This window comes from Mauremys reevesii, linkage group 1, assembly GCF_016161935.1.
Source record: "Mauremys reevesii isolate NIE-2019 linkage group 1, ASM1616193v1, whole genome shotgun sequence".
Taxonomy (NCBI): domain Eukaryota; kingdom Metazoa; phylum Chordata; order Testudines; family Geoemydidae; genus Mauremys; species Mauremys reevesii.
In genome coordinates this window covers 315,752,043-315,824,131 of record NC_052623.1, presented here as the reverse complement: position 1 = coordinate 315,824,131, position 72,089 = coordinate 315,752,043, and positions in this window count along the sequence as shown.

Sequence of the window (72,089 nt, the reverse complement as noted above, 5' to 3'; positions counted from 1 at the left end):
ATCATTCTGTAGAGTCTTAATGATCCAGCAGGCGCTGTGTATCAGTGCTTGCAATGTTATTACCAAGATTCGCATATACACTGTCATCACAAAAAAATATTTCTCAAAGAATAATACTTTCAAAATAATAATAATTAAGGTAAGACTATCATATTGTTCAGAAAAAAGGATTAACATGAATTAAATAGTCCTTAAAGGGAATCATTAATGCTTTTTTAAAAATGCTGTAAATACTAAACAAGGAGTTCTAGTTACACCTCCTGGGGCCTTATTTAAGAGACATAGAACACAGTATTATTTCAAGGCTATAAATGAACACAGCAGAAAAAACAGCATCATCCAAGATAGTCATGTTTACCATTTAGACTAGTAAGGTGACACACAAATTCAGCGCAGATGGACTCAGTGGAAGATGAATTATCTTGTTTAAGGATATCAGCTATCCACTCTGCAAGCCATGAATGGACAGGTGAACAGGAAATACTACTGAGTGCTTTCTTGGCTGTCTGCCATACTCTGAATAATGGCTAATAATAACATTACACAGACACTGAGCAGATTGTGGTAAAAGTGAAAAAAGAAAGTAATAGCATGAGAATGTGGACATTTTGTGGTCATCTTCATATCTGGACTTAAGCAACCGTATTCAACTGGCAATTACTACTTTATTATCCTACCGACATTCTGAGCTTTCACTTAACTCCCCTAACAGTTCTCCGTTCTACTCCACTGGAATTACAAACTTTTTAGAGACCATTGGTAATTGTTATATTTAAGAATATTTTGAAAACATGTGTCTGCACTTAACATATAATGGTGCCATGTAATGCCTACATTATAAATTAGGTTTTTCACTTCAATTGCTTCTAATTGGAAAAGAAGAAACTAGAAAAATGTTGATAGCCTAATAAATATTAGATCTTCATGGCACAGAGCAGCTCTTGACTCCTGCCATTATAAATCTGTCCTGCTGATAAACTTTAGAAATAATGAATGGGGCCATTCAACAGTTTCTGGCAGCAAACAATTTTATCCATCAGTAACAGTATTAGGGCATGTCTGAAATATGTTCTTGGTACTTTTACACTTTAGACATACAATAGCTGCTTTTAGTTACTACAGATAAAAAATGCCATTTTTCAGTTCGTCTGTATAAAGAATTATCTCAATAAAATTCTCAAATTAATCTGTTCCCTAAAAATCTCTGTTAGAGAAGCACTGCAACATCGTCAATAACTACACTAAAGTCAGTCAGGGCTATCTAGTCATTGTTTGTATCAGACCTGCCATCCAGGCAAACCACCCCAGCTGCAGGAGATGACTTAAGTATGTCTACAAAGCAATTTGACACCTGTGTTTGGCCCAGGCCAGCTGACTTGGGCTCACAGGGCTCAGACTAAGGAGCTGTTTAATTGCAGTGTAGATGTTCAGGCTCAGGCAGCCTGAGTTCTGGGACTCTTCCACCTCACAGGTTCCTAGAGCCTGAGCTGCAGCCCGAGCCTGAATGTCTACATGACAATTAAACAGCCCCTGAGCTTAAGTCAGCTGGCATGGGCTAGCTGTGGGTTTTTCATTGCACTGTGGACATACCCTCAATGGCCTAAAGCTCAGGCTGTAAATCCTGCTATCCCTAGAACCAGAGGCTCCTAATCCAGCAGGGTATTAATTATTTTCATATAATCAAATTGAGGTTTGTAGAGTTTACTGTACCTGAGACTTTAAAGTGTGAGAATCAAGCTGGGTTCTTTCCTTCTTGAGCATCAGCACCAGTAATTAACGCTCTAAATGCTAAAACATTCCCTTCCATGGGGTTGCAATGTACATGTATAACTGATTACCCCTTTAATCTGAAATTACTAAACAATTTTATTGATGATACACAAGGAATAGAATCCATTTCAATCACTTAACTTTATTGTCTATGCAGGGATACAAGGAGTGAAATGAATTAAAACCTTATTTGTCATTGAAGTAAACAGACAATGGCGTACACACACACAGGGAGCAGATCTGAGGAGTATGAAGATGCCATTTTCACATTTCAGAATGGAATTACACTTTAAAACTTGGTTCTGTGCAGACATTAAAGATTTCATGGCACTTTCTTATAACACTAGTTTTTTAGTTTGGTGACAGGCAAAACTGCCTCTCTTCCATGTCCCACTGTTGTCCTGTTTGCTCGTACAGTACTATATATAGTTGTAAAGTACTTTTGAATCCTTTTGAATGAAAGGTCCTATTCAGATAAAATATTTCTTCTATACATGCATATTCTACATACATTTAAAATCTCACTTTCCCATGCATTACTTTAGTTTGGGTATCTTTAATGTGCTTATCCCCATTGTATCTAGAGACCATAGACACAATTAAAAATATAATTTCTGTGCTCAAATTTGCATAGCTTTATCTTCAGTGGGGTTATTTCCAAAGCCTTATGTCATTAAAACTATGTTACTTCATTGTTAAAAATATATGTTTCCATGAAAGAATGAATAGGGATTAACATTTTGTAAAGATGCCTTTTACCAGTTTGTTTGGTTTTCTTCTGATTTGAGGAGTATCTGGAGAAATTAATCTGACTTTTTTTGAACCAGTGAAATAAGAAATGGTTATTTCCACAAGCCATAGCCACACCATATAACATGAATGCTTCTTAGAAATATTCCAGTTTGGCTAATGCAGCAATGGCTACATCTTCTGCAGACCGAGGGATATTTTCATCCTCCTCTGTAGATTGTCTTAATGGTGAAGAGCTACTGATAGAATATTCTGTGCTTTTGTTTGAGTCAATGTATGGAATTGTCATCTTTCCCTTTATGCTTTGCATTCCCAAAGGACAGGCAAAATGATTCCTAAAAACATAGGAGCAGGCACAAATTTCATCTTAAATCTTAAAACAATTCAAACATGAATAATTTTTTTAATTTGAAAAATGAAGTATCCCTTTTTAAAAGTAACCCTAGAAGTCCTTGAATGTCCTGCATCTCTATTACATCTTCAGCTTCTGACAAGGCCTCTTGCTTTAGCAGAAATTCAGTTCAGTGGGTTTGTCAGTTGCTTCTGGCTCACATGCTGTCTTTGAACCATGCAAGTTCTGGGCAGGAGTTGAGAAGGGAATAACAGACACAGCCCAGAAAGAAGCATGGGGTTCTCAGCCTACCTGGATGTAAGACAGCACTAGGGAGAGGAATGAACCAAAGCAGGCTGTAACTGAAGCAAGTGAGTCATTACTTACACTTATCAGCAAGGCTCTCCATTGTGAGTTGTGCACATCAGGCTTCATATAGTACACCCCAAGTGGGAATGGAGACAGGCAGAAACTCAGAGTCCAGTAGCTGTATATGCACAGGTAGCTAAGCAGACTGGACCAGCCCTTTGGCCCAAGAAAGAAATCAGTCCATCCGGCCCAGTCATCAGGCCACCAGGCCCAGTCAGGTCGGCCTTGTAACTTCAAACCAGCTTTGGTTCTATCAGTTCATCTTCAAATGTTTAATCTTCTTAAAATATAGTCACCTGGCACCAGCTGACAAATATGGGTTTTTGAGATATCCTCATGAGTAGCAGATTCCTAGCGGTAAATATGAGGCTGACTCACTCTTCCATGCTAAGGCTGAAGGGCTGGAGATTTCATGCAAATGATGTAATGTCCTAATTTGCACATTTGCTGAATAGGTATTATCACTTAAATAAATGATACAAAGCTGCATATCTGCAGTACAAAATGACTGCAATGTATGTCCCCAAAGTCATCGTAAACCCACCATGCTCTGATCATTAATACTCAGCCCATCCCCCCAGACTCACAACACTTAGATAAGCTATTTCATCCCCTAAACCTTTTCCACACACACAATTTGGAGAGGCAAATAGGACAGTGGGGTGGGGAGGGGAAGAGGTTGCTGCTGCTGCAGACTGATTTCAGATGGGGTGTGGGGGGCGAGGATGGGGAGGTGGGACTGGAATTTTGGATGGAGCTGTAAGGGTAGAACGGAGCGAGTTGGGCCGGGAGTAGGGCTGTGGTATGGCTGGAGGGGTAGAATGTGGGTGAGTGGCTTAGTGGAGACAGGCCTGGGAGGAGAGGTTGTGCTGGGAAGGGAGTAGTAGGGTTAATACCGTTGAAATGCAAAAAAGCTGGCAACCCTCCTCCCCACCCCTACAAGGCAAGCCCATTGCAACCCCAACCCCCAACCACAAGGCAACCCTTCAACAGCCACTTATAGGATCTAGAGAGAGAACACACACAAGATTGATAATATCGCACATCTCCTCACTCTCGCATGACTCAAACCCTCTCTCACACATACACGCAGTGTGTTTGCATGTTGATGGGCAGACAGCTGCTGTATTTGCAACAGTTTTGATCTGTTATTGCTTAAACTGCGGAAGTAGGAACACTGCAGCATCTTTAGCTGGACACAGAAACTTTTAACATTAGATATCCCAGTGTGTTGTGAAAATAATGCAAGTCTTTAGACCCATGTAGAAAAAAACCCAGCAGATTAAATTATTTTTCTCACAGCTGGCAAACCTTTAAAAAAACAGGCCAGGCCAAGTCAAATACCAGCCAAGTAGTAACCCTTGGGAGCACCACTGGCTTCATGTGTGAAGGTGCCATCTGTATTTCCTTCTCCCCTGCTGCCTGGCTCCAGCCTGCTGTGCTGGCTTCTGAGCTTGGCCTGCTCCCTCCATCGCATGAGGTCTGCTGCTGCTTGTCAAGGGCACAGCTTGAGGGGGACAGGGTAGGGGTTACAGCTACAGAGGCCACACTTGCATTGGGAGTTTCTCCATCTGCCAGGGCTGAGAACAGCTGTAAGAGGCAGCCTTGGTGGAATCCCCCTGATCATAGAGGTCATGCCAGCTCCCTAAAGTGTCACAGAAAATACCAGAGAGAGAAACAGTGCCCTGCTGTAGGTACTCTATGTTGCTTCCTGCCTGGGCAGTGACAGGACTCTAGGCCCCTGCCTGAAGCTTTGTTGTGTCTTGTTTTGATTTAGCTGTCACTCTAGCCAGCTGGGCCAGGGACTCTGGGTGGCCGGGGTCTCCTACATCATGGAGTACGGCTCATGGAAATGGGAGAGTTTTGGGTGACTCTGCTCCACACTATGTAGCCTGCTGCAGCAGTGATCACTCCCTCAAAAGGGAGCAGGTTTGGTAGCTAGAGCAGGGGAAGGGTCATGGGAGGCCTTGGGTATTGTCCTGACTCAATGTGTGACCTTGGGAAACCCCATTAATGGATTTTAAGATCAGAAGGGACCACTAGGATCATCTAGCCTGATATCTGCACTACACAGGCCAGAGAAACTCAGCTAATATCATTCATGTGCATCAAGCCCATAATTTCTGTTTGAGCTAGAGCATCTCTTTTAGAAAAACATTCAGTCTTTACCAAAGTCTTCAAGTGGTGGTGAATCCGCCCTGTCCACAATTAGGTTGCACCAATAATTAATGATCTTCACTGTTAAAAATGTTGCACCTTGTTTCTACACTGAATTTGTCTAGTTTCAGCTTCCGGCCGCTAGATCTGATACATTTTTCTGCTAGGTTAAAGAGCCATCTACTTTCAGAAATTTCTTTTCCATATAGATATTTATAGAAAACAGGATGTTAGGAATCAGTAAAAAAGGGATCGAGAATAAGATGGAGAATATCTTATTGCCTTATATAAATCCATAGTACACCCACATCTTGAATACTGCATACAGACATGGTCGCCTCATCTCAAAAAGATATACTGGCATTAGAAAAGGTTCAGAGAAGGGCAACTAAAATGATTAGGGGTTTGGAACGGGTCCCATATGAGGAGAGATTAAAGAGGGTAGGACTTTTCAGCTTGGAAAAGAGGAGACTAAGGGGGGATATGATAGAAGTATATAAATTCATGAGTGATGTGGAGAAAGTGAATAAGGAAAAGTTATTTACTTGTTCCCATAATATAAGAACTAGGGGCCACCAAATGAAATTAATGGGCAGCAGATTTAAAACAAATAAAAGGAAGTTCTTCTTCACACAATGCACAGTCAACCTGTGGAACTCCTTGCCTGAGGAGATTGTGAAGGGCATAACAGGGTTTAAAAGAGAACTAGATAAATTCATGGAGGTTAAGTCCATTAATGGCTATTAGCCAGGATGGGTAAGAATGGTGTCCCTAGCCTCTGTTTATCAGAGGGTGGAGATGGATGGCAGGAGAGAGATCACTTGTTAGGTTCTCTCCTTTTGGGGCACCTGGCATTAGTCACTGTTGGTAGACAGGATCCTGGGCTGGATGGACCTTTGGTCTGACCCAGTTTGGCCGTTCTTATACTTGTAGACCATGATCAAGTAACCACTCAATTTCTCTTGGATAAATAGGCTGAGTTCAGTTCACTGATCCTTCCTGACTGCAAAAGGGAGCAATGATACTAATTCACAATTGTAAAGTGCTTTGAGAACGTCTCACGGAAGAAACAATAAGTGCCCAGAATATTTTTTTTCAAATAATATCACATTTTGCTGGTGGGCTTCAAGTAGAACTACTTCCATTTACTTTTCTTAATGCACAAGTGACACAGTCACAGCTTGTGATGTTTTCAGAGGAAATAGTAAATTCAGTTGTTTGGCAAGTTTTATTGTTAATATTTTTATAATTAAATAATCATTCCATGCTAGAACTGTAAAACTCAAGCAGCCTGATAAACAATGTGTGAGTGCTCATTCTTTTGGTGCTATATGTGACTACATTCTTCATTTAAATAGCACAGTGTTAGCGTTATCCTTCTACAATGTTATTATGAATAAGTGCATAAGTTCTGGTTCTTTTGTTGTAGAATAAGGAAAGCTATAACCAGTCTGACACCTTTAAGAGAGTGAGATGGAGGATCTCATTTTATACTAGAATGTGTGGGAAAACAATTTTTTTCTCAAATGAAATGAAGACATTGCACAAGTCTGAGAAAAGTGTACTCTTTCCCCCAGTACTACTCCCTATCAGAAAAAGGAGAATGCCTCTTCTCAGATTTATTTTTCACAAAATGTGCACAGCTATAATGAGGTACCGTAAGAACTAATTTACATATTCTACATCTCCTATTCATTCTGGGTGAAATCCAGACCTCAGTGAAGCCAATGGCAAAACTTGCATTGATTACAGTAGGTCCTTGTTTTCACTCTGGAATAGTACCTTACCCCATGAATAGTTCAGCATGAGAGTGATAAAATCTGACCCTTAGTTATTCTTTCTCTATCCCCCCAAAGTTGAATTTGATGAAAGTTCTTCAATAATTTTTAGTAGTATTCCAAACTGAAGAGCAAAATAGTTTCACTAGTAATAAATAAGGGACCAAGTGTATAAAGAAAGGGAAAAATGTTTGTTTGGTTTTTTAATAGTGTGACAAATGTGAGACTTTGGAAGTATATTGAGATGTGCCAGATGCTGTAGGACCAGGGATTAATCATACTCTTTTGTATCTATAAATGTTATACATAGGGTGACCAGATAGCAAGTGTAAAAAATCAGAAGAGGGGGTAGGGGCAATAGGCGACTATATAAGACAAAGCCTTGAATATTGGGACATATGGTCACCCTAGTTATATGTATTTTTGTGAGGTAGGGATTGGATTGTATTCTAGCTCTGGGGGAGGAGGGAGGTTCCCAAGGTTCCCATAAGAATGAAAATCAGTTGGGGTAATTAATGCAGACCCTGGGACAGGTAAACAATTCCAGAGAAATCCCACCCCCTGAGGGGAATTATTCATACTGGTTTCAAGAGACACAGGAGAGAAAGAAAAAGCTCATGATCTAAAGGACTGGGTAGAACTGACTGAGAGATCCTTATCTGGAACTGACGTGAGATTGAAACCAAGAGAACAGACCCCTTCTGGAAGGGTTTGCAGGACTAGATCCTGTCAGAGTCACCATGTGGAAGATAGCTGACACCTTTTAATCCTACCATACATTCAGTCTGTTTATTGTATTATATTTATTCTTTGTAATGCTTTTGTGCTAAAATATATGTACTATGCACTTTGAGAAAGATAGCTGGTCAGTGGTAACCATTATCCTCGTCTCTTGAGAGAGAGAGAGAGAGCAAACCACAGGTGCTGGACAGACCTGCTGGGATAGTCACAATGAACTGCAGGGGGACTGCAAACCTAAATCGCTAATCTGGAGGGAGAGGGGCATGAGTCCCACCCACAGAGGTGACTCCTGGAGGCATGAGACCTACAGGGGTGCCCTTTAGGAGACCATGGAGGGGACAGGGGTGTAACTGTGATAAGGAGCACTTCTAATTTCCTTCCGTATAGACCTATGTCTGTCAACCTGATCTGCCAAGGGCTGAGTGCCCTCACCTCCCAGTGAATACAAGAGGAGTTGAGGGTGTTCAACACCTTCAAGGGAGCACTATTAAAACTCCCTATTTTAATAGAGCTGTGTGTATCTTTCACAACAAAACCCCAAACCATACAAAACTCTCCTATTTTTCATTTAAACATGGAAATAAATCTAACAGTTTTTTTTCTGAAATGTTTTGAGCCCTGTGAACCTTCTGCCAACAATGGAAGCAACTTTTTTTTATTGTTAGATATGAGTGATCTTTCTAGATGGCTTCCTAGTGAAACCTTGGACAATCAATCATCTGTACATATATACCTGTTATAATACCTACTAGTCAGGTAAAATGACCCCAGTTCACACAAGTATGGCTGTACTTCACTGATATTCATGGAATATAAATAAATAAATAAAAGTCTCATTGTAGTTCTCTATAACCCATTTGATCTCTATCTACTATTTGTAATAAGATTCCATTATCTAATGTATAAAACATCTTCTTTCCTCTGTTTACTGCATTATTGAAATATTGCCCTTCATACATTTTTTAAACTAATTTTCCATTAGGAACAAAATTGTGGGTAAGAAATATTAATATATGTGCAGTATTTGCTGTGGTACCCCAGGTAAATGAGTGTAGGTTCTTTCAGACTAGGTACTGACCCTAGTCTAGAGATGGTTTCAATAGATCCTGAATACACATAAAATTTTATTTATATAAATTTATTAGGTGGCATCATCTCCCACCTCCATTCTAGATGTCCATGAACATGGTACACAAACTCTGGGATAGCAATGCTGATAAATGGCTTCCACCAAATTCATTTCTAATGTTGCTTTAAGAATCAGCTGGCAGGAGTGCTCATATATAATGACCAGTAGTTTTCTGACTCACACGGATTGCAATTACCTAGGGCATGAGTGGTCATTCTGCTAACCTCAGATATGTGTTTCTGCCCCAAATTCAGCTGCTGCCAATCCAACAGCTGGCCAGTAACTCACTCTGTGTGTTTTTTAATAGAAATTCTTAATGAAAAAAATGTTTCCTAAGAGTATTATTGAGTCATTTGTCTAAATGTCACTGATGTTTCACAGATTGTGTAGTCAGCTCCTTCAGGGAAGAGAAAGAAGATTGCCTTCTTGGATTATAACCTTGTTCTTTCCTCCAAGATGTTCACATTAAGATGAATGAAATGACAGAAATTATTGCCCAAGGAAGCCTTATGAACCCCAATAGAAAGAAAGCATTTTAAGTGGTTCTCTAACTCATATTCTCTCTTCTCCTATAATATAATCTGAATTAGCATACATATTTGTTTGAACTAGTTCAGTTCTAGTATGCAACAGTAATGGATGCATGAAGGTAGCAGGATCATTATGTCTTGTAAATAATTATACATGTTTTCAGCTAAGCCAATCATTGGTGTAGGTTTTTTAAAAGGTGAATGAAACAACAACTGGCAGATTAATTTTTATGAGTGACTTCTTGGTCTACAATCTTCAACTCGCAGCACATGTCTAGACTGCTTCTGTAATAATAATTGCCCCAAAAGTCTCCATCACAGCTGAGCTGATCCTTTTCTCCCACCTTATTGCATACTTTATTTTTTAAATACTCCATAATGTACAGTGCCTATGGAAGTAAATCTGCTAAACTATCAGCAGGTAAATGACTTTGGAAATTAGTTGGAGGTTAATTCTCTGCCTCATTGGCCCCCGAAAGTAGCCCAACTGTAATTGATTTTGACGGCATTCACAAAGTACCTTGCCTTGTTGAATAATGAAGGAGCACTTACGGAGACAGCCACTGAATATAGCAACAATTATGCAGGGTATCAATGAGACATCATTAAAAGTTTAATGCTTCCGCACTTAATCAACTTCTCCCTACCTTTAACAGCTTTGTTGCTTTAGGAAACCTGCACATTTTAAAATGTCAGTATGTTTTATATGTTTTACACAATATCCACTGATTCAGAGAAATGTTCAGGGATAGCATTCCTAATACTGACTGTGACCAAACAGCATCCAAGTCCGAGAGGGCCAGGGGCTCACTAGTATCTGGTAGTGAATCGCACCCCAATTCGTTAATGTTAAAAATGGTATCTGTTATGTGTCATGTAAGGTATCATTAGAAAACTAATAACACCCTGATCGTTAGTATCCTGGTGTGGTGTATTTACAGTAAATGCCCAAGGGACCATACAAATATGAAGGAAATGTGAAAGTAAACTGTGTTTCTGGGGAATTAGTAAACAGGTTTCTCCCAGACAAAGGACAAGCCAATGCCTCCAGCCTGGTGTCATCAATCAGCAATCACATGTCAAACGCCCATTCTCTTGCATAGGAGAGAGTTGTTTGACAGGGCAATATCCCACTCTTGTTTTCTGCACTATCTAAAAACTGAAAGACCTTCCATTGTTAACACCATAGTGCAGTTTATTTATATTTGCCCTTCCCACTACCTTACTGATCCATACACCATATTGTTTAAAGTTTCAGTTTCTCCTAAATTCTCTGCTGAGGAGAGGAGAGGGATCGCTCTACCCAGCAGAGATCCTTCCTGATTCTCACTCTGCTAGCCTGCCTCTCTCTCTCCTATACTTCATTCTTGTGCCTTCTTATACCTCCTGTGTTAATAGGCCAGTTTGCTTGTTAGTCCTCCCCCAGCCCACTGATGGGCCTAATCCACTAATTAGGCCCATCAGATCCACTCTGGATTGGTGTTTAAGTAAGTAGAGTGCTGACACAGCTGTCAGATCCTGGCACTCTGTCACAGGCAGAAACAGATCAATCTGCATTTCAGCAAATACAGAGAAGAGAAGAAACCAGCATGGAATGCCCTTCACTGCCAGACTCCATGTCTCCTTCCTCACAGCTTGAATGAACTTTATTGGGGGCGGGGAGTAACCTTCAAAAGGATCCATTTCAAAGCCTCACTGGGCTATAAAAGAGAGGGGCAAAGAACCCCAAGTTATCTTGTCACCTAGAAAGGCAAAGAATCCAAGCCCTTTGTCTTTGAGGAGAGATCCTGACCAGAGAGGTGGTCAGACATCTTTCTGCTAGAAGTGTGTGGTAAGAATCTTACCCGATACCTAGACAATAGCTTGTTAAGATTTTAGTGTTATTTAAATTCCTATCTCCTTTTGTTAACAAACTTGTTTTACCTTTAATCATACCAACCCAGTGCTGTATTTGAATTGACATGATTGTTAACTCCAGTTAATGTGGCAAGCTGCTGGGTATTGACTCTCTTTAAAGGAGCAAACAAACCTTATTGTTCCTTTGAATGGCCCAGGAAAGAGTTGGACATTGCAAAGCACACAGTTTGGGAAAATTCAGGACTGGGAGTATGTTGGAGTCCCTTGGTCAGTAGTAATTAAGGCTGGTGGATACCAGAATGTGGTTGGGTGTGACAAGCAAGCTGCTGTGATCAGAGTGTTGAGCCAGAGCTGCTTAGTACACAGACTCTCAGTGAATGCTTGTCTGCCGCCTGTCAGTGTCTGGTCTGTGAGCCACAGCAGCAAAGCATTTCAGGCACCAGGGCAGACAGTGACACAACATCTCACCCCAGAATGTGACACTGGCCTATTTCAATAGTTGTTACAGCAGAAAAGATAACAAAATGAGTAGAAAAATGATAGCCAGTTACTGATGTTCGAAAATATCATATCCTGCAAGTGTATGTGTAGCACATAGCATTTGTCAGTCACATGCTCATAGTGCCCTAATCATAACATAGAATCATAGAATATTAGGGTTGGAAGAGACCTCAGGAGATCATCTATTCCAATCCTCTGCTCAAAGCAGGACCAACACCGACTAAATAATCCCAGCCAAGGCTTTGTCAAGACGGGCCTTAAAAGCCTGTAAGGACGGAGATTCCACCACCTCCCCAAGTAACCCATTCCAGTGCTTCACCACCGTCCTAGTAAAATAGTGTTTCTTAATATCCAACCTAGACCTCCCCCACTGCAATTTGAGACTATTCCTTCTTGTTCTGTCATCTGCCACCACTGAGAACAGCCTAGCTTCATCCTCTTCGGAACCTCCCTTCAAGTGGTTGAAGGCTGCTATCAAATCCAAGTGCTTCAAAATGGATTCCTTGAGGACCTGTTTCATGATTTTGCCAGGGACTGAAGTGAGGCTGACCAGTCTGTAGCTCCTTGGGTTCTCTTTCTTCCCTTTTTTTAAATATGGGCACTATATTTTCCTTTTTCCAATCATCCTGGAGCTCCACTGATCGCCATGAATTTTCAAAGATAATGGCCAATGGCTGTGCAATCACATCAGCCAACTCCCTCAGCACCCTTGGATGCATTAGATCTGGACCCATGGACTTGTGCATATCCAGCTTTTCTAAATAGTCCTTAACCTGTTATTTCACCACTGAGGGCTGCTCGCCTCCTCCTCATACTGTGTTGCCCAGTGCAGCAGTCAGGGAGCTGACCTTGTCTGTGAAGACCGAGGCAAAAAAAGCACTGAGTACTTCAGCTTTTTCCACATCTGTCACTATGTTGCCTCCCCCATTCAGTAAGGGTCCCACACTTTCCCTGACCACCTTCTTGTTGCTAACATACCTGTAGAAACTCTTCTTGTTAGGCTTCACATCTCTTGCTAGCTGCAACTCCAATTGTGCCTCCTGATTACACCCCTGCATGCTCTAGCAATATTTCCACATATTGTAAGCTTCCTTTTAAAGTTTAAGCTCACCGAAGATTTCACTGTTAAGCCAAGTTGGTCGCCTGCCATATTTCTGCACTTCGGAGTGGTTTGTTCCTCCGTCCTCAATAAGGCTTCTTTAAAATACAGTCATCTCTCCTCAGCTTCCTGCATGCTCATATTAGCTTCCCAGGGGATCCTGCCCATCAGTTGCCTCAGGAAGTCAAAGTCTGCTTTTCTGAAGTCCAGGGTCCATATTTTGCTTCTCTCCTTTCTTCCTTTTCTGAGGATCCTGAACTCAACCATTTCATGGTCACTGCTACCTAGGTTGCCACCCATGTCTACTTCCTCTACCAATTCTTCCCTGTTTGTAAGCAGCAGGTCAAGAGGAGCACAGCCCCTAGTCGGTTCCTCCAACACTTGAACCAGGAAGTTGTCCCCAACACTCTCCAAAACTTCCTGGATTGTCTGTGCACTTCTGTATTGCTCTCCCAGCAGATGTCAGGGTGATTGACATTAGTACCAGGGCCTGTGATCTGGAAACTTCAGTTAGTTGTCCGAAGAAAGTCTCATCTACCTCATCCTTCTGATCCGGTGGTCTATAACACATGCCCACCACGACATCACCCTTGTTACTCTCACCTCTAAACTTAACCCAAAGGGGGGGAGGATAGCTCAGTGGTTTGAGCATTGACCTGCTAAACCCAGGGTTGTGAGCTCAATTGTTGAGGAGGTCATTTAGGGAACTGGGGTAAAAATCTGTCTGGGGATTGGGCCTGCTTTGAGCAGGGGGTTGAACTAGAGACCTCCTGAGGTTCCTTCCAACCCTAATATTGTATGACTCAACAGGCTTTTCTCCAGTTTCAAACTGGAGCTCTGAGCAAGCATACCACTCTCTTACATACAATGCAACTCCTCCACCTTTCCTCCTCCTCATCTCTTTCTATTGTTTGATCACTCACAGGCACCATTAAAAGGTCAGACTGTTTTTTACTTCTAATGGATTCATCTGATCCAGAATAAGACAATGATTTCTTGAGCAACTGAGCAAACTGTTTTATATCATTTGTTTTTGCATTGACAGTGGTGATTAAATTTGTGGCTGAACTGTAATTTATTGGTGACCCTTTAGAGTGAACAGCTGCAGATGCCTGTGTTTAATAACTAGCCAGACAGAGGCCATAAGGAGTTTATGAAGGTAATGCGCCTAGACTATTTTGCCAAGATTTGTACACAGTTGCTAGTCACCATACTTTGGTGTCTGAAGAAAAGAAGGCCTTATTTATTAAACTTGCCCACATCACAGTCTGCTGAGCAGTGATGAATGGCTACTGGAGGTAAAGGTCACTGTGATATCTGAAGATAACACACACATCTCAGGATTAGAAGGCTTTTTAAAGGCAGACACATCACTGTACTCCTGCAGAATTTTGCTACAGCCCATTAAAAATTTGGGGGAGAATCTCATAGTTATCACTGTCTGAACCCTGAAGCATTAGTTTCACAATGTAATTTAGTGACCTAGCAACATTTTTCCAATCATTGCAATAAAAAAACAGAAGTTGTCAAGACACGACTTAACACAAATTGGTGCATGTCTTGACTCCTATTATTGCCTTGGGACTTTTGATGTCAGTGATTTAAACATTGTATCCTGTTACTTCAGACTAATTTTGAATAGGTTACACTCTCAGTAGTTCAGGGCTGTACCAGACAACTTGTTAAGATCAATGGTGGCCTAAGAACCATGTTCAGGGGTAGGAAGTAGTTTTAGCTCTTGTTATTTTATCAGTTATTAATAACATCTGTGTGCATTCCCACAATGCTTCAGACAAGTAGCCACTGCTTCCCTTGCTCATCTAATTTTCTTTACGTTCGAATGGTCTGTCAAATAATCATCCATTTTTAGTATGTTCCTCCTTCCAAAGCTTTTGCAAATCATCATAATGCTCCAGCTCCAGTCTGTATAAACACAGGGTCCATTTCTGCAGGCCTTAATCACACAGTAGTTAAGGAGATGTCTCATCTAAATAAGACATGCAAAATCAGAAACCTGATTTGAATGAGAGAGGTTGGTTGAGTTTTCCCTACTACTGCACTGAATACTCTTAAGGTCTGCATCATACAGCTATAGCACACTGACCTTTTTCTTGCTTTATCGGTTTAATATTGTTTAAGATAGTATTTGTCATGATGTGACAAAAGTTCTTTTTAGATTAAAGGCATCTGATGGGATTTTTTTGGCATAGATCATGCTAATAAAGAATAATTGCTCTTCTGATGACATTCAGTTTCACTTCATTTTACCAAAGTGTTACTGCTATTTCAGTTCTGCAATGTTCTCTTTGGGGATGACATAATGAAATTCTTTAAAATTTGGTACTTCTCCTGGATGTCTACTTTCATGCATTTGATGATCATCAGAGTGATTATATGTGGGACAGGTAGTGAGGCCTGTACTTATGGTTGCCTAACACTTTCCATTATAAGTTTCTGTTTTCAGTTGCACATAACTTTGCTAAACTTAAACTGTTTGGGCTGAAACGTTCCATGCCAGGTGTCTGCTAAGACCATTATTTATTTATTTAAAGTTGCTGCTAATACAATTTGGGCATTTTCAAGAATGAGGTTGGGGAAAATAGGCTGTTTTGCACATGTTAACATGTTAAAAAATTCTTACTACCATTTTGTTGAGCAGCTGATGTCTCCGTGCTTTGGAGCAAGGGCTTGAAATTTGGCAGGATCACCTTGGATGTGTCTTTTACCATCCCTGTGAAAATTCATCCGAGTTATAAGCCTCCAAAAGGCTTACTTTGTTACTGCTCAATAGAGATTTGTTAGATGTTTGTGGCTAAATTATTAAGAGTCCATCTGCAATGAGCATGCTCCATCCTCTTACAGCTCTCATGCTTGAACTGTTCATGCACCATCCCCACAGAGTAACTGAACACACACCAACCCTGGGCTGCAGCTGCTGAGTAGGACTGTCTCTGCAATTGCTCCTCCTGGATGCCGGGCACCTCAGTGGTGCTGGGCATCAGAACTAAGACCAGGGAGATTCTTTCCTGTACTTTCAATTCTACCCCCTGTTGGCATCAAGGCAATGTGTATGGGAAGGAGGAAGCAAGGCAGGAGGAGTCCAGAGTGGTGGGGAATAGGGTGTAAGGGGAAAGGGAGGAAGAGATGCAGGGCAGGTGGAGGGGAAGCAGCTGAGAGGAGCATTTGTAGAGAAAGTTCTGCTCAGCTCCTGAAGCCCTGGGAGGGGAGACTGGGGGGTGGGGGGAAGGCAGCTGGGACCAGAGCCAGAATTGGGGAAGGGGCAGGGGCTGAGGGAGCCAGAAGATGGGGAGTGGGTGGGAATTAGTATTAAAAATTAGGAAATGCCAGAATTAAGGTTGTCCATGTAACCTTAATTCAGCACCTTTGTGCATATGCATTCTATGATGCATCCTTTAACTACATGATCACATAGTATTTATTTTCACAGGACCCTGCCTAATTCAGTACCCAGGATGGATGTGCTCTTGGGATGAATCAGGGTTGTATAATGAAAGAGGCTGTGGTCTGCATTACCCCTTACTCACTCGTTGCAGAAGTTGGAAGGTGTGAAGTGAATGAGGCAGAAGATACCCTGCTATTTTTAGCCCTGAAGCCTGAGCTTCATGAGCCCAAGTCAATTGACCTGGGCTCTGAGCCTCAGTGCCATAGGTTTTCCTTTGCATTGTAGACATACTCTCCATTAAGGCAATTAAATACTGCTCTGAAGAATGGGGTTCTATCTCTGCCACAGAGTGCGTATATGAAGCAGGGCAAGTCACTTCAACTAAAATTTTTGCATGTGGTCACTGTGTATTCCTCATTTTCTGGTGCTCAACTTAAGACCCTCAGGGTCTAATTTGCTGAAGTGCAGAGCACACGGGAGCTCTGCTCTGAACATACACAGTTCTATAAAATGCTAAATATTCTGCAAAATCAGGCCCTTGACTTCACAGATTGGGCTCCCAAAATTAGTTGATACATTTGTATCTCAGTATATCTGAGAATTTTAGCTTTTGGTTTTCCTCAGTTCCCCATGTGTAAAATGGGAGTAATAATACCAGCTCCCCTGAGAGGTGTCGTGAAGATCAGTTTACTAATCTCTGTAGAAAACTAAGACACTGATGAAGGAACCATAGAAATGGCACAAGGAAATTAATAATTCTGTGTTCAAGCAGAGTTTAGATGGTGTGCAGTAAAAATTCATGGGGCTACACATTACATGATGAAGATAAAAAGGAATATTGAATATCCATTGTGGCAGAGCTCTGACCTTGCCCCTGTGGGTCCTGCACTTCTAGGTGGTTTATGCTAGCCTCAGTGGCTCACTGTGTCCCTCCACGTAGCCCTTCTCTCTCTAGGGCCAGGGTTACAGTCTACTGAGCCCTTTTCATCATAGGCCAGCAAGGAGGTTGGTGAGAGAACTCCCACAGTCTCTGTTGTCCCTGGGGGCTTATTTCAGAACAGTTTAGCCTCCTGTCCTGACAGGGGCCTGACTTCCCATTCCAGGAGATGTTCCTGTAGTGGTGGGTTGGGGGGAACCCGGGCCCGCCCTCTACTCCGGGTTCCGGCCCAGGGACCCTAATGGTAGCAGCTGTTGGCAGCCAACCTTTCACTGCCAGAGGTGCTACATTTCCCTGGGCCACTTCCCCACAGCTCTCCTGATTCTCCCTTCTTCACCCTTACCTTAGGGCTCCCTTACCGATGGTTTGAGGGTGTCTTCATTAGCCAACCCTTCAGCCTCACTTCCTCTCCCCTGACTCTCCTCTGCCTGACTGGAGTGAGCCCTTTTTATAGTATCAGCAGGACCTTAATTAGAGGCAGGTGGTCACATTAGCTTAATGGCCTCACCTAACTCTTTGCAGGTTAATTAGAGTCAGGTGTTCTCATTAGCCTGGAGCAGCCCCTGCTCTGGTCAGTCAGGGAACAGACAACTGTTAATCCAGTGGCCAGTATATCTGCCTTCTGCTATTCTGCTGTACCCAACTGGCCTGGGTCTATCACACCATTCATTGGACACTGTCTGCCCTGGGCAATGAATGAAGCAGGGGTTCTGTTGAAAACAAAGCATGTGATCATGTAATGAAAATCTGCATTCGCACAAGAGGGCTGAATTAAAATTGCATTGGCAATCTTAATTGTGGCATTCCCTAACTTTTGTGTACTTGACTTTACAATCATCACAGTTGGTTTTAGATGTCATTTTATATATGCTGTGAAAAACTAGTATGGCTGCAGTATAAACTCATTCCTGTCCTTCGAACACCATGCAGTACCCAGATCAGGGAGAAAAGAAGTGCTAAATATATTGTTTGCTTTCCTTCACCTAACCTTCTGTTTCATTCTTTCAGTTGTTGAATCATTTTTCTTGTTCAATTGAATCAGTAAGAAACTTTTTTTTATTTCAGCAGAAATGCTGGTGCTTAGCTCTCCTAGAATTCTGTTCCTGTGAGTTAATGTTCATGCTGAACACTGCATATCTGTAATTAGACCATTGCATGGTGACAGGTTTCAGAGTGGTAGCTGTGTTAGTCTGTATCAGCAAATACGAGGAGTCCTTGTGGCACCTTAGAGACTAACAAATGTATTTGTGCTTAAGCTTTTGTGGGCTAAAACCCACTTCATCAGATGCATTGAGTGAAAAATACAGTAAGCAGTATATATATTACTGCACTTGAAAAGATGGGAGTTGCCTTACCAAGTGTGGGAGTGTCAGTGCTAACGAGGCCAATGCAATCAAGGTGTATGTCACTCATTCCTAACAGTTGACAAGAAGGGGTGAGTATCAGCAGAGGGAAAATTACTTTTTGTAGTGACCCATCCACTCCCAGTCTTTATTCAGGCTTAATTTTATGGTGTCCAGTTTGCAAATTAATTCCAGTTCTGCAGTTTAAGTCTGTTATTGACTTAAAAGTGGCAATTATCACTTCCAAAATGTTACCGTAGATCTTATATTTTGTGTACCGTTTCACTTATAACATGCAAGGGTCATCATCAATTTAGTTCCACTTATTTTAACAATCCTCTCAGTATCTAAATTCAAGCACTTGGATTGAATAATGGAGATGTAATACTAGTCAAAGAATTTTGGATTCATAATCCTTAGCAGAATTAAGACCCTTTAGTGTTTTGGATCAGTGCCTTCCACCAGCATACATCTGAATTGGGCATTTTGACCCTTGGAGGGTATGAAATAAATTAGAAAGTGTATCATGGGATTTTACTAGTAGCATTCCATTCTGATGTTGACGAGGGGCATTATACTGTATTATAAGCTGATTAATCATATGAAGCGATTGACATTAAAGGATATCAGTTCCACATCAGAAACATCCCACCAATTTGAAGGGACATGGAATTTGAAACTGTGGTCCAGAATTTTACAGTCTTTGGGGACAGACTTTTCTTTGGGCAGGGGGAGAAATCTCACCTCTCAAGGGAGATTTAACCATTAGGAGAGACTTTTCTCCAATGAGCCCTTGACAGTAAAATTCTTCCCAAGTGGGAGCTTTGCCACTGAGCTGAGAACAGAGCTCAGGAACTGGCCCAAGACTTTTAGGATATGTGGCTAATGGTACTTTTGTAACGTTTGATAGGGCACTTACCATGTTCCAACATGGTGAAAACCTGACTATAATTGTGTGCATGCGTCTTCATGAATTTTAGAACAGTGGCAATTTAGCAATGTCCTTCCTTTAAGGAAGACCATGGTATATGAAGCAAGTTATAGTACATCATTAATATTTGATACAGTGAGATATTGTTTTTGTCTGGCATCACATGTGCTACTTTAAATTTAGTGCAATGGACCATGTGTTTCTATTTTTTATAACAGGTCAATTTTATTCTTCCCAAGAGACACATAAATATGAGACATTTAGTGGAGTGTAGGTTTTTATATATTGTTGTCTTAGTCCCTAAATTCTCTTTTAAAGTTTACTTCTATAATTTCTTGGCTTTAAAAAAAAATGTTTCTAATTAGTGCCCAGTAGTAAAATTGTATATTTGGAGCCTTTAATAGATTTTTCTTAGATGAAATCAGATGCTATATATTTGTCACAAATAAGTGGTGAGGTTTTTATTTTAAATCAATAGAACATCTGTGGTCTTTTTTTTCTAACACTCATCTGGCATTTCTGGATGAAATAAGAATCATAGGAGCAGACACTGAGCTAAATGTACATTTGCCCTCTTCTGTTACATAAAGCTGCAGTCCAAACTGCATTTAGTTAAAGTAATTATATAGCCACATAGCTTAGACTCTTCTCTTTCCCACATGTTGTGTAACAGTTGTACAAGAGAGGCATACTGGGTTGAGGAGTCTTCAGTTCGAGAAGCTAATGTAATCTTATCCTAATTAAATAGGGTATACAGGACTGCATGTGTCCTGCTAAACAGGATTTGTAGACATTGGAGAGGGCTTCTGTCCCCCACCCTTTGGGACAGATCTGTTATGGGGAATAAATTGTTTTAAGAGTGTTAGAATTGTATACTTGGGTATTTAATTTCATGAGAAATCTCTTGTATAGAACGTTCTACTGGTATTAAGGGTGGAAAGATAACTTGGCCATGTGCCAACTGAAGCTTTCCTGAAAAATGTTAGTTTGGGGATGTTTCTTTAGGATTTTTACTGCATCAATGGTCATGCTTTCTATACTGAAACAGTGTGAAGAATGACAGTAGTTATAGCTACGGAGCTAACCAGCACAAGGCCTTCCATAAATCCAGCATGGTCTGGATGATTAGTGGCCAGTATTTTAGCCAATAATTTGGTCTGTATTTTATAGAACTATTGGCCTATATGATTCACATAATTCAGGATGGCAGGCAGGTTTTCATGGAACAGAAAATGGGAACACATTTAGGATATTGGGTAATTTCCCCATGCTCAGAATAATATTTTATCTCTTTACGTCCCTGATCGGTATATCCATACTTATCTTTACTTATGTGAGCAGTCCCATTGAATTCCTTGAGACTGCTTATATGAGTAAAGATAATCATTTGTGTGAAAGTTTGCAGAATCTAAGCCAACCTAATAATTTAAGGCATATTTTATAAATGTAAATTGGGAACCCATCCAGCTCTGGCTAATTCTTTTCTAATATTGTTTTAATAGATATCACCCTTTTTTATAACTGAAATGTATATATTTTCTAACTTGACTCTCCTTATGTGCACAGATTTGGCTCAAGGATGGAATTACAAAAATAATGAAATAAATTAGATTTTATTAAAGCTAAGAATGCATTTCCTCCTTCTGTATAACCTTAAAACAGAACAGACCAATGGTTTAAATGGAACCATCTAAGAACAGTTTGTTCCACAGTATGACGTACCCATTAGGAAAGTACATCCAGTCCAGTTTTATAGTTGTAAGCTAGCATTTTTAATGTTGCACTTTGAGAAATTAGTATAATATGTCAAAAAGTCATTAATTTAATTACTTTAGCCCCTCTGGCACTGTTTGCAAGTGTTGTTGTGTTTGTCAAGTTGGTCATAAAACCTTTTGCAATTCGTGCAAAGGTGCTTATGATTGTTTATGTAAATCACATAAACCTGCTCACAGCTCAGCTTCAACATTTCCAAGACTGAATTCATTTTACTGTGCTAAATGTACGCAACAATTATCTCAGATCTTTACATCAGGTATCATTGCCAACTCTATAAATTACTTAAAAGCTTTTAATTAATGGTAATTATGTAAAATAATTATGAAAAGGAGATACAAATATTAGTGTCTCATTTGATGCATCATTAGATAATAATACTACATTTTGTGATTATATGATCCTTACCATTATAATTCTGCATAGCACTTGATAATCACTCTTCAATAAAGGGTTGTATCTGGGTTTTTTTTTTTCAATAGTATTTACAACAGCAGACAATAGTCTTTAGTGTGTTTAAGATGAAAGCAGATATAGCTCCAGTGACATCAATGAAATGTTACATAAAATCAGATTATTAAAACCTCAGGTTGCAGTTTATAAATGGTGCTGTGGCCTTTTATGTAAATGAAGGCCACTGAATCTTCTAATAAAGGTTAAGATATATAAGATTAATCTAAATTCTATAGCTGCACTGCTGTTAGACATACAACATTTGATAGTGTGATAAAGTTCCTCCTCTACCTTGGTGGGTCCTGCGCTTATTGGTGGATTTTGCTAGCCTCAGAGATCTTCCTGTGTTGGATTAGGAGTTGGGAGGTTTTGCGGGGGAACCCGAGCCCACCTTCTACCCCAGTTCCAGCCCAGGGCCCTGTGGACTGCAGCTGTCTAGAGTGCCTCCTGGAACAGCTACAATTCCCTGGGCTACTTCCCCATGCAGGGGCGGCTCTAGACACCAGCGCGCCAAGCAGGCGCTTGGGGCGGCCGTTTCCCGGGGGGGCGGCATTTGGCTCCGGTTGAGCTCCCGCCGGCATGCCTGCGGCAGGTCCACCGGAGCCCGGGACGAGCGGACCTGCCGCAGGCATGACTGCGGCGGGTCCCGTCTTCCCGCGGCTCCGGTTGAGCTCCCGCAGGCATGACTGCGGCTGGTCCGCTCGTCCCGGGCTCCGGTGGACCTGCCGCAGGCATGCCGGCAGGAGCTCAACCGGAGCCGCGGGAAGAGGGGACCCGCCGCGGGACCGGGGAAGGGCGGCGCAGCGCTCCGCGCTGCTTGGGGCAGCCTACTTTCTAGAGCCGCCCCTGTCCCCATGGCCTCCTCCTAACACCTTCTTTGTCCTTACCACAGGACCTTCCTCCTGATGTCTGTTAACACTTGTACTCCTCAGTCCTCCAGTAGCACATCCTCTCACTCCCAGCTCCTTACATATACCTCACTAACTGGAGTGAGAGCCTTTTTATACCAGGTTTCCTGATGAGCCTTAATTAATTCTAGTAACTTCCCAATTGGCTACAGGCGTCCTAATTAGCCTGCCTGCCTTAATTAGTTCTAGAAAGTTCCTGAGTGTTCTGGAATAATCCCTGTTATTTTACCCAGGGAAAAGGGACCTGCTTAATCTGGAGCTAATGTATCTACCTTCGACCACTCTCTTGTAGCCATCTGGCCTGACCCTGTCACAATAGCTATAATATATATGAATTCCTATGTGCATTTATAAATACACACACACAAATGTATATTCAGAAATACTCTACAACATACATTTTGTTTTGTAGTCACACTCATGAATGTGTAAATAGAGGTATTTTCAAAACAGTTATAGAAATAAATGCATTATTTTAGTATGCTTATTCATTGCCTCTGTTTCATAAATAAACCATCAAATAGGTACAATATGCATCTAAACTTCTATGACTTTGAGCTTGACAATCTACTTAGACTTCTGTAAGGTGTTTGACCTAGGTTATGTGTACACTATAACTTATGTCGCTCAGGAGTGAATAAATAGCCCCCCTGAGTGACATAAGTTACATTGACATAACAGCAAGTATGGACAGCGCTATGTCAGCAAGTGAGCTTCTCTGACCGACATAGTTGTTGCTGCTAAACACTGGCTAATTTATCAATCTCAAAATGTGATCAACAACAAGAGGGACAGTTTCTAGTGGCATTCTACAGAGATCTGCTCTCAATACAATCCTATTAAACACATTTACGAATTATCTGGAAGAAAATATTAAACCACTATTGATAAAATTTGCAGATAACAAAGACTGGCAGAGTGGTAAATAATTATGGGGAGAGGACATTTATGCAGAGCAGTCTGGATCACTTGGTAAATTGAAAACAGTCAAACCACATTACATTTTAATAAAGCCAAATGCAAGATCATAAATCTAGGAACTAAAAGTGTAGATCACACTTACAGGATGGGGGATTGTAGCCTGGAAAGTGATGATTCTGAAAGGACCTAAGGGATCACGGTGTCTAGCCAGGTGAACCTGAGCTCCCAGTTAAGTGTGGTAGCTTAAAAGATCTAATGTAATCTTTCAATGTATCAACAGAGGAGTATTAATTAGAACAGGAAAGTGATATTATGATTGTATACAGCATTGGTGAGACTGCTATGGCAGTACTGTGTCCGGTTCTGATGTCTATACTTTAAATCAGATTTTGAGTTCAGAGAAAAGCTGCAAGAATGATTCAAGCTTTGGAAAACAAGATTTATTGACTTAAGGAGCTCATTCTATTTACTTTGTCAAAGAGGTTTAATAGGTAACTTGATCACATCTTCTTAGTACTTACCATGATTACCACAGTGCTGTGTAATCTAGCAGATAAACCCATGGCTGGAAGTTGAAGCTAAACAAATTCAAACTGGAAATCAGAAGCAAAATTTTGTCGGTGCTGGCATTTAGCCATTGGATTAGCTTCTGAAGGAATTGTTATAGGCTAGATTATCATGATGGTCCCTTTTGACCTTAACATCTAAGATTGTAAATGGCATTTTACCTTTTGTGTGGAGTGGTCAGTGGCCATATGCAGGGGCACCCTGGTTCTGCCTGTGATGGGAATTATATCCACTGGAATACCTTCCTTGTGGAGTTTTGGAGTTTTGTCCTTCTGCCTAGCCTCCTCCTCTTTCACCAGGGCTCCTTGACTAATTCTGAGTGCCTTTGTCTTATCCTCTTCCAGTAGGAGAGAAGGTGCAAAGGGAGATACTTCAAGTTTCAATAGTCCCAAAGAGCATGACTTGCAGATCAGCTGTTCCACAGCTCCACTACCCACAGCCATATCCATGGTGTCAGGAAAATATTAGGGAGTGCGTAGCATGGTGTGGGGATTGTTTTACCAGATTTTGCTCCCCACAACAGTGCATAGTAGAAAGGAAGATGGAGCCAATTAATGGAACCTTTGTTTCTTTTAGCTGGGCTGCCACATAAGTAAAACAGCGTTGTATATCCTTGCTGAATGCTAAGTCCCATGGAACAAATTAAGAGACAATTCAAGTTCCAGAACGAACCATTGGGAATCTGAGAATTTCAGGATGGTTGTAAAAATTCCAACATTATAGATGCTTTAGCAACTATAATACAGTTATATGAAGGAAAATGTTATCAGAGACAACAGGTACCAAAAGAGGCCCACATTTTTTCAGCCCTTGTCAGACTCATGAACCTGGTAAGACTGCAATTGTTTAATAGTTTTGATTATTATATTTCAGACTCGGTGTCTGGTGATTTACTCTTCTTTGTAATTAGATGTTTTGCCTTTATTTCATATACATGCAATTTTCCTTTCATTCTCACTCTGTATCTATGCCACCTGGCCATACTGCTCTTGCTGTAGTGAAGAGTTGCTCCTGTATTGCTCAGGCATCTATAAATACGACTCCAATCTCTCAAGGGTGAAGTACAAGACAAAGCAGAACCACATGATTGTACTGGGCATTTGTGTCAGGATTTCAGGGACCTGGCCACTGGAAACTGCGGTGCCCTGCAGGATAATGAGTAGTTGCTCTTTGGGGAAAGGCAATGGATTCTCCACTGTGCCATTAGTCCGCACAGTTGGGCACAAAAGAACCATGGAAGCTACTCCAGTCTTGAGGCTGAGCAAACAATATACTATGAAGTATCCAGAAAACAGCAGCTCTGACACTTAGCCCTTAGCGTGGATAAAATGGGGGGGAGGGAGCTGGCCGAACTTTGGGGAAGCTTCACGTCTCAGGCCATAGGCAGTTGACTGCTTAGACTCCCTCTGTCATTCTGTTATTGATTCTCTACACAAGTACACATAAGTCACCACTCTTGAGGGTGACTGAAGGCCACAGAGCATAAGCTGTTGTCACTTATGATGATGATCTAGCCCCATTTTCATCTGTTTCCTTAATGAAATACCCACCAGCTGTTTCTCAATGCATGCAGTGCTTATTCTTGCATTGCTCTTCAGTCTGTCACAGGATGGATGGGGTGCACAGTGTATGTGTGTGTGTGTATAAATATATAGAAGGGAGCAGGGGCAGAAAGGGCATTTTTTCCTCATTGCCACTTGCTCTTTCTTCTCTCCCCATACTCCCCTCCATTTGTGTGACCTTTTTTTCATTTTGCTCTCTTTGCACCACACAGTGAAAGGACACATGAAAAATGTGTATCAGTTTTTATTGCCAAGACACTGTATAACAATGAAATAAATGCAATACTATAATTAAAATATGGTCCCTGATATTTAGCATTACATTAATGAAGATGAAGGAAGCAGCATAGCATAACAGAAGGCAGTTAAAAGCAAGCCAGGATAAAGAGCAAAGTTGTAATACTGGTAAAATGATTCCTCTACTCATAAACCTCTGGGATCTCTTACAGAATCCAGTTTAAGTATAGAAAAAATCCAATTAGAAGGCTGTTAATGCTGCTAAGTGAAAGCTCAGCTCTGTTCTAAACCAAGATAGCTGAAGTGCCTTCACTGCCTTGTCACTAATTGGTCAGATGGAGCCCAGGGAGTTGCTAGGAGTGACACAATGAAAATGAAAGGCTATTGTTGAGTCACTGATAATTAAGTAGTGAGGAACTATTGGAAAAGCTGTTTTACTGCAGGTTTGGCAGTTTCAGAATGTTTGCAGAAATGCCATGCCTTGTAAGTGATGCTCTTTTTTGGTTTTGGTTTGTTTTTGCACTGAACTTCAGTGCAAGTAGGGGACTGTTAAGACGTGTGTTGCAACTGACCTAAGACGTTTTTGGCTGTAAATGTAAATGCAAGGAAGCAATATATAATCTTTTCCAAGAGCTTCTATTTCATGCCTGACTGAAAGCCAAAAAGTAAAGCCCCCAAACAGATGCCATTTTACGATTATGTCAGTCAGAGTAGCCTGCATGTGTTAAAACTGTATGTGTCAGAACTGACTATGTGCCACATGGGTTTAGCTGGTATTCATCAAATTACCTTCCCATCTGCACCTGATAATCTGAGAACAAGTCAGTCTTATTAACTATACGAATAAGACCCTTTTCCCTGGGTAATTTCTGTAAACAGTCAAACAACACTAGCATGACAACCCTTGCTGGTTCTGAGATACTATCCACATGGTGAACTATGTGCCTGAGGTTCTGCAGATAATGGAGGTGGAACAAACATTACAGTGAATGTACCTGTCTGTCTTATGAGGTGACATCAGCCTGCATCTTCACCCACAACACGCAAAATACAAGTATTATTATGGAAATTGCATCTTGACACTGATATAACAAACATTTCGTGACCATTTGGAGTATGTTTATCTAAAACAGTTTTTCTTGTTTCAGCAAGGCGACTGCACACACTGGTACAGTAACCAGCCAGGAAAATAATGGAGGAACTTTTCACCCTAAAACCATTAGGCAAATACATTTACATTATACTAAGCACATATGGGAAAAACAAAGCACTAGATAAGGGCCCAATCCTGAAAATTTTTTACTGGTGTTTTACTCTCTCATGAGTAGTGCTGCAGAAGTTAATATTACTGCTTATGGTCACAGCCTGTGCTGGGGATGGTGCAGTGTCTCAAGGTTTGCGCCACCTGCATTCTGCCTCAGGGAGCATTCTTCTTGGAATTCCCCAGTACACACAGAGTACATCCACTGCTGCTCTCCCTGAATGGCCAGCCAGGAATTGGGTGTCAGGGACATGTCCCTATCTCTTTTCCACCCTTTCCACAATCCTTTGGAGTCTTGCATCTCAGGAGCACAGATAGGGACAATTCTCTCTGGGCTGTGGGGTGTAGAGATTGCATTTTTTCCTACTACTGTGTGGGGGCAGATGGGTGTGGCTCTCCTAAACCTTTTTCTCCCAGCCCCTGCACACCCACAAAGCAGCAGGGCACAAAGCAACATTCAGATAAGAGCCTGCTCCTTAAAATCATTACTTCTAACTGATAGATATTTTCCTAATCCTTCTTTATAAAGTGTTCCTACATTAACAGCTGACTTTCACTCTGTTCAACTAGCTTTACTCAGTTATTGTTGCAGTAGCCATTATGATTTACTGAAAAGGCAGATTTAAGGATTTCAGTGAGGCAAAAGTTCATACGTTTAAATCAGATAGTTTGGTCAGAAGGGTCTGAAAACCAAAGAAAGACACAGTATGAGCCACTGTGATAGAATCATAATATAGGAAAGTTTGGTTAAAAATGGACTGCATGCTTTTATTAAGAAAGATGACATGCAGTTTAAGATGCATATTGCTGATTGAGAGGTGGGATTGAATTATTCCTGACTATGTATTTTTTTTATGTATGTTCATGTTTTAAAAAATGGAAATCAATAAAAATTCAGTTAAAGAAAAGATTAAACATAAAGGTGCAAAAGGATGAATCATGGAAGTTCTTCAATACTCAGATGAATAGCAGCAGGGAAGCGTCATATCTTGTGATCCCTTGACTTTGTCACACACTGCAGAAAATTGTTGGCATCTGCATCATATTTATAAAAAAATCAAATCTTTTATCATAAAGTAGACTTTTTTTTCTCAGTGCTGTGTAATTGCATTTTTATTTGAAGGGTCAGAGGGAAGGATGACAGGAACATTAATACAAGGATGTACACTACAGATAAAAAAAAATTCCATGAGTAGGAATACAGATAATCCACAGTATCCAGGAAATTGTCCCTCATTGTGCACTTGCTATGTCCACCCATTAAAATAATTGGAAAGGACCTGAATCTGCTTCCCCTGAAGTCAATGGCAAAGCTCTCCCCTTCAGTGGGAATAGAAGCCAGTCAAAAGACTAAGATAATAGCTAGAAGATCTTTCTAAGGGTATGTCTACACTACAAGAGTAGTTCGATTTAACTTAGGTCGAATTTGTGGATTCGACCTTATGAATTCGAATTTGTGTATCCACACTAAGGACACTAATTCGACTTTGTGAGTCCACACTAATGGGGCAAGCGTCGACATTGGAAGCGGTGCATTCTGGGCAGCTATCCCACAGTTCCCGCAGTCCCCGCTTCCCATTGGAATGCTGGGTAGAGCCCCCAATGCCTGCTGGGGGAAAAATGTGTCGAGGGTGGTTTTGGGTAACTGTCGTCATTCAACCATCACTCCCGCCCTCTCTCCCTGAAAGCGCCGGCAGGAAATCTGTTACCGCACTTTTCTGGTCAGTGACAGCGCGGACGCCACAGCACTGCGAGCATGGAGCCCGCTGCGATCATCGCTGCACTTATGGCCGTTGTCAACTCCTCGCACCTTATCGCCCACCTCTTCCACAGTCAGCTGCTGAGAAATCGGGCGAGGAGGCTCCGGTAGCACGGTGAGGACATGAAGTGTCAGAGTGGCAAAGACCTCTCACAAAGCACGGGATCCCACGCCGTGGAGCTCAAGGTGACAATGGCTCACGTTCATGCTATGGGACAGCGAGTCTGGGCCCGGGAAACAAGCACGGACTGGTGGGACCGCATAGTGCTGCAGGTCTGGGATGAATCACAGTGGCTGCGAAACTTCAGGATGCGTAAGGGCACTTTCCTTGAACTGTGTGACTTGCTGGCCCCTGCCCTGAAGCGCCAGGACACCCGGATGCGAGCAGCCCTGACTGTGCAGAAGCGAGTGGCCATAGCCCTCTGGAAACTTGCCACGCCAGACAGCTACCGGTCAGTAGCGAACCACTTTGGCATGGGCAAATCTACCGTGGGGGTTGCTGTGATGCAAGTACCCCACGCAATCGTTGACCTACTGCTCTCAAAGATAGTGACCCTGGGAAACGTCCAGGTCGTCATAGATGGCTTCGCCACGATGGGATTCCCAAACTGCGGTGGGGCTATAGATGGCACTCACATCCCTATCCTGGGACCGGCCCACCAGGCCAGCCAGTATATCAACCGAAAGGGCTACTTTTCAATGGTGCTGCAAGCACTGGTGGACCATAGGGGACGTTTTACCAACATCTACGTCGGGTGGCCGGGCAAGGTTCATGACGCGCGTGTTTTCAGGAACTCTTGTCTGTTTAGACACCTGCAGGAAGGTAGTTTTTTCCTGGACCACAAAATAACTGTTGGGGATGTGGAGATGCCTACAGTGATCCTCGGGGACCCAGCCTACCCGCTAATGCCCTGGCTCATGAAGCCCTATACAGGCGCCCTGGACAGTGACAAGGAGCTCTTCAACTACCGGCTGAGCAAGTGCAGAATGGTGGTGGACAGGGGCGGCTCTAGAGCCCAGCGGGGCATGCACCCGCCTGGGGCGGCCCTTTCCCAGGGGGGCGGCAGGCTGCGCCGGTGGACGTGCCGCAGTCATGCCTGCGGGAGGTCCACCGGAGCCCCGGGACAACCGGACCTGCCGCAGGCATGACTGCGGACGGTTCGCTGGTCCCGCGGCTCGGCTGGACCTCCCGCAGGCATGACTGCGGCAGCTCAACCGGAGCCCCCGGACCAGCGAACCGCCCGCAGCTGCGGGAGGTCCAGCTGAGCCGCGCGACCAGCGGACCCTCCGCAGTCATGCCTGCGGCAGTTCCGCTGCTCCCGCGGCTCGGGGGCGCCTCCCGGGCATGATTGCTTGGGGCGGCCAAATTTGTAGAGCCGCCCCTGGTGGTGGACTGTGCTTTTGGACGTCTCAAGGGGAGATGGAGGAGCTTACTGACTCACTCGGATCTCAGCAAAACCAATATCCCCATTGTTATTGCAGTTTGCTGTGTGCTCCACAATCTCTGTAAGAGCAAGGGGGAGACCTTTATGGCGGGATGGGAGGTTGAGGCAAATCGCCTGGCTGCTGATTACGCTTAGCCAGACACCCGTGCCATTAGAAGAGCCCAGCGGGAAGCGCTGTGCATCCGGGAGGCTTTGAAAGCTAGGTTCCTCAGAGAGCAGGGTAACCTATGACTGTCCAGTCTCTTTACAGAGAAACTGAACCTGCCCCTGTTTCAGTTACTATTGACTTTTTTCAGTGGTTACATACCCCGTTCCCCAGGTTTCCCCCCTTCCAACAGACATTTAAAAATAAATTTATTGGAACATTTTTAATTCACAAAGTTTTCTTTACTAACAAATTCGCGTTAAAGGGTTGAAACAGGGACGCAGACTGTGGTGGGTAGGGTGTGCAGTGATGTACAGACCGCTTCTACACTCGAGGACTGACAGGCTCCTGCTCCTACAGCGGTCTCTGGGGGGGAGGACGGTTACAGGAAGGTGTGCAGGAAGGGGTGGGTTTGCAGGAAGGGGTGAGGGGTGTGTGGGAAGGGTGAGTAGGTGTAGGGGGATAATGGCTCTGGCTGGGGCTCAGGGCGTCGGAGAGGTTCATGGCTAGGGTGGAAGGGCATGGTACGGGCAGCCTGCCTTGCCATTTGTGGATGCCAGGCGCTCGGACCCGGGGGCAGCAGACACCTCCCAGACTGACCTGGGGCAGCAGACACCTCCCACAGTGACCCGGGTGCCTAGTGACTGCACTCTGTGTGTGACCTGCTGTTGATCCTGCCCCCATGTCTGTACCCTGGTAATGGTGGCTGTCCTATGCAATTAACAAACCCCTATCTCCCCTTCACAAAGTCTTCTGCAAAGAAACATGACGGAAACAGCAATGAATATTAAAAATAGTTTGCTGCTCAAGTACACAGTTGGGGGATGAAACTGGTATTTTGGATTGGGTGAGCCAGGAAGGGAAGCAATTCTAATACTTTAGGGATTGAGAGCTGTTTGGTACATGAGCGCTCTGCTGGGGTGGAGTGACAGTTTTCACGGCCCCTAGCGCCCCTCCTTCTTGTGATTTTGGGTGAGGGGGGGACAGGACTTTGTGGCAGGGGAGGGCGGTTGCAGATACAGTTCAGGGGGGCTCTCTGCTCCTGCCTGCGGTCCTGCAGAATATCCACAAGGCGCCGGAGCGTGTCCGTTTGCTCCCTCATTAGTCCAAGCAGCGTTTGAGTCGCCTGCTGGTCTTCCTGCCGCCACCTGTCCTCCCGTTCGCTGTGTGAGCGCTGCTGCTGAGAGAGGGTCTCCCTCCACTGGCTCTGCTGGGCCGCCTCGGCTCTGGAGCAGGCCATCAGTTCAGCGAACATCTCGTCCCGAGTCTTTTTCTTTCGCCGCCTAATCTGTGCCAGCCTCTGTGAGGGGGATGCTGGAGCAGGTCGGGAAACAGCCTCAGCGGTGTGATGGGAAAAAGGAAGTGATTTCCTTGCAAAGATACATGTTTGCGAACACTGAACACAGTCTAGTCTGTCTCTGTGAACAAGACCATACACGGCACCTATCTCATGCGCTCTCAGGACAAGTTCGAATTTTCGGCATTCGCTTTCATTGCCTGGGGTCTTGCACTGGAGATCAGACAAGCGGGGCAGGACAGCAGAATCCGTGTAGCAGCCAGGCCTGGTAAGCCGTAAACTTTAGGCTGCTTAACAGTTAATGGATAGCAGTGCCCTCCTGCTGCAGGCAATCTGGAAAGCATAAAGTCTGACCCTGTTCCAGCCCCTCGCGGCCATCCCCGGGAAAGATCCCTGTATGCTTTTCCTCTGCAGCCTACAACACGTGGCTGTTAAACGACGGTCATTGTTATGCAAAGGAAAAGTCAAGCATTCACAATAGTAACATTATAGTAATTCCCCTAATTAGATGCAGCAGTCGCCGAGCGAGATCACCCTGAGGCGGGTCAGTAGGAGAGACAGAGAGCGCATGCTGCATGAATCCCTGCACAGACCAGGGCCCTATGCTGCCATGTTGGTCGAGGCAATGCTCCCACTGTACCTCAGGATGGCCTGGCGCAGAAGAGTGTGCTTCCACGGAGCACCCAATAAGGCACCTCTCCCCAGGAACCTCCTGCGGAGGCTTTTCGAGTACCTCTATGAGAGCTTTGTGGAACTGTCCCAAGAGGATTTCTGTTCGATCCCTATATGTATTGACCTTCTTTTCATATAGTTTTTATTCCTGTTTTTTAAAAAATAAATGTTTACATGTTTATAGAACTTACCGACTGATCCTTCCCCTGATTCGGAGTCCGGGTTAACGGCCAGGGAGGGTTGGTAGGGGATCTCTGTGAGGGTGATGAAGAGATCCTGGCTGTTGGGGAAAGCAGTATTGTAAGCGCTGTCACCTGCCTCGTCCTCCACAAACCCTTCCTCATCTTCCCCATCGGCGAACATCGCCGAGAAACTGCCCGTCGACACTATCCCATCCTCAGAGTCCACGGTCACTGGTGGGGCAGTGGTGGCAGACCCACCGAGAATGGCATGCAGTGCCTCGTAGAAGGGGCATGTTTGGGGCTGGGCTCCGGAGCGTCCGTTTGCCGCTTTGATTTTTTGGTAGCCTTGTCTCAGGTCCTTGATTTTCACGCGGCACTGTGTTGCATCCCGGCTGTATCCTCTGAGTGCCATGGCTTTGGAGACCTTCTCGTAGGTCTTTGCATTCCGTTTTTTGGAGCGCAGCTCCGAAAGCACAGACTCATCGCCCCACACAGCGATCAGATCCAAGACTTCCCAGTCAGTCCATGCTGGGGACCTCTTTCTACTCTGAGATTCCCTGGACTCCTCTGCTGGAGAGCTCTGCTTCGTTGCCAGTGCTGCTGAGCTCGCCACGACGTCCACACAGGAAATGAGATTCGAACTGGCCAGACAGGAAAAGGAATTCAAATTTTCCCGGGGCTTTTCCTGTATGGCTGATCAGAACGTCTGAGCTCGGACTGCTGTCCAGAGCGTCAACACAGTGGTGCAGTGTGGGATAGCTCCCGGAGCTACTAAGTTCGATTTGCATCCACACCTAGCCTAATTCGACATAGCCATGTCGAATTTAGCGCTACTCCCCTCGTCGGGGTGGAGTACCGAATTCGAACTAAAGAGCCCTCTAGGTCGAATTAAATGGCTTCCTGGTGTGGACGGGTGTGCGGTTAATTCGAATTAAAGTCCTAGTGTAGACCAGGCCTAAGTTGTGATTAAAAAAAATTAGCTCAAACTCACCTGTATGTTTAAATTCTTCCCTTTAAAGTTTCCCACTCACTGGTACTGAATGAATTTTCATTGAATGCACTTCTCCTCTTTCTACACATTTGCATATTGTACACTGTTTTCAGAGATAATGTATCAGAGGGCACAGAACATCATGGTTAATATCAGATGTTTCGTATAATGTCATACATTTATACTCTTTCCTCCTGTTCATTGTTTTTGAGAGGGTGCCCATTCCTATGATGGGCAGAACACCACTTAAGGTATAGGCAAGCTCTACTCCTATTGATTTCACCCACAGTTGAACACATTGGTCCTGTAGCTGGGGTTCCCATTGTATCTGTTGGAATTTGAGGGCCAAAGCCAATTGAAGTCAAAACACAGTGAGGAACTTTTTACTCATGGGAAAATTCTTTCCTAGGTTAGAAAAACTCATATAGGAGTCAGGAAATGTGGTGAATTTTAATTTGCAATTATGCCTTCTAATTGATCTAAAGTGATGGGCAAAGAGGACAGGATTTGCCCTCTTCACAAGAACCAGATAAGGGAATTAGTGCCCTAAATCAGAGTCTGTCCTGAAATCTACCTAGAACATCTTAAAATATCTGCAGGAGTCACAGCCATCCATACAGAGGACAATTACCTCCAAACTGCTTCCCAGCAACTGCAGGCCTACGTGGAAGCACATCCCCTGAAGGACCCATAGTCCCAAATTGTCCCTGCTGCACTAACCCCAGTAATCCTGAACTAAATGTAATGGATAAACTGGGGTATTTCATGAAAATGGAAACTGTTCTTTATACTATTCTTTATGCTCACAACTAATCACTCCAGCAGATGTAATAAAATTGGTGACCTATTATGGAGCCATTTAGAGATGAAATGCAGAAAAATCCTTTTTCTTTTAACTGAAAAAGCAAAATATAGTCAATTATATTTGTCTATTATGAAGTTTTGCATTCTTAATATTAACTAAAGACAAACAGGTTACATTTTTCATCTTTAAGTTCTTCTATATATTTTTGTGGTATTACTAGAAATCTATGGAAGACCTTTGATGGGCAAATTAATATTCTAAAGTCCCACAAATTTTAAACAGAGATTGTCTGGCAAAATGAATGGATGAATCTTGTTTTTCAAAGTAATGAATTCAAATCTTGTTTGGGTTGTGGGTTTAATATTTCTATTCACTTTTTCCAGCAAGGTGAGTACAGATTGCTTTAGAAGAATAGTAATAATCAAAGCAAAAGAAATCATTCAAATCAAATCATACAGTCCACCTGTAAAAAAAAAAAGAAAAAAAAGGCAGATTACAAAAAGAACTATGTACATCCTACTTAAATCTCATTGTAATCCTTTCCGACTGTTCCTCTAATTTATCCAAATAATGCTGCCCTAACAATTCCACTGAAGAATGCATTTAGTAAAGAAATATACAAGTTAAAATGTATTTATATGGAGGTTCATAAAGGTGAAAGATTAAAAAAAATGATCAAGGAAAATAAGTTCTGGCATTTCATTGTGTTACATACTGTCAAAATTTAATATCAACATATTACCTTATTTATGCAGACAATTCAAAATATGGCAAAATGGAAGCAAAGAGGCAGCTCACTCAAAGCAAAAACTTTGTTTTCATTTAGATGAATAGATTATTATTTATATTGCTATAGTGCTTAGAAGAAGACCTACTCAGAGACTAGGACCTCATTGTGCTAGGAACTGTACAAACACAGAACAAAACGACACTCCCTGCCACAAAGAGTTTACAAGCTAAGTACAATAAGTTAATAAATAATAATAGTAATAAATAACCCATACCAGATTTTCCATTATTTTGCCTGGGGTTCATGTCCAGTGATTTCCCCAGGAATTGAAATTAGGGGGGGTGTTTGAATGTGCAAGGGGAGGTCTCAGGGCCAATGAGGGGTGAGACCATGAGGGTGAAGGCGGGCTGTGCCGCACCATAGTAAAAACTGAAAAATGTTTCATGACCATTTTATTAGATTTAACTCATGTTTTAAAATCATCACACAAATTAAAGTTGGCTACTGAAGCCTTCTATGAAGCACTACATCTACATCCTTCTTGGTTTCTTGTTATAATTTTGCACAACTCTGTTAATGAACTTCTTGAATGCAATACGTTCATCTTTGGTGGCTTCTATTCAATTCTATTCAATGATGAAAAAGAACGTTCAGCTGTAGCTGTTGTGACTGGGAGTAGCAAGAGATGAATTCTTACTTCCTTCATCTCAGGAAACATAGCACAAAGATCCGGTCGAGCCACTAGTGATGATAAAAAAGAAGTTGAAGTCAAATCTTCGTTCATTCGTCATATGATATTCCACTCTGTGTTCAAATTCTCTATTCTGTCCTGATCACATGGCAGCCCCATTGCTGGTAGTGCCTCACTCCACTCAACTGTCAATGTTTTATAGGACAGGCACTTGTAAAAGCTATGTAGAGGTTGAATAGAATCTAGAAGTCGCCGTTGTAGATTTTTAAGAATCAAGTCTGTGTACTTTTTCAGTTGTCTTAACAAACACTTCTTATCCTCTTCACTTAAGGGTTCAATATAAATGCCTTCATTAGTCAACTTCTGGACTGAAGTCTTTGCTTCTTCCAGTACTTTTCAATGCATAGCCCTCTGATTGATCCAAATGTAGCTTCTATTGCTGGACAAAGATCTACTACTGTTGTAGCAGATGACTGGATGGCATTGTTTAATGACCCAAGTGGTTTCAACAGTAGACTTACAAGAGAGAGAATGGCAATAGTCTTCTCTGAACATAATAGCAAAAGTAATCCACCAGCCTCACTACTTAGATCCATCTCATCTTGGTAGATACTTTTCAAAGCCAGTAATAACGGCTGCAGTAATTTTAAGACAACAGCCAAGGATCGCTCATGAGAAAGCCAGTGGGTTTTCCCAGGTTGGACTAATTTGAACTTCAGTCCCAGTGTATCTTCTATATTTTCCAAGATATTCAGTCTTTTTGGACTCTTGCTGAAAAAAAGAATATAATGAAGATATTAAATTTATAGATTTCTAGATATCTTTTGAAGATTCTGCAGCTCGTACTAGTGCTAGTTGGAGTAGATGGCCTCTGCAGTGTGTATAGGAGAGATTAGGGTTACACTTTTCTCTGAGCAAAGCTTGTGCTCCACCATGTCTTCCAGAGAAGTTTGCAGCTCCATCAAATACACAAGCAGCCATCTGTTTGGGGTCCAATTGACAAGAATTTAACTCTTCTAAGATGTGGGTTGTCACAGATGCAGCCGATGTGTCTTCTATAATTTGAACATCTAGAAATGCATCTACTGGCGTACCACTGACATCAAGATAATGGACACAATGACTTAATACTTGATGCCCATTTTCCATTAGTGCATTCATCAGCCACGTATGCAAATTTTTTGAATGTGGTGAGAGAGTTGGTCACTTTTTCAACTGCTGAGTCTTTCACTGTTGCACCGCATGCTTCTAGCCAGTCAGTTGAGTTTCTTGCAGAAAGATAGCGAGCATTTGCTGGTCTTGTTCGGAACTAGTGTTCAACTTCAGGATGAACAAGTGACAATGCACTTAACACTGGCCTCCAGTTTATAGTGTGTGGTATTTCTAGCTTAAATAGAACGTATGATGCCACAGCCAAGTTTGTTCGCATGAACTGTGTTGTGTCTCCAGCATTCTTAACAGCCTCATTAAGTACTTCTAAAATTGGCTTTGAAGGTGGGCTTATAAGGCTTTCTGCATGTTGATACAGAGGCCTGGTGTTCTGCTGCTTTTTCGTGTAGTTTGTCAGCATTGGCTTTGCTGATCAGTCTGACAAACCAAGCTCCTCCACTTTTACCAATTATAGCATTGGAAAGCTTTCCTTCTTCGCAAGAGGTGCACCAGTAGCCATCTTTTGTAACTTCACTAAATGGGAACACTTTGACCGACAAACATCAGGAACTGCCTTTAGGTTTTGGAGACACTGTTTCTTCAGTAGGTAGCTGTATTTGTGCTTCGGGCTGGTCAGATGTAGATACACCACTTGAACCGTCAGATGACATGTTGATATATTCTTGGTTCTTGATGTGTTCTTCACCTTGGTTAGTTTTTGAGGCTTTTGAGTGGAAAAATTGTTGTATTGTTTTTTTGTCTTTTCATTTTCACTTTGACTTGCAATATATAAAAGAGACATGAATAAAGTAAATGTTTTGTTAGGATAATGCAAATTTAACATAAGGATAATGCAAAATCCACCAAAACACGTAACAGGTCTAGATTTCTAAAAAAAAACATTTTTTTTTTTTTAAAAAGTATTTAATTTAAATTGACTTTTGAAAAGTAAGCCATCATGGGATAAGAGGGAAGTCCTCTCATGGATCAGTAATGGATTCTCCATAATGGAGAGGGATGCAACACCATGCTCTGAGTGTCCCTAGCCCGTTTGCCAGAAGCTGGGAATGGGCAACAGGGGATGGATCACTTGATGATTACCTGTTCTGTTCATTCTTCTGAAGCACCTGGCCTTGACCACTGTTGGAAGACAAGATACTTGGCTCTATCATTGGTCTGACCTAGTATGGCCATTCTTATGTAAAAATTAATTATAATAATAAAAATGTTTAGTACAGAAACTCCCCAACATAATGACCTCTCAAGATAGCAGCAATGTGAAATAACAACCTTGGCAAATAATGCATTTTAAAAATCTTGGCCTACTAGGAAACATTTATATAAGTTTCCATTCCCAGTCACAAATCTAGCATTCTGGAGCAAAGTCACTAAAATATAGCCCAACAAACAAATACTTATTTAACGTGCCCCTCATTTTTCCCTCCACTGCACCCCACTCACCGGTGTTGTCCTTAGTCAGGGGAGACTCAGAGTTCGGAGGTGCTTTCACGTGAGTTCACCTCCCAGGTGGGGGGCAAGAAGGCACCTTGCTTGTTCCTCCAGCTGCTTACTGTTCACTCTGGCCACTGTTGTTCATTGTGCCACCATTCACTCCATTGCTCTGTTGCCAATGGCCCTGCGCCGTCACCTTCTGCTGCCACCTGCCACTGTGACCTCTGCGAGTTGGTCTCTTGAGGTTCCACCCAGCACTCAGTGATTTCAGCTGATCTGTCAGTGGGGGAACCTCACTGCTAGTGCAGGCTGGGCTATCTCTTCCACAGAAACACCGTCCAGGGGCAGTCAAATAGTACTTGTGACTCAGACAGACCATCAAGCAAAACACCAGTCCCCACCCTCTCTCTTGATGCCTTCAATCAGCACAGGCTAAGTACAGTTCTACTGCTCTTTACTCATACAATAAGAACAACAACATTTCATTACCCCCCGCATTCAAGTGATTTGTAACCCAACCCCAGCCAAAATCTATCACTTGAGCAACACAGCTCTGTTTGCTGGATACCTAGGTAGATTAGGTGTGAATGTAAATACAATCTGGTCCTAAAGCCTTTCCCCCCCAGCTCATCACTAGCTGTCAGGGAGAGCTCATTTAGACTTTGCTTACAAATCATAATTTGAAATGATTAGGTTGGCCAACATCACTGAAATGAATGCACTGACATTGTCATAAAAAATAACAGCTGTATGAGGAAGCTAGTCTATGTTCATACTTTTCAAATCTATTATACTTTTTCAGATACACGTATTTTATCATACACTTTATATGCTTTTAAAGTGTGTATTAATGTTTCAATTTCAATTCAAATTTCCAAACAGACACTAAATTGGCAGGTAACTAGTTCACAAAACTTGGTGGGGGGGATTCAAGGGGAGTGGGGTGTAGGGAAATCACTGTGTCAGACTCACTCGTGTCTAGTTTCCTGGGTCATCCTGTGTACTCTTTTTTAAAATATTGGTACAGTATTAGCTTTTTTCCCCTAGCTTTCTGGGATTTGCCCAGTGTTCCAAGATTCGCTAAAAATCAGCTTTAATAGTTCAGGCATAGTGCTCTCTTTGGCCAATTCTTTTAACACTCTTGGGTGCAAGTTACCAGATCGTACAAATTTTAAAATGTTTAAAAGTTGCTGTCTAACATCCTCCGTGGTTACTGATGGAATAGAAAGTATTTCATTTTCACTGTAAGATATGGATAAGTCATCCTGCTTCTTTCCAAATACATAACGAATATATACTGTATACTTCTGCCTTTTCTGCATTATGATTGATAATTTGACCATCCTTATCTAGTATCAGACTTATACCTAGTATATCCCCACATTTTGTTTGTTCCTGATATATTTAAAGAGTTCCTTCTTATTGTCCTTAATGCTAATGGCCATAGTTTTTTTCACTTCCCCTATCAATTGTCTGCATTTCCTAACTGGTGATTTTGTATTCATTGCTTTCAGCTTCTCCATTTTCCAATCATTCATTTATATATATAATTATTTATTATTGTTTATCTTCCCTCTTAAGCAGGATGTTGTTTAACAGAAAAATTATTTTTACATGATTGCCAAATTATCGTTTGTTGGGCATCTAATAAATAATTCTTAAACAATTCCCAATTAACATTCACATTTTTATGTTTAAAATATTTTCTTCCACTCAATTTTGCATCTGACTGTTTTCAGTTTTGTGAAACTGGCCTTCTTAAAGCACCGAATATTACTGTACAAGACTATATTATGTTCACACATAGGAAATAAAATTAGATTGTGTTCATTTGCACCTAGGAAATCATCAATTTTTAATTCAGTGATCAATTCATCATTATCAGAATGAGGCCTGATCTAAAATTACCCTGAACTGGTTTCAATATTTTTGTATTAGAGAATTGTCATCTATAATTTTTAGATACAGCGGGGAGGTTTTGCCACTGGTGGCATGACACCTCCAGTTGATGTTCCCCTGACTGAAATTCCCCCATTTTCTTTCTACACATTATAGATAGATATTTAGGGAAACACACTCTCTGTTCCCTTGTCTGATTGGCAGGCTATGGCAGTCCACCACTAGTACCCCATCTTGTGACTTATCACTTATGACATTGATACTTAAGCATTCCAGATCCTGTCCTGAACTATTGGTAATTCTAAATCAGGTAATGGTATGTGTAATGTACAGTTCCACCGTCCTCTTTTTCTGCCAATTCTCTTTCCTAAATAGGTTGTATCCAGTGATTTTGATATTCCAGTCATGCAAATAACCCCATCAAGTTTCAATAATACCAATCACATCAAATTTCTTTATACAAATTAGTATTATTGTTTATTGCCTACCCAGGCTTCTAGCAACTGAAAGATTTCTTCTCTTTTTATCCTTTGATTCTTTGCATTCATGCTCCCTTGAGTTTGGCGAGAATGTGTGTGTATTCAAAGCTGGAACACTTCAGAGGAAACTCATTCTTTCTAATCTATAACCAAAGTTTATTTCAGATATACACAGAGGTTTCTTTAACTGACTAAGTACTGACACACACACTGGGTATAAAAAACAGGAGTACTTGTGGCACCTTAAAGACTAACAAATTTATTTAAGCATGAGCTTTCGTGAGCTACAGCTCACTTACTTACAGGAAAGAGTATATTAATAGAGTTATGGAGCATGGCTTTGAAAATGCCAAGAATCACTTCTAGAAAATTATGTGACAACATAGTCTAAATGTTCATTTTTTCTGCTCACCCAGGGTGACTGATTACTGAATTTTTTTTTAAATACCTCCACTGAGCCAGAAGCTAAACACTTCTTAACTTCATGTGGGCTTTGTTTTGTGATGGAATTTACATAAGACGCTCCTGTATTGCTGCACTGAGACAGGATATTAGTCAAGTAAAATACTGGAGCATATGTTCTGGCAAGGCTGAGTTATGTAGAAAATAAATGTAGCAAAGGCAGCACAGTAGTTTTCATGCATAACATAAGACTAATATCAGATTTTGATTAATTTGATAAATCGCCAGCCTTTCTAGAATATAAAAATAGTCATAAGTAGAAATACCATTAGGTCTGTAAGGAACTCAAAGATAATCAGCAAAAGCTAATATTTTATGTTGCTGATATGACAGTATATAAGGCATTTAACAGAAGTTAAATATAGTATTGTAAAAGCCACTTGCAGGGTATTGCACACATGACAGATGCTAGTCACATCACTTTTAATACAAAGTGTTCAGATACCATGGTAATGTGAATGCAATAAGAACCTGAATAAAGTGGAGATCACATGGATTTAAACTTTTTTTATATACACAGTATTTATTGCATGATACAATATTATCATTCTCCAAAGACAGGCAATAAAAACTTAGCACGTTTGAACACTTTCACTGTGAAAGGAAGCCTATAAACTAATATATCATGTCTAAAGTGAGTGGATATTTAAGTTCATTATAGCTTTGCTGTTCTGGGAGTAACTAAGGGAGCCCATTGATCTAAGTGTATCTTGCTTATTTTTAAAGAGATTGTCAAGGATGTACATAGTTATACAAGGATGTACATAGCTTTGTACATTTTAAAGCCCAAAGGGATCATTATGATCATGTAATCTAAGATCCTGTGCAACACAGACCATTTAATTTCACCTCTAACAATCCTATATCTTCTGGTTGAGCTAGAGTATATCTTTTAGAAGGATACATTTGCAAAAACATTTTTATCTTTTGTTAAATATCTAGTTATATTAATCCTGCAAAAGTCAATCATAGAAACCTATACTGTGTATATTATACAATACTATGGATATTCTATTCTAGTTCTATAGGTTAGTACACCATATTCATCTCCATAGTATCTGAGCACCTTCCAGTAGTGTATTAAACAGTGGAACTAATCATCTATCACGTTTTTTGGTCTCTGATCCTCTACCCAGAGGAAGGAGTGTGTGCAGTGGAGTGTCATGTTTTGATAGGTTGTTATTATTGTTCTTCTTCTTCTTTTTCCTTTATGCCACTTTTCCTAGTGGGGTCGCAGTGGCAGTATGGAGAGTAGGGAGGATCAGACCTCCTTTTCCTCTGCAACAGGTTCCAGCTCCTCCTGGGGAATTCCCCAGGTTCCCAGACCAACCGGGAGATATAATCCCTCCAGCATGACCTGGGTTGGCCTTGGGGCCTCTGCCCAGTGGGATGTTCATGTAAAGTTTCAACAGAAGCCTCCCAGGGGGCATCCTTTTCAGGTCCCCGAACCACCTCAACTGGCTCCTGTTGATCTGCAGGAGTAGCGGATCTACTCTGAGGCCCTCCCATATTGCTCAGCTCCTCATGCTATCTCAAAGAGTAAGCCCAGCCACCCTATGGAGAAACCTCATTTCCACCACTTGTACCTGTGATCTCGTCCTTTCAGTCATTACCCAAAGTTCATGACTATAGGTAAGGATGGGGACATAGAGCAACCTGTAAACTTAGAGATTAATCTGAGAACTCAACTCCCGCTTCACCATCATGGATCAGTACAGCACTCACAGCACTGCCACCACTGCACCAATCTGCCAGTTGATCTCATGCTCTCACTTGCCATCACTCATGAACAAGACCCCTAGATACTTGGACTAGGCCACTAAGGGCAGCTTCTCCCCTCTGACCTGGAGAGAGCAGTCCACTTTCTTCTGGGAGAGGACCATGACCTCTGATTTGTTGCTGCTCATCCCAGCCACTTCACAAGCAGCAGCAAAACGTTTGAGTTGTTATTGTTCAGTTTTGTTTTGTTTTTAATATTCATGTTGCTATATATTTGTTAGAGAAGGCAAGGTCAAAGAAATGTGCCTTGCACTTGGAGCAGATGGCGGTGAGGTTTGTGATGGTCCTTAGTTCCTGAGGGAGTTCATTCCACAGTCTCAGATTCCTGTCTCCTGCAAAGATGAGCTTTGACCTTTATTGAAGAGTGCTCCATTTTGCGAGAAGAGTAACACTGTCACATATAGTCTTCATCCTGGAGCTTTAGGCAGCCTTTTAGATATCCTGGACCCAGCCCATGGAGCGCTTTGACAATAAGGACTGAGACCTTGAACTTGATTTGATATTCTATGAAAAGCCAGTTTAGAGAGCAGAGGACAGGTCTGATGTGCTCTCCATAGCCTGTGTTGCCTAGGAAATGTGCTGCAGCGTTCTGTACTAGTTAGTGTTTCCTAAGTGCTGAAGGTTTCATGCCCAGATGCTGTAGTCCAGCTGAGAAGTGACAAAGGGGAGAACAATTGAGGCCAGGTCATCATCCACCAGAATGCAATGAAGTCTCCTAGCCCACCAGAGATGATGATAAAAAGCATTATTTGTGAATGCTGCTATGTAAGAGTTTGACAATTAAACACGACAAGACTTACACACAAAATATAGGAGCATGTATATAGAGAGAGTATGCAAGAGAGAAAGAAATAAGTGGATCTTTAGATAACTGGCTTAGCAGAAAGAGCAACATGAATGGATGTTGAAACATCCATGGCTGAGCTTAATGGGGAGTAATGAATGAAAACACTGACTTCCAAGATGTCAAATCTATTTTAATCACTTGGCATACCCATCAATTTAGACTTTAGATTTCCTTGCAGGAGGGATTGAAGGGTTTGCTGATACTCATAATGTTATTTACTGATAGACATATGCACTGTATTCATGTATGCAAAAAATGCAGAACTTTAAATGCAACGGCTATTTACCCAGGTTCTTATATTGGGGCCCATTTCAGTATAATTTGAACATCTGTTGTAGTATACAGACTGAGACAGACAAAAATGAACTGAGCCTTTCAGGCTTCCAGAGAAAGGAGGGCAGATTGTGCTTGATAAGGGAAAACAAGACAGAGACCCAAAGGAGACACCACGTGGTTTGCTCCAGGTCTCACACTCTGAGAAAGCTCATGGTTCACATTATTATGACTTCTGATAAGGCCATGAGTGATATGAATGTGTGCTTGTAAGTTTTCTTAAACTTATTTTTATCAGTCTGCAGCAGAAATAAAAGTTGACTGGAAAGTTTTAATAATAATAATAGAGTTTCTATATAACCCATTGTATTTGGTGTTTCTTATCCTGTAAGACTGTGGCTTTGTAAACAAGGCTATAGACCAACTCAGCAGGCAAAACTCAGCAGGCAAAAATCCGCTGGATTCTATGAGTACCAGGTTTGGCCTGTACAGTTCAATTCTCTGTGGCTGCACTGAAATAAAGCTTCTATTGTCTCAGCGTATCTGACAGTGGCATGACACTCAAGATAGAATCAGCTTGTTATGTGCTGAGTTGTTTTGCCTCATTAGCTGGGTGTACAGAAAAGCATTTGAGCCACAAGCCTAGGCTTAAAGAAACTATAGTACTTCACCATCTTTGACTGTCTACTGGAGCTTTCAGTACTGTAACATGGACAAGTGCTGAGCAGACAGGTTGTAGAGACTTCAGGAGAGGGGCCTTGTCAAGGTTCCTTCCCCACTCTGAACTTTAGGGTACAGATGTGGGGACCTGCATGGACACTTCTAAGCTTAATTACCAGCTTAGATCTGGTATCGCTGCCACCACTCACAAGCACTACTTTTCATCCCTGGGTAGTCTTGAGAGACTTCACCAATTTCCTGGTGAACACAGATCCAAACCCCTTGGATCTTAAAACAAGGAGAAATTAACCATCCCCCTTCCTTTCTCCCACCAACTCCTGGTGGATCCAGATCCAACCCCCTTGGATCTAAAAACAAGGAAAAAATCAATCAGGTATTAAGAAAAAGGCTTTTAATTAAAGAAAAGAAAGGTAAAAGAAAACCCTCTGGGAGAGATTAGCATACCAGCTACTCTCACAGACAACAGATTCCAAACACAGAGGATGTTCCCCTGGGCAAAAAACTTAGTTACACAAAAAATACCCAAATACCCAATTTTGATAATTCCCTTAATGGTACCAAGACAAGTTACAAAGAAAATAAACATAAACCTATTTATCCCTTTCTAAAACTTACTACTCTGATAAGAGGCTGATTCCTTGATCTTTTTCACTCCGGCTGAAACTGAAACCTACTAAAACAAAGGAAAACTTCCCTCCTTCCTTTTGAAACATCTTGTACCCCCATTGGTTCCTCTGGTCAGGTGTCAGCTAGGCTAGGTGAATTTCTTAACCCTTTACAGGTAAAAGAGGCATTAACCCTTAACTATGTGTTTATGACAGGCTTGTAAAACATGTTTCTTTGGTTTGATTTCTTTGGAATGTATACAAGTCTCATGTACTGGAAAAATTGTTATTTGCATTGAGATTATGTTCCCAGATATGGGTATTAATTTAGCAAAAAGAATCCTTCTTAACTAAAATTCTCTCTCTTAGTTAATCTGATGCCTGCCTCCCAAATTATATATTTAAAAACCACATTCCAGTGTATTATTTTTACTAGGGAAGAAAGTGTCTGAACAAGCTCTGCAAGGTCCATCATCCATTTATCGAAAGTACCAGATTCTAAACCTCCCCAGTGTTGTTTTACCTAATAATCATCTGCCAAACTTTTTTTTTTGTCAAGGAATTTACAAAGCATCTGTTCTTGCAAAATGACAAATATGTATTTCCAGCTATACTAATTTAAGAGTTATCTAATACAGTCATATCTATTGGGCACAGAGATAAACCCTAATATATTACTCAGCATGGATGGTAAGTTTCTTTGCTTAAAGCTTTCCTAACACCACGTTTCTTATCATGAACAGAATGATTTATGTAAATACAGACCAGAGATATTCAAAACACAGGTTTTCCAAGAGATACAGAATAAAAATACTATTGACTTTTGTGCAGTTTGAGGCTCTGACTAGTTCTGTCTTCACCCTTCAGCATTTGCAGAAAAGACTGAATTTCTGACACTCAATATGAAGAGACTCACATTCTCATCTTTACAGTTTTCTGCACCAGAATAAGGCTTATAGGGAAAAAAATAAAACAAACCCCCCAGGAGTGTGTTTATTAATACAACTTCTAGAACATCCTCTCTTTACAAGGTGTGGTCCTAATTATATCTCCATTTATTGTGACTATGTCCATGCAAATCTGCTATGACAATATCTTCTTTTCTGTAATCAATCCAAAAGATTTACCCCTTTTTTGTTTGCAGCAGTGCAAGCAAAAGTGGCTCTCGCACTTTAAATTCTGTAAATCATTTATATTTGGAAGCTTTGGGTAACCACTGAATACCATAGTGGTATTCATGATACCAAAATTGATCCCCACATCACTGTACATTTCTTACACTGTTTACCTTATCTGCAGTCTCTAGTGGTCTAATTTCTCCACGTCAGGACACTTTACAGTTTGCTTCTGTCCACTTATTTGTTACCAAATCTGAATGGGTATCATCCACATATTTGATACCATGTAATACATGAAGCAGCTGTGAAGATTGCAGAATGGTGGCTATTATTTTAACTTTGGTTGCACAAAAGCCTCTGGAAACCCTGAAAGAGTTAAATGCTAAAATTAGAGAAAGCCAGTAGGAAGCATCACTGCTTGAAGCTTCATAGATGCACCACCATTATGCATCACCACTCTGCAGACCACCTGAAAGTGCTCTGAAAATACTTGACTTAAAGCAAAAAGACTGCTAAACCTGAACCTCCCCTCTAATGGAATAGCACAAAAGGTGGCAGAACTGCTGGTGTTCAAAAAAAGGAGTTGATGATCAGGAAAGGGAGATGAGGGTCAAAGAAAAGTAAAATTCCAGCTTGGAGGGGGAGGTTGAGGGGAATTGAAGGGGGTGAGGGATGAGGATCATGGAGGCTATTAGCAGGATGGGCAGGGATGGTGTCCCTAGCCTTTGTTTGCCAGAAGCTGGGAATGGGTGACAGGACATGGATCTCTTGGTGATTATCTGTTCTGTTCATTCCCTCTGGGGCACTTGGCATTGGCCACTGTCGGAAGACAAGATACTGGGCTAGATGGACCTTTGGTCTGACCCAGTATAGCCATTCTTATGTTCTTATGAGAAGGAGACAAAAGATCTTGTTATGTTCAGTAATCTTCACATAGGCAGCAGAACTTTTAGATGATGATTCTAATAACATTTCAAAAAATATAGGTGCAAACATTCAGAAACTAACGTTGAAAGCCTATGCACAACTGAAAGAGAATGATGTCCAGGAACCTGAGGCCAGCTTGTTTCCTAAGTGGCAAAAAGCTGCATATGTGATTGGAAATTCCATGAAATTCTACTCACACAAATATTCCTCTGTCTAACATTCAAGGCAGAAGCAAACAGCTCCCTGAAACCACTGATATACCAATATCCTCACAGATTTCTGGAGGTCTGCAGAAGATAAGGACGTCAATGCAGAGTGTTTGGGCCTTTGCACACCACCTTGGCACTCCTGGTTTCCACAATAACATGGGTCCTGCAGGAGCTATGCACTCATGAAGAACCCTGCTGGCTTTAAACATCCCCTCCACCCCTTCAGAGTGGAAAAAAATAATTCAAGGTGGGAGAAAGCTGGTGGGATCACACTTACAGTCAGTATTATGTTACTTGGCAATTTACTGGAAGGGGCAAGCCACAAAGATTGGTCTTCTCACACGCTTTGTATGTGTCTACCTTTCTCCATCTGTGGAGCTTCATCCTCAAGGACTATGCACAAAAGGGTTGTGTGATCAGTGGAACAACGCAGTGGGGCCAGCACACCCTGACATTAATCCATTAGATCTGAGCCCCTGCAACCTGCAGATGCAGAGAGGAAGATCTAGCCTATTGATGTCATGTTTCTAAGTTGATACAAGAGAGGTGGTTTGAGGGCTTGGGGATGGTTAAGTGTGAAGATATGATAGATGATATTATATGGAGCAAATATACGGTACAGTCTGTCAACATGTCTGGCCTTAGTTTTATTTATGAGAATGTATATTTTCAATTAGAATGCCCAGAGGAATGGAAGGACACTTTAATTATAAATAAAAAAAAAACACATACAATAAATAAATACTATAGAATATTCATGAAGATGATTTACAGGAAAATATGTTTTATTACTGTGTAAATTCAGAGTTTCACCCGGGGTTGTGGGGATAAAATCATATTTCCTTCCTGGGTACAGAGACAAAGCCTATTAGGGTATGCCTACACTGCAATTAAAAATCTGCAGTTGGTTAATGCAGCCTCTCGGACTAAGGGGCTGTTTAATTGCAGTGCAGACGTTTAGGCTCAGGCTGAAGTGCAGGCTCTAGGACCCTGTGAGGTGGGAGGGTCCCAGAGCCTGGGATGCAGCACAAGCCAGAATGTTTACACTGCAATTAAACAACCCCACAAGCCTGAGTCAGCTGGCCATGCCAGCTGAGGGTTTTTAATTGCAGTGTAGACATAACTTGTCTCCGGGTGTCAGATGGTATCTCTAGCATCAGTGCCCGGCCGTGCTAATCAAACAATTTTAATTAAATAACTCTATGGGTTTCAGGAATTTTGCAATGGTATTTTTAATTAATTAATTAATTGTTCAGTGTGATGAGGTTTTGCTTTCAGTGGGGAATGAGATAGCTGGTATGGGTTATGCTTGCTGCTTGTAAAAGTGATGGAACAAATGTGACTAGAGACTTTTGCTACCTTGGGCCAAACCAGATAAACCTTGACCCAGATAGCATGATTAACTAGAGCTGCAGATCTCAACACTAATCTTCCCTTTTGTCATTCTGGCTCTGTTATGCCAGTGGGGCTCATGAAACACCCAATAATTATAATGCTGAGGTTACCTTACAGATGGCTATCACTGTGCATGAACGAATTCACAAAAGCAAAGGGTAGAAATTAGGGCAGTCTACCAGAAATGAGTACCAGTTTTATTGTGTAATGCTGCATCATAAAATATTTCCCTTATATTTAGTTTGATAACTGCACAGATAGTATATTTGGGTTTATGTGTCCATAGGCTTTATTTCTGGGAGCAATGCCATAAAGCATCTCTGATGATTTGTTGTCTTCTGTGGTCAATCTGGAAAGACATCCTTTATCATAAAATAATCTTTCGGTAAGTTGTGTTCCAAATTTTAAAAATCTTGTCTTGATTAGATGAAACCAAAAAAGGGGCAAAGTATTTTTTAGGAATTTTCTCATCATTTTTTAAGCAGACTTCAGCAGCTCCTGAAGTAAATCTCAAAGCAGTTTGGGACGTTAACACATTTAAAAAAAAAACACACAAAGAGAAGGAGGAAAAGCACCTTAACCAATATCTAGAATGCCTTTCAAATACAATTTGACTATGCAATGGCAGCATTATTTCCATCATCTGATGTAACCCATGGCAAATGTACTAATATTTCTTCTGAGTTAGATGATCCAATCAATGTATGAGATTGTGTCAATGGGGTTCTACAAGGTCTGAGGACAGAATCTGATTGATAATGACTGTTACTTCCATTTCACTAAGCTTTAAAACTGGCTCTTTGGGACTAAGTCACCCCACCAGCACTGCATCCATTTTTTGGTGGTACAACAAGGCTCTACAGGAGGTTTTCTGGGGTGGGATGGAGACAGCAGTAGGAATGGTAGAGATGATTATGGTATTCTTCAGAATCAATGAGGTACAAGCCTCTTCCCTTTAATCCCTATGTAGTGGTGAATCATAAGAACATAAGAACAGCCATACTGGCTCAGACCAATGGTTAATTTAGCCCAGTATCCTGTCTTCCAACAGTGGCCAATGCCAGGTGCCCCAGAGGGAATGAACAGAACAGGTAATCATCAAGTGATCCATTCTCTGTTGCCCATTCCCAGCTTCTGGCAAACAGAGGCTATGGAAACCATCCTGGCTAATAGCCATTGATGGACCTGTCCTCCATGAATGTATCTAGTTCTTTTCTGAACCCTGTTATAGTCTTGGCCTTCACAACATCCTCTGGCAAAGAGTTTCACAGGTTGACTGTGCCCTGAGGAATTAAAGACTGTCTATGTTTGTTACACTGACCTTCTTCTGGCCTCTTCAACAGGCATGCTACACCAGCTTTGACTCCCTTATAAGTTAAACACTTTCTAGTTACATCATTTAGCATGGTGCTTACTATCCCACCTTTACATCACCTCTGCATTTGACTTGCTAAATCTAAGTACAAGGGAGTGTATTCTAAAGTAACTGCAGTAAATATATTAACATTTGATGCTTCAGTACAACCCTATGTTTATTTGATCATTTGGCTATTGAATTCCTGCTACAGAATTTTGAGTGGAAACATCTTCCCATCTTCATTATAGGATTCTTCAGGTGACCCCAAAGAACTAGTGCTGGTATAGTGGTTGAGATGCAAGGAGAGGCCCCTCAGAACCTGCTGAAGTCACTATAGTTGCTAAGATATGAAATATTCTTCTGTTCCTAGGTATTTTATTAAATAACTTCATTGTCAAACAAACCATGTACAGCAGAGCAGCTTATGACCCTAAATAATTACTCTCACAGAGAATGTTAACAGTACATACTCTCATGAATACTCCACTGATATTTTAAATGGGAGTAGGAGCTGCATAACAACATGTAAATATAATCATAGTCAATATCCCTTTCTGCTTTAGCACTACAACTGCTACTGAACAACAAACAAATGTTCAGCAATAACAAACCTAAAATGTTCAGGCCACTACTGCCATACCAATAAATCAAATCTAAAATGTTACTTTTACTCAGCTGACCCAGAATCATAGAACCATAGGGTTAGAAGGGACCACAAGGGTCATCTAGTCTAAGCCCTGCCAGGATGTAGGATTTGTTGTATCTAAACCATCCAAGATAGAATGAAAACCTTCAGTGAAGGAGCTTCCACAACTTCTCTATGCAGTTTTTTCCATTGTCCTAGTGTTCTTACAGCTAAGAAGTTTTTCCTGAGATTTAATCCAAATCTCCTATGCTGTAGCTTGAATCCACTGCCTTCTGTCTGTGGCAAGAGAAAACAACTTTTCTCCATCTTTTTTAGGGTAACCTTTCAAGTATTTGAAAATCATTATCATTCCCCCCGTCTCCTCTTTTCCAAACTAAACATACCCAGTTCCTTCAGCCTTTGCTCACGTGGCTTGCATTCCATCCTTTTGATCATCTTTGTCAATTATCTCTGGATCCTTTCCAGTTTCTCTACATCCTTCCTATACATTGATGACCAAAATTGGACACAATACTCCAGCTGAGGCCTAGAACAGTACTATCACCTCCCATGATTTGCATGCTATGCCTCTGTTAATGCAACCCAACATTGCATTTGCTTTTTTTTGCAACAGCATTGCATTGCATCCAATGATTGTAATAGAAGCACAGAATCCAGCAGCAGTAGCTGGAGACAAGCTTTTAAAGCTCCTAAGGAAGCTGGTAATATCAAAGAGAACTGTGTTTCTAGGGCAATGGACAGTCACGTACAAGAAGCTGCAGATCAGAAAGCTAAGCTCCCATGTTCTTTTCACATCCCCATCTTATATCACTTCCAGTTGGAACTGAGAGCCCATTTTCATAGTTGCACTTACTTGCCCAGAGAGTAGTGATGCATGCTGGAGTGCCTCTTGTTATAATTCTACAATCCAACTAAAAAGTCAGTTAGGAGATGTTCCTGTTCGCCCCCTCTATGGTAATTGCTAAATCATCCCTACCAGAGATGATTTACCCGTGAGACTCAGAACTTTCTTCTGAAGAGCAAATATTTTGCTTCTGTGATGGATCACTTTGCACCAAATGGTGGGTATTTTCAACACATTTTCATGCAGAGAATATAATCACGCACCAGGTTTTTACCTCCACCCTTGTTTCAAACTACACAAGCAGAATACATTTTTTGTTTGGGAATTTCCCTGTGTTAAACTGAACACTAAAAATTTAAACGGGTTTGAGAGGAGGGAAGTGCAGCTCTCACAAATCTATTGAGACTCTTCTCCTGGAGACTTTTGCAAGGGGGAGAGAGAGGCTGGAAGGGATAAGAGTAATGGTTGGTGAAGGAGAACAGAGTATTATCTACTCTTTAAAATTCAGTCTCTTAGGGCTGGGTCCTAGGATAGTGTAAATAAGCATAGTTCCATTGAAATCAATTATCTTAAACTATTACACAGGCATTAACATCAGTGACTCACCACTACATTATTTCTTGTCGCATCCCCCATACCCCAAAACAAACAAACAAAAAACGAAACAAAAAACAAGGCACTTTTCATCTAGCAATCATTAAACCATTGAATTTGCAGTTTCTAAGTCAACCCAAGCCAATCGGGAGACATGATGAACCGAAAGTCATTTTTAAAGACCTTAACAAGAAGATATTTTGCCCATGATTTTAAAACTTTTCTGATTTTTTTTCTTCTGAACTTCCCAGAAAAGTTCAACACTGAGACGCATGTGGAATTTCAGGGGGATCGACTTCGGCTGCGGGATGTCAGTGGAAGAGAGTGCTGCTGAAAATTAAATGCAATGTCAACCTTAACCCTGGAGCAACTACTGGTCAGTTCATAATAAGCTCAGTGCTGTTTTTCAGAGGGGAAAGTATAAATATATCTAGCAAATGTATTTAATACAATTTTTTTGCCAATTGGTGCTGCCACTTTCTTTGGTTCTGGTTTTGAAAGAGTTTTTATTTAAAATGGAAAACAAATGTATTACCTAGTTCCTCACTCATTTTCCTTGAAAACACATGCACCATAGGACACAAGGCTTATCCCAGACTAACTGAGAAGTTTTTGTGAGAGCTCCTTGTTAAAATATGGACATCAAATGACAAGAGCAAACCAGGTCTTGAAGTCTCCTTTTCATCTCTGATATGACGTCTACTTTGGAGTGCAAGGGGAGGCTTGCCTCAACAGCAGCTCATCCAGCTCTCCTTCCCAGCTTTGTGTAGCCACAGCCTGATCCTGGAAACAAAGTGATCCCAGCACAGCTCTTTAATGATGATCGCTGATTTACAAAAATAGAAAAATCAGGAGAAAAAGATGAGATCTTTCCCTTTGACTGTTCTTCAATTTATCTACCACTGCATATTTCCCAGGCCTTTCATTTGAAAAGTGGCATGTATCTCCCTGTTTTCTCAGTTACAGCTCTGCTTTTTCCACTTTATTTTGTAGTTATTTCTTGCCTTATCTCAACAGTTTCTCAAGACTGCAGTATCTCATTAAAATGAAATTGGAATTGTTAACCTCCCTATTCTCAGTACTTTCTCCAGGCTTTCAAAGGATGCAAAAATATAATTACACTCATCAACTTTTAGAAACCTAGATGAATCCTTAACAAAGCCGAATACAGTTGAGCAATAAATTAGAACTGTGAAATAACATTAAGTCTCATCTAGGCTTCATCATGCTGAAGAAAGGTTCAGAGTAGGATAAGCCTGGATGTTCTGGACTTGGGTCCATGAAGTTTGAAGTCAAGGATTGAGGTGAGGGCAGGTAAAGGAGTAACGATGAGTTGCATAAGAAAGGATTTTCAGAATAAGTCAATTAGGCTTTGCAGAATCAGGACCTTAGGCAAACTACTTAATTGCGTATAACACAGTAATCCAGGGTAAAACAAGCCCCATGTGGCATTATAGAATCAAACTAGTGTTATCAGAAGTGTAGTTGTATCACTGACAGACCCCAGTTGTTGTCAGGTTGGATCAAACCTGGGGCCTCTGGAGCTTAATGTACAAGCCGCTTCTGCCTGACCTAAAAGACACTGTTCTCAGTGGTGGCAGATGACAGAACAAGGAGCAATAGTCTCAAGTTGCAATGGGATAGGCCTAGGTTGGATATTAGGAAACATTATTTCACTGGGAGGATGGTGAAGCACTGGAATGGGTTACCTAGAGAGGTGGTGGAATCTCCATCCTTAGAGGTTTTTAAGGCCCGGTTTGACAAAGCCCTGGCTGGGATGATTTAGTTGGGGTTGGTCCTGCTTTGAGCAGGGGGTAGAGCTAGATGACCTCCTGAGGTCTCTTCCAACCCTGAGATTCTATGATTAACAAATAATGTCTACAATATGTGGAGACTAACCATGAACAATACACAGCATGGGTTTTTGAAGAATAAAAATGCAAGACAAACTTGATGGCTTTAAAAACTTTATAAACATTAGTTGATGAAAGAAACAGTCAAGTATAAATAGATTTTTGTAAAACTTTTGATACAGTGCCTCACAAAATTACATCCCTCAAATTAATTTAAATTGGGTTAGTTGAGATTAGTGTCACATGGAATGACTAGTGGCTCAAGAACTATAAACACAAGTCCTTATAAATGGAAGTGTATTGTTCTGAGTGAGATATCAAGGATAGGTGTTAGGTCCATTCTTACGTAATTTTTTCATTCATGTTTTGGAAGGCATAGGGAAACAGCATATTAATGACATTTGCAAAGGATTCTAAATAGAGCACTTGCAACCCAATGATAGTGGAATAATGTAAAGAAGCATAATCATTTAGAAAAATGGGTGAAAACAACAAAATTTCATTCATCTTGGAAAGAATATATAAAGCTAAAATGATAATGTAACTGAAGTCAGAATCTGCCTTATGGGGTAATCAGAAAAAGTCTTAAGGGATTCATTACTAGTGAAATACTTGTTGATTTGGGGAGCATGCTGAAGTGCCATAACATATGAAAAGATCCAGAAATAATAGAACTAGACAGAGTCAGCCTGCACTGATGGCTGAGTGGTCTGCCTTTGCTAAATGGAAACTCACGGAGTGAAATAAGTAGATACCAAAATTATGCCTAGAGTTACTCTAAATAGCCAAGTGCTCTGGCACCTGTTAATCTCATTCACTCTTCCATTTGTTACTTGTTGTATCTTGTCTTAATTTAGGCCATGATCCTGTAATTGACTCCACTACAGGCAGACCTCTGCACCACTGAAGAGTTCCATTGAGTCACTCACAGGGTCAAGGTTCTGAAATAGATACTCTTTCCCGCAGAGACTGTCTCTTATTATTTGGTTGCAGAGGGCCCTGTGTAATATAGGCCTGATCTGACTGACTTTAGGGCACTACTGTCATACAAATAATTGATAATGATAACAAAGGAACAAGATCCTCTCAAGTCTTTGATGGCATTGTTCACAACACATTAACAGAAAACCAGCTGAATATTTGGCAGAATACCCTCTCTGCAGGCTCAGAGCATTAAGTAGTCTACTCTGTCTTCCTCTTGCATTTAATAATCAGACCTTGTACTTTCTAATTTTAACATGTGTTAGAAGTTCTGAATATAAAATATATATGGTAATGATTCAGGAAAGGTATTTCTGAAGTTAAGAAGGAGAGGAGTAATGTGCTGAAAGAGTCTTTAAGAATTATCGCTGCCTCACTACACTGGCATGAGCATTGTCTCACTGGTGTCACTTCCAGTCATTTCTAAAAACCATTTACCTCTGTTGCCAACACACAGGCCTCTGTGCTCCTACCTGTATCACAACATGATAACAGTAAGGCCAAGTATACATATCTACAAAATTATGTTGACCTAAGCTGAGGAAGTCACAAACTAGTTCTCTAATACAGAGATTAGGAAAGGCAATTGGTCTTAGCCTCTTCCATTCTGGGAACCACTGGGGTGTTCAGGACTGTGAATCACTGCGTAACTCCACTTCCTCAGTGAGAGAGAGACATGTTGCTGCTAAATGCATGTCAGATCCCTACCACCCCAGTCTGTTAGTCAGCCAATCACCTCAGAAACTCTGCCAGCCTTCACTTTGCCTTATAGGTTAACACTTGGCATACTCCAGCTCCTGACCCTCTTTGAAGAGCATACCGTCACAGCATCCCCCATCTCTAGACACTCACAGAAACTGCCAACTATGCTGTCTCCAGAGACAGTGTACACACCCGCTTGTTCAGTTCATCTGAGGATTCACACCTTGCTTAATGCCACATCATTGAGGCATATTTATAATAAAACAAGGATAAGTGTATTAATAAAGAGCAGAAATGTAAGTGATACTGAGCAAGGATGATGGAAAGTGAATTGGTTACAAATAGAAACAAAAATATAACATACTTTTGGGAGACCAAAACTTAACAGGCTAGAAACCTCATTAGTTTCTCACCCTCAAAGTCTTTCTGCAGAACTTGCTGGATTTCAGTCAGACCAGGATCCCAGATTATTATGAATCACCCCCAGCACCTCGGCTGTTCCTCAGTGAAATGAATAAATGGGGCATTGTCCTTGCAGCCCCATTATTACAGTTATCGTTGAAATGCATTCCTGCTGCTTGTTCTCCAGTGTGCTGGTCCCATGTTGCCTTCTCATCCCCATGTCAACTTGTATTTCCTATTTACTTCACCTGCAAATGTAGCTCCCATTGTATTTGGCTCACAATGCTTAATTTACTTATGACAGAGAAATAGCTACCTTTCCTCCAGTCTGGAAGAAAAGGTGTTTCTCCCTTTGTTTGGTTATAGACTTCAAAGCATAATATCAGTAGGTACACATAATTCCTCATGTAGTGTCAGTATATACATTTCAAAATGATATTAATAACCAGTGTGTCATTGGCTTTCATTTGTTACCTTACAAGACAGTTTTTGAATGAGTACTATGAAAACAGTGTGTTGGGTGTAGTGAGTTTGTCAGGCCTGACAGGAGTTGCTGTTACTGAGGAATAAACCCCTTGCCAGTTGGCACTGAAGGGTTCTTTAGATCACAAGAGCATCCTGTAATTAGCAGTGTAATTACATATATTAAAATATTTAATAGAAAACTCTGCAGTTTTTGTTAAGTTGGGTTTTGAGAAAGTGGAGTGGCTATAAAGTTAGCTGTATTCACCCTAGCATCACAATTAGCTAATGACATTTCCTGGTTACTATTAACTAATTAACATGACTAATAAAGCAAGACTAGAAGCTAAGGTATAAGTTCTGATGCTCAGTAGACGTCCTTGAGAGGAACCTACCAAACGCCTTAATGCATGTCATATTTTTTGTGAATGTAAAAGGAATGTCAGCAGCAGAATAGATAAATTATATATAAGGAATTCTGTCTCTTCAGGAGAAAAAGAGAAATAAAACTAGACTAGACAAAGCATCCCCTGCAGTGGGCCCCTGGAGAGGACCAGGTGACCTAATATTTCTAGCTGATCTTTTGTCTCTAGTTTCTATGGTCCACTTTTGGCGTTTTATTTTTAGACACAGAATATTCTAATAAAAATGTTCAGAATTTAGCTGCAGACTGAACTGCAGTTTGGATTGCCTGAACTCCCTGATGTCTTAATACTACTTGAAAAAGTTACTTTTTATGAGCAGGACTACTCTCCCTCTCCCCTCCCACAGCCCCATATCATGGGGAAGTGCAAAAAGAAAGACATAAGATCTGTTTTTCAGGCTATTATTGAATCCCTTTTCAACAAAACTGCTGCAACTGTGCCAGCGGCAACTTTTTAGACAGTAGCTGCTAGCATGATTTCCCTGGCCAATGTGGAGAGGGATTTTTATTCTGGGAATCATTCTAACCAAACCATAATATAAACTTTCTCCCCGCCACCCCAAACTCCAAGGTGGGGGTTCTTGGAAAAGAATCATCCCTAGAGATCAGCAGGACCATGCTAACAACATCAGTGTTAACCATATATATAGTTAGCTGTTGGAAAAAAGAATGCAATTTATCATTTAAATTTGAAGCTGGATAGGCTTCAGCTGACTTGCAAAGAGAATAGACAAATACTGCAGCTTTTAATAAATATGCTCCAATCTAGTAGATGAAGATCTTTGAAGCATGTTTGAAAGGAACCTCCTCAGAACATCTTTCCAATTTCTATAATTATTTTAATACATATGTGTCAAGTAACCTAGTCATTAAGATGCATAATAATATGGTAGTGGTTTAACATACACACACACACACACGGTATTCCCTAGTCATGTTACTGATTTTTGTAGTAAGCTTTTAAGGGAACAAATATTGATGTTACCCAAATTAAGACTTGTTTGGATGACATCCAGTTCCCTAGAGTTCTTGTTTCAGACTCCATAGCTCTATTAGATCAGATTTCACAGGATGAGGTTAAAGAGGCAATTGCCTCTTTAAATTATCAGTGATCCCCAGGGAGGGATAGCTTATGACATAATCTTATGAAAATGTAGCAATCTCTCAGCAAAAAAAGAACAAATATGTAATTATGGTTTTTCAAAAAGATTTTGATGGTGCTTTGCATAAATGGGGATAAAATTGACTCTAAGAACATCAAGCGGATATCCTTACTGAATAAAGGTTACAGAATTTTGGTTTAAGTGTTATTTAGTAGCTAAAGTATCAGAAAACCAGTTTCAAATTACAGAGAAACTAATGTGTACATTAAAGAGTAGAAACACATGACCTAATAAGCTACCATGGTTAAAAGAACTAAACAGTGTTGGAATATCCCATTTTATGTTACTTCTGGGAAAGACAATTGGGGTGTCCAAATTAATATTCAAACCCGCCTGTCTATTGAGCCCCTTACACCACACTGATTGGTATTGTATTTGAGCACAAATCATTTGAGCTAGATTCTGGCCCTAACCCCCTACATGCCATTCTAGGGATTTAAGGAGCTTGCAACAGCCTTGAGAGAATTCCCCCAGTGCAGAAGCTGCATGGAGCCTGTGTACATGGCCCTATGCTAGTGGTCCCCAAACTTTTGAGGGTCACGCCCCCCCTTCTGAGCTGGGGAGGCGGCTCAGGAGGGGTGGTGTGGACAGGGGCAAGGTGCCCGAGGTAGGGCTGGGGACAGAGCTGCTGTGTGCAGGAGTGGAGCTGCAGCCGGGCTGTGGTGGGGGCTGGCAGCTGGGCTGACAGCCAGGTCTGACTCTGCTCCTGTCCCTGCCCCAGCCTCTGCCCTGGGCCAGGAACTGAGCCATGGCCCGCCGCCGAGGCTGGGGATGGGAGCCGCGGATGTGGCTGGGGGCAGGACTGGAGCAGAGCTGGGGGCGGGGAGGGGCTGGGTGGTGCTCTCTCCCCACCCCCATGGGGGCTGGCCTGGGGTCCGACATGCCCTCCCAAAGATTTCTCTGTGTCCCCCTGGGGGGGGTGCCCCACAGTTTGGGGACCTCTGCCCTATGCTATTTCCTTTCACAGCTTCCTGCAAAGAGGCAGGCGAGGGGATGGAGTGCTTCAGAGCGTCCCATAGGTGACCATGAGGGGCCTGCTGTGAGCCAGAGCCAGCCCCAGAGCACGGAATCTATCCCTTTAGTCTGAAAAGGAATCTTTGTGTTCTCTTCAATGGAAGGTTTATGAGGAATTGCAAATTAGTGAGAACATTTTGGAGTAAATGCAGTTTCATTTTTATTTTATAATGTTAATTTTCTTTTTTTTTAATTGGGATTTTAACACTTTATAGATATTTTAAACAATAAAAGTGCAAGTAACCAAAACTTTTAAATCTCTGGACAAATCCCTGCCTGGGGTAATTCTATTCAAGTTTCTTTGCCCCAGAAAGGGTGAAAGTTAAGCTTATGAGCAAGTGTCCTCTTTCTCTGGTTCTTTTTTGCCACATTCTGCACCGTCATGATCAGACATTGGCAGGGCTGTAGCCATCTCCGTTGTGGACTTTAGCTTGTTCTCTGGTTTTGGGGGGAAACTTTACCCTATTAGACATTGCTGCCACTGATATAATGCATAATGGGCTAAACAGAAGCATAGGCACACAAAGGGTGTAAGTTATACTCAGGTGAGTTAACTACTGGTTTTCAAGGATGTAAATCTAAACAGGGAACTACTAGGGCAGAAGGAAAAATAAGTTCTGCATAGAGCTTCACGGAATCCTGTGTCCACACAGAGCCACATTTGCTTGAATGGGGTTCCACACAGGCACGGGGGTTTGCGTAGGACCCTACAGGCCCACTCGTACAACCCTTACTAATTCAAGTAGTCCCACTGTTTCAGATGGTGGATGTTCGAAAGGCATTCATTCTACGCAGAGGGGAACAGCTGACTGGATCCCTGAGGTTGACAGACGAGTCAAGTGTTGCACAATCCACGTCACAGAAGTCAGTAGGTGCTTCCTGACACTTGTGACAGATAGACAGATAAACCCAACGGTAGTAAAATGGGGGGTTGGAAAAAAAAAAGGCCTCCTCATGCAGATGTTCAGACCACCACACATAAATGAAGTCCTTGTCTACAGAAATGCCCCCTTATACGTCATGTCTGTAAAATATTTGTACTCCATTATGCTGAGAAGCCATACTCTCAAGGATATTGTAGAGCCCAGACCTCTGTACTGTTCCAAGATACCATCCAATCATAGCTGCTGGAACTAGGAGTTCTGAGGGTGCGGCAGCACCCCTGGCTTGAAGTGGTTTCCATCAGATCCAGGGTTTACAGTTTTGTTCAGTGGCTTTCAGAACCCACATTGAACAAATTGTTCCAGCAGCCGCATATGGAAGGCCTGCAAACTCTGATGTGCTTTAATGGCAGTCTTGCCTATGTAATAACTACAATGATCAGTCCCTTCAAATTCATAGTTTATTTACTTTTTTGCATCTTACATTGGTATATCTTACACATATGAAATCTTTTAATATCTCTAGGCCCCTGACCTATTCTTTCAGATTTGGTCATTATCTCTTATTTCAGTTTCTTACCTCATGACTCATATAATTCTCATTATATTGCTGCTTCTGAAAGCAGTGAGAAATCTGCCAGGAACGGATGTAAATTAGACATAATAGAGGAACATTTAAGATTTATTTTAGCAATCAGTGTGATATTAAAGAGATAAGGATGAAAAAGAGAATGCTTGTTTAATAGAGAGTGAGATAATACGGAGCAAGACACAGAACAGTTTGTGAGGACAATCTATTCCCTCTGCTCAGATTAGCATGTTCAATCAAACCTTTACCGCCTATAACGTTGTGCTGATCTGACATGTTTTTTTTAAATAGAAAGCCGAGATTTGGATTTATGAAAATCCTGTAGAGTTGTTAACATTACTATTTATTCAGCACCATTTATGTGCATAATTCTAATAATAAAGTAAAAGGCACAGATTCTACCCCCAATATTTTACATTGAGAATCACATGGGCAGGCCTCTGCCACACAGAGACCTCTTGATGTCAGTGGGTCTCCACATGGGATGAGACTTTTGCTAGGCTGAGCAATTTGCAAGGTTATTAACTAAATAGAAATATAACATACCGAGTAACACCAACAATCAAGGGAAGACAAAGGAAGCACAAAGAACATGGTTGCTGGGGTTTCTCTCTCATTTGCACACACACACACACACACCCCTACCTCTCTTGATGTTTATTTTTATAAGTATATTTTGTTCAATTTCTGTCCATTCACACATTCTATTTACTTGTGGGCAGCATTGATGTGGTGGGGATAAAAGTGACAGAGGGGTACATGAAAGTCCATGAGGAGAAGTAAGATGAAGGTGATGAGTAGTGAAGAGACAGGGATGGGCAAAAGGCAGAGGTGAAATGAAAGGACAATCCCAGGTAGCATATTTAGACTGTCTTGGCAGCAAGGATTCAGTGAGCTATAAATCAAATGGCAAATCCATTAACAGCAAAGGCAATTCAAGGAACAAATGAATCATTAAGGAACATCTGAAGTGTGTGGGCTTAAGAAGCAAACCTTGAATATGCACAACATGTTTTTAGAGTTACAAGACAGTACACATTGGGGGATGGGATTGGTCAGAAATGTAAAATAACTTTAGTGGAAACCTTTTAAATAGAGCAATTCCTCTCTTCTCTACCAGCTGGTACCGTATGGTGGAGACTACTGTTCTTAACTAAGCTCTACTGGTCTAAAAGAGAGAAATCATAGAAAGTCTTTTTCATGTACTTCCCAAGTATTCTGTTTCTGGCTTCTAATATCAGTTGGATGGTGTTGCATGTATTGCCCAGCAATGCATTACTGATTTTGGATGCTAGGCTGAATGGACAGAGGATACAGAAATCCACTGCTGGGATTTAAAATACCAGATAGGTTGTACTAAACATTAAATGGATTTTATGGACAGTGAATCATGCTATAAGGCAATACAGTGAAGAAAAGCATGGATCATCTAATTCAGCAGATGAGCTGTATCAGGGGATATGAAGTAGCCCATAGTGCAAATTTGCACTAAATCTGATGTCCAATATTTATCATTTTACGTGGAGGGTAGGAGAGCTGGGTATGTACATCTGAAGTCTGGGCATAGATGAATATGTGGTTTTGGTCACAGCTGGCCCTGAGTTTTGGCTTTATTTTCCAGTTAGTGCAAGGTGCTCCAATGATGAGTTCTCTGTCACACATTGAGTCAGCAACTTGCAGGATTACAACCCAGATTCTACCTGGCTGGCAGTCCTCTTAATATGTTATCATAAACCAATCATACCAGCTCTTAATTTGTTTTCCCTTCTCTGAACTCCTTCCTTAACGTGCATTCTATACTGCCTGCCAGATTCCTGGCACTGAACATATGATAAATAATATTCTGTAAGGTATTAGCACATCCTGTGCACTAACCTAGAAAGGTTAAGTGACTTGCCAAGCAACATATAATGAGACTCATTGGTAGAAGTTGAAATAGAAACCAGATCTCCTGACTCCCAGTCCCATTTTCTAACCACTAAACACCAAACCCTTCCCCTTTTTAAAAATCTTTCCTCATAAATAATCACTTCAACTCCTAATAGTTCATGTTGCTCCTCTTTGAATTAACACCAGGTAGTTGACTTGTATCTAGTTTTAAGGTGACCAGAATCCAAGTATTTCAAACTGTAAGCATGCTCAGTCAACCATCAATCATGCCCAAACTGTCCCCAAAATTTAAGTGCAAAGAGAGAAGCTAAGTGAGTATAGGTGAATTCAACCCTACATTAAGGATAAAGTTGCTAGACACTCAGTTATTCCTGTCTAGTTTCTTACAGTCCAGACTATCTCTGAGAACCTGAATAAGTTGATTTTAAGGTTACTTTCATTTAACTCCAAAAAGGTTTGCATTTATATTTTTTCATTTTTCTTTAGCCCTTAAAATGTTTTCAGCTTTGTAACTGCACTAGAATATTACACTTTAAATGACTAATGCAGTTCCCTAGGTTGGGAGTGCCTCTCAGGCATCCAAGTATAAATTTCTAGGGGAAATAAGACTGCCAAATAGTGTTCTCACCTACAGCGTTTCACATCTAATTCCCCAGGCAGCACTCCACTGAAAATCTCCCTCCTACACACCATGCCACTCCTAGCATTACACAGAGCCTTCAATCCTGTGTTTAGAAAAAGAAATCTGTCTTTCACAGGGTGCCTCAAATATTAAAAGCTTAAAAAATTATTTTGAACTCTGAGGGTCTGAAATATTCCATGCTAAACAATGTTTTCACAGTGAAGAGCCACTCTAAAGCATTCAATTCCCAACCAACACTTCTTCCAACCTCTGCTCTCCAGTTATTTCTCATGTCTTCCAATCCATTTTGGAGTCCTTTTCTACCTTCCCCTGTCATAGGGGATTCCAACAGCACAGTAATTAACATGAAGCAGTCTTCATGGAACTGAAGATACACATGTATGCTACCACTTCCAGACGTGCTGCATGAAATGTACAGATACCTTCCTCTCCAAGAAAAATACAAATTGGCCTCTAATAAGGATGACAGTATCTCTCTAAAAGCCATTGGTGTTGTTTACTTGGAAAATGGATTCAAACTACAGCACAGGCAGAATCTTTGTTTTTCATTATAAATGTATTCTGAACTGCTATTGCACCATAGTATGGCGCAGGCGCTCGTCCTAGTTTTGTGTCTGTCGCTGTGGAATTTATGTTCCATAACACTGGTGTTGTACATGTTATGCAATTCATGGTCTATACGTTTGTTTCACACTTGTGCCTGCCGTAAAGGAGGTTATCTTCATGATATTTCAAATCTAGGCTAACCTGGAAGTTGTGGAAATTTTGCATGAAAGCCTTATTTCACAGGATTTCTTTCTCCCCATATTTCCAAAGCAAGGAATCCAATAAATATCCAGAATCTTGGGTGATTAGATGCACTGATCCTTTTGAGTTTTATTTTTCCTAATACACCCTTGTTAGGGGCAGATCACGGTCACATACCGTATTTTCCGGCGTATAAGGCGACTGGGCGTATAAGACGACCCCCTAATTTTCCAGTTAAAACATAATTTTTCCAGTTAAAACATAAATTTTCCAGTTAAAACATAAGACTACCCCCCCCTTCCGAGGCAACACCATTTAATAACATCAGATTTGATTTAAATAATTTTAATTAAAATGGTTTTGACTTACCGGTACTTACAGGGAGTCAGAGGGCTCTGGGCTGCCCGCTGCGGCGGGGAGCCCAGAGCCTTTTAAATCCCAGCCGCGGCGGGAAGTCGGAGGGTTCTGAGCTGCCCGCTCCGGCGGGGAGCACAGAGCCTTTTAAATCCCAGCCGCGGCGGGGAGTCAGAGGGCTCTGGGCTGCCCGCTGCGGCGGGGAGCCCAGAGCCTTTTAAATCAGCACAGGGACATTCTGTATATAGCCGAAGCTACAGTATGTTTATACCCGGCGTATAAGACGACCCCTGATTTTGGGGGGTTGTTTTTTAGTATAAAAAGTCATCTTATACGCTGGAAAATACGGTACTTCACTTCTGACGATGGAATCATGTTTCAAGTACATATCCAAGCAGCTGCACAGAAATCCAGGGCAAAAATAGAGAGATGTGATGGGGGGAGGGAAGAGGAGATTCAGACTCAAGCTGTAAGACTTGAAGTAATCAATACCTTATAGCTTATATAGTGCATTACTCCCTGTTGACCTATAAAGTGAATTATTTTAAGATGAAATATAAGGCTGTTAGCTCAAGTCAAATCTTCTATATTCTGGAGGCAAAAGTGTCTAATGTTACTACTCATGTGACATTCGGTTGTCTGAAGCCTTCATCTGATTAATAACTGACATTTATATAAAATCTTTCATCCAAATATCCCAAGGTGCTCAAATAATATTGTTATGGTCTGGTTGAAACCTTGTTATGGGATTGAGAGTGATGAGTTAATTGAAGAGTGAGTTCACACTTAACTGTAAGCATAAACACCATCTAAGAGAAAAGACAAGTAACGAAAGACAAGGAGAGAGCCTGAAGAAGTCACTCACTCTGGAAGAAAGCTGAGGACAGGTTTTGGGATCTGGAGTGCAGCATAAAAAGGGTGTTCTTGCTGCTGTGAGCAAAAAAAAGCTGTTTTCTGTTGTTTGGTTCCTTTTGCGTTCAGAAACCCAGGGCTTTGCACATTCTTCATAAATAAACAAAACTGCATCAAAGAACTACCTGACTACCACCAATTTTTACTCCTAACTGGAACCAGGGGCAGCTCTAGGTATTTTGCCGCCCCAAGCACGGCAGGCAGGCTGCCTTAGGTGGCTTGCCTGTGGGAGGTCCCCGGTCCCGTGGATTCGGAGGCACGCCTGTGGGAGGTCCGCCAAAGCCACGGGACCAGCGGACCCTCCGCAGGCATGCCGCTGAAGGCAACCTGCCTGCCACCCTTGTGGCACCGGCAGAGCGCCCCCCGCGGCTTGCTGCCCCAGGCACGCGCTTGGCGTGCTGGTGCCTGGAGCCGACCCTGACTGGAACAACCACAGGGCCCCAGACTTTGACTAGCCACTCAGGTTAAAGGAGGCAATAATTTATATACATAGAAATGCAACCACTTTGAATAGAAAGCAGCAGCCATTCCACAGGACTACAATGAACAGTGACGAATATTTTACCCAATTAAAATTACAGTGACTTTAAGGTAAGCAGACTATAAGCACCCAGTTAGACTTTGATGAGAACACTAGAGTAATACCCCTTCTCATGCACAACACTTCATGACTGCAAGTGATCAGGGACTTGGGTATATGTCTCATCCAAAAGAGAATACCTCCTAACACCAGTCTAGAGTACAGGGAATACTGATTGGAGAGGGAAATGTCCACCAACTAAATCACTCACTCTACTTCCTACAGCACCTGAATAATCTTTGGGAATCTGTCTTACAGGAGGTCAATAAAACCTTGCTTAATGTTAAACAATAATCTTCTGAGATAGCTCACAGCCTGAAGTAGATCGGCTATGGGCCTTGAACAGCCAAAGAGAATCAGCTTCACAGTAATGCTATTATCTGTCTCACAGTAAGTTGTGGCTATTTGTTACGTTATCCTCTACTTTGCCCTTATTTTCCTCTTTCCTGACATCTGAGTGTGTTAGTGCTATCTGGCTGTCATTAACAAGCCAGGTCAGGATAACATTTCCTTAGGATGCCTGACAGTCTTCATTTCTTAGGCCTTGTCTACACTACAGGACTATTTCGAATCTACTTAAGTCGAATTTGTGGATTCGACCTTATGAAGTCGAATTTGTGTATCCATACTAAATACACAAATTCAAACTTCTGAGTCCGCATTCACGGGGCCAGCGTCGACTTTGGAAGCGGTGCACTGTGGGAAGCTATCCCACAGTTCCCGCAGTCCCCGCTGCCCATTGGAATGCTGGGTAGAGCTCGCAATGCCTGCTGGGGGAAAAAATGTGTCGAGGGTGGTTTTGGGTTAGTGTCGTCATTGAACCGTCAATCACGCCCTCCCTCCCTCCCTGAAAGCGCCGGCGGGAAATCTGTTCGCGCCCTTGTCTGGTCAGTTACAGCGCGGACGTCACAGCACTGCGAGCATGGAGCCCGCTGCGATCATCGCTGCACTTATGGCCGTTGTCAACTCCTCGCACCTTATCGTCCACCTCTTCCACAGTCAGCTGCTGAGAAACCGGGCGAGGAGGCTCCGGCAGCGCAGTGAGGAGAGTGGCAGAGACCTCTCGGAAACCAGGGTACGCCGGGCAGTGGAGATCATGGTGGCAATGGGTCACGTTCATGGTGTGGAATGGCGATTCTGGGCCCGGGAAACAAGCACAGACTGGTGGGACTGCATAGTGCTGCAGGTCTGGGATGACACAGAGTGGCTGCGAAACTTCAGGATGCGTAAGGGCACTTTCCTTGAACTGTGTGACTTGCTGTCCCCTGCCCTGAAGCGCCAGGACACACGGATGCGAGCAGCCCTGAGTGTGCAGAAGCGAGAGGCCATAGCCCTCTGGAAACTTGCCACGCCAGACAGCTACCGGTCAGTAGCGAACCACTTTGGCGTGGGCAAATCTACTGTGGGGATTGCTGTCATTCAAGTAGCCCACGCAATCGTTGAGCAACTGCTCTCAAAGGTAGTGACTCTCGGAAATGTCCAGGTCATCATAGATGGCTTTGCCGCGATGGGATTCCCAAACTGCGGTGGGGCTATAGATGGGACTCACATCCCTATCCTGGCACCAGCCCACCAGGCCAGCGAGTACATTAACCGAAAGGGCTACTTTTCAATGGTGCTGCAAGCTGTGGTGGACCATAGGGGACGTTTTACCAACATCAACGTCGGGTGGGCGGGCAAGGTTCATGACGCACGTGTATTCAGGAACTCTGGTCTGCTTAGACGCCTCCAGGCAGGTACTTTCTTCCCGGACCACAAAATAACGGTTGGGGATGTGCAGATGCCTACAGTGATCCTCGGGGACCCGGCCTACCCGCTAATGCCCTGGCTCATGAAGCCCTATACAGGCGCCTTGGACAGTGAGAAGGAGCTCTTCAACTACCGGCTGAGCAAGTGCAGAATGGTGGTGGAGTGTGCTTTCGGACGTCTCAAGGGGAGATGGCGGAGCTTACTGACTCGCTCGGACATCAGCTAAAAGAATATCCCCATAGTTATTGCTGCTTGCTGTGTGCTCCACAATCTATGTGAGAGCAAGGGCTAGACCTTTTTGGCCGCTTGGGAGGTTGAGGCAAATCGCCTGGCTGCTGTTTACGATCAGCCAGACACCCGTGCCGAGAGAATATCCCAGCGGGAAGCGATGTGCATCAGGGAGGCTTTGAAAGCGAGTTTCCTCGCAGAGCAGGGTAACCTGTGACTGTCCACTTGATTTTAAGAGAGCCTGATCACAAACCAAGTTTCCCCCACTTCCAAAGGACGTTTTAAAACTAAGGAAATGTTTCAGTAATTAATAATAAATCTTTCGTTGACTTTGCATTTCTGTTTCTTGGTTGAAACATGGAAGCATTCCGTGCTGGGTAAGGTGTGCACTGATGTACAGACCGCTTGTCCAAAACAGGATGGACAGCCTCCTGCTCCTACATAGGTCTGTGGGGTGGGGGACGGTTTACGGTGGTTGTGCATGTAGGGGGAGGGTTGCAGGAATGGGTGGGTTTGCAGGAAGGGGCGAGGGGTGCCGTCTTTGGATAGGGGTTTACATGACGGCTGTGGGCTGTGGGTTTGGGCGTTGGAAGGGGTGAGGGGTGTGGGGGAAGGGTGAGTATCTGCCCCTGGATGAGGGATCTTTTTGGGGCTCAGGGCACCGGGGAGGATCGTGGCTACGGTCGAAGTGCATGTGAAGGGAAGCCTGCCTTTACATTCGGGGATGGCAGGCACCAGGACCCTGGACAAGCATACACATCAAGGAAAGACCCGGGGCAGCATACACCACACAGACTGTCCCTGGTGCCTAGTGACTGCAGTCTGTGTGTGCCCTGCAGTTGACCCTGCACCCAAGTCTGTACCATGGTACTGTGGGCTATGCACTGCAATTACAATTCCCCCCCCACACACACACCCACAGAAAGTCTTCTGACATGAGAAACGTGACGGAAACAGTGAGTAACACCAAACCGCTTTAAATAATGTAGTACACAGTGGGGGGTTTAAACTTGGAGTTGGGACTGGTTGATGCTGTAAGGAAAGAACTTGTACAAATTTACAGCGCGAGAGTTGTCTCGAACATTAGCGGTCTGCTGCGGTGCAGGGACAGTTCTCACGGCCCCTACCGCCCCTCCTTCTTGTAACTTTGGGTGAGGGGGGGACAGGATTTCTTGGCGTTGGAGGGCGGTTGCAGATGCACTGCAGGGGGGCTCTCTCCTCCTGCCTGCGGTCTTGCAGAACATCTACAAGGCGCCGGAGCGTGTCCGTTTGCTCCCTCATTAGACCAAGCAGCGTTTGAGTCGCCTGCTGGTCTTCCTGCCACCACCTATCCTCCCATTCCATGTGTGTGCGATGCTGCTGACACAGGGTCTCCCTCCACTGTCTCTGCTCTGCCGCCTCCGCTCTGGAGCAGGCCATCAGTTCCTGGAACATGTCGTCCCTAGTCTTTTTCTTTCGGCGTCTAATCTGAGCCAGCCTCTGCGAGGGGGATGCCGGGGCAGTCCGGGAAAGAGACGAAGCTGTGTGATGCGTTTGCCGCTCTGACTTTTTGATACCCTTGTCTTAGGTCCTTCACTTTCACGCGGCACTGCATCGCATCCCGGCTGTATCCTTTCTCTTTCATGGCTTTCGAGACCTTCTCGAAGGTCTTCGCGTTCCGCTTGCTGGAGTGCAGCTCCGAGAGCACAGACTCCTCGCCCCACACAGCGATCAGATCCATGACTTCCCTGTCAGTCCATGCTGGGGACCTCTTTCTATTCTGGGATTGCCCGGACTCCTCTGCTGGAGAGCTCTGCATCGTTGCAGGTGCTGTGGAGCTCGCCCCGATGTGCAACCAGAACGTCAGATTCAAACCGCCCAGACAGGAAAATGAATTCAAATTTTCGCGGGTCATTTCCTGTGTGCTGGGCAGAGAATCCAAGCTCGGACTGCTGTCCAGAGCGTCAACAGAGTGGTGCAGTGTGGGATAGCTCCCGGAGCTACTAAATTCGATTAGCATCCACACCAAGCCTAATTCGAGCTAGCCGTGTCGAATTTAGCGTTACTCCACCTGCCGGGGTGGAGTACCAAATTCGAACTAAAGAGCCCTCTAGTTCGAATTAAATGGCTTCCTGGTGTGGACGGTTGAGCGGTTAGTTCGAATTAACGCTGATAAATTCGAATTAAAGTCCTAGTGTAGACCAGGCCTTAGCCGTTTGACATACTGATTTTCTTGATTTGACATTTTCCTTTCGATAGATAGATTTGGAGGGGGGGTGTACTTCTTCCATTTGTTGGATGTTTAATTTTTTTTAAAAAAAGGTTCAATCCATCACCATTTGATTTGAAACCTCTTTGAATCTTACATTAGTTCAAGATGTAAATCAAGTTAGTTTTGATTTTTAGGTCAGTTCAGGACTGTAACTAGTGCTATTTTTAAAGCCATTTTTCATCATTCTTATACCATATCATCAAATCAGTCATTGTAGCAGAGATGTTTTCTTGGTGCGTTTTCCACCCCACTGCCTTCTAATGTAGTTGGTGTATTAACACCGTCTGTACTATGCCGCATGCATGGCCATTGGCTGCATTTTGCTAGATGATTCATTATGTCAAGGCAGCAGAGTGCAAGTACATGATGTTCAGTCTTATATTAGGAGCAGGATAGTGCACTATCGGTTTTATTCAAGAGCCCAGAACATTCTGGGTTCTAATCTGAACTAACTGTTAGTTTCCTGTGTGACCTGACAATAACTTTGCCCACCTTGTTGTGTTTGACACTTCAGTTAAAAAAATACAATAAAAAACAAAAGCCAAAAATCCTCAGCCTTTATGTCTTTATTAAGGGAGTTATATAGTGCACTGAGACTATATCCTAAAAATGTAGTTAGTAAACGAGTACTTTTTCCTATTACAGATTGCATAATCCAATGCACACCACTGGAGATTTTTTTTCTCTCTGCTACTTATGCTTAGTTGAATCAGTAATAGGAGTGTGTGGGGGGGGGGGAGGAGAGGCTGTATTTCAAAACTACAAAGCTTTTTTCTAAATTTGTCACTTACCTCATTACCAGCAAACTCTTTCTGCACATTTCTATACTATGGATCACCTTCCAAGAAGCCCTGAGCTTAACCCTGCTGCAAAGCTATATATAACATCACATCATGTTTTAATAGAAGTTATTTGTTCCTGAAGTATCACTGCTTCCATGTCAGTCCTGTGACAGGACCAATGCTAGGTCCAGATTTTCAGATCATAGTCCTCTTGAAGTATAACACAGAGAAATGTCAAATAGTATCTGAACCAATTTCAACTTGTTTACTTGGAGTGCAATAAAAGAACAAGCTTTGAAACTATAACTTGTCCCAGTGGAAGAGCAATTATAGGACATTGTTCTCTTCCATTTAAAATGAATAGCTAGTATCTTGCTGGAAATCTTTAATAGCTTTAAAGGACAGGTTTAGTAGTTCTTCATTACTAGCCTATCAGATTTCATTAAGCTTCCATCTTAGAAAAAAAAGATACATTATACCTTTATTCTGTTCTTATTCTTGAAAAGCAAATTAATTTTACTGCTGCATTACTGACTACAATTAAATATTAACTAGTAGTTCAGGGCTATGAATGTATGTAAGTAATCATTCCCTGAAATTAACCACCACCATTTATTAATACACTGCAAGCAATGGCTTTACAATTGTTACTGTTCCTAAAACAGGCTATTTACTTATTTCCTTTTTTTAAAATATGAATTACTAGAGGGGAGAAAACCCTATCCAGGAAATTGACCTGAG